Source organism: Macaca mulatta, chromosome 14 (assembly GCF_049350105.2).
Source record: "Macaca mulatta isolate MMU2019108-1 chromosome 14, T2T-MMU8v2.0, whole genome shotgun sequence".
Lineage (NCBI taxonomy): Eukaryota > Metazoa > Chordata > Mammalia > Primates > Cercopithecidae > Macaca > Macaca mulatta.
In genome coordinates this window covers 22495253-22567341 of record NC_133419.1, presented here as the reverse complement: position 1 = coordinate 22567341, position 72089 = coordinate 22495253, and positions in this window count along the sequence as shown.

Sequence of the window (72089 nt, the reverse complement as noted above, 5' to 3'; positions counted from 1 at the left end):
AAAATATTTTTCTTCAAAATCATACCCAATTCAACACTTTTTTCTAGAAAGATTTTCTCCCCTGGGAATTTACACAATCCTTTGTGGGTTTTTTTTTTTTTTTTTTTTTGCAAGTCATACTTTACTCACTCTCTGGGAGGTCTGGAGGGTTCCTGGGCAGCAGGCCTGGGTCCTGGGAAGGAGGCATGATGGGGAGGGCACTAGTTGGAGAAGTGGAAGGTGCCAACATTGGTACCACTGCATATCACGGATGTAGCACACGGACTGTACCTGGGGGTGACATGCCCCGAAGTCGCTGCTGTCCTTGTAGTCTCCCTTCTCCAGCAGGTATTGCAGCCTGCAGTAGCCGGGGTACTGGTAGCCAACTCACGTGCCACTCTGCACCCGCATAGATGACACCTTTTCCTGGTAGCCGTGGGCGTGGAAGCTGGATACGTCGTCATCTATGATTTCCATCTTCTTCCCGGTGAAGTTGGGGTTTTCATAGAGAACGATCTTGTGCTCTTGGCTGTCAATTCCTGATATCAAATAGCACTGCAAAGCTGTAGGTAGCCAATATTCCAATATACATGGTCCTGTGATGTGCCATGGTGCTCCAGCTTGGGTGAGAGTGACCGTGTAGAAAACAATGCCCCGAGAAGCTGAGCTGCACGCAGCTCCCACCTAAGCAGTCAGGGCCACAGACAGGAGCTGTTTTCTCCCTAGGACGGGGCTCCAAGTCGTCCCAAACCGCCGCGGTACACCCTGAAACACGTCCTGAAGGAACCGGAGCCGCTTTCCTACTCATTCCGGACGCCACTCCATGCAGTGTCTGCGGTGAGAACCGGAATTTACACAATCTTGTTTGTGATCTGAGTGCTTTACTGGGCTGTGCGAATGCTGAGCACATTATTTCACCTTTCTAACCTTGGGTTTCCTTATCTATAATTCAGCAACACCTACCACCTATTTGTCCCCACTGATGCTGGACACCATAGTAATAAAAATAACTTCACACTGTTTAGGGTCTCCTCCCATTCTGTGAACAAGTGTGCCTCAAGAATTAAGGTAAGGAAACTGAGGTACAGAGAGTTTGAGTCATTTGCTCAAAATCACACAGCTAACAAGAAAGGAAGTCAGGATTTACACCCAACTATTCTGATTTAAGAACCTTCTTCTTAACCACTTCCTGGTGTTTCACTGCCTTCAGTGCATTTTAAGAAGGACTAAGTCTAGTCAGCAGGTTCAAAGAGGAAAGGGAAGAATACTACTTCCTAACTTCTATGCTAGGTTATTATGCCAGGGGCAGGAGGACTTCAGAGTCCAAGCATTTAACCCCAAGAAGGCGCTGAGTAAATAAACCTTGTTCACTTTCATAGATATGTTCAAAGAACTTTAAAATCTATAGAGTATCTTACAGTCAGCAGCTATTAATACACATGCACCCAGCAAAGAATTTGTAACACAGGTAAGTAGGACATAAGGCCTCTTGAAAGGGAGGCGGGAAATGTGAGAAAGAATTTGTTTGACATTGACAAAGGTAGTGTTTGATTAGTTTCTTGTAGCTGCTATAACAAATGACCACAAACTGGATGGCTTAAAACAACATATACATGTTGTCTCAGGAGCCCCAAATCAAGGCATCTGCAGGGCCATTTTCCCTCTAGGAATTCCAGGGGAGAATGTGTTCTTTCCCTCCTCCTGCAACTGGTACTTATCAGTATTCCTCAACTTGAGGCTATATCACTTCAGTCTCTCCCTTGGTGGTCACACTGCTTCATCCTCTTCTGTCTCTTCACTTCTCCCTTATAAGAATCCTTGTGATGGCATTTAGGAATCCAGGATGATCTCATGCCCCAAAATTCCTTTTTTCAAACAAAATAACAAATAACATTCACAGGTTCCCGGTATTTGACACGCACATCTTTGGCAGGGAGCATTTTGTGGTCTACCATAGGCAGTAATGACTCCCTGTTGCAGGCGTCCCCTGCTTTATAAAGCCCCAAATTTCAAACATATACACAAAGATGTTTGCCAGATGAAAGCAGTCAGTGCCAGGATCCCATAAAAGAAAAAATTAAAATCCCTTTGCTGCCACTGGGATGGTTCAACTTTCCAAATCTCATATTTCACACTTTTTCAGAAATTGGTCAAATCTATGAAAAAGGTGCCCTGTTACATGGCTTGCACACTCACCATGAATAGTTCACTCCTCTGCTGGGCTAAACCTAGGCTATGAACTTCAGGCAGACCATCCTTCCAAAAGGCTAAGACTTGGAGGCACGAGCTGTCCCTGTGTAAGCAGACTTCCAAGAATGCTTACGGGAACTAAGCATGATACCAATTTGCAGCCTCTCAAATGTGCTGCTGATCTCTGGTTGCCTTTGATCAGGAGAAATGGCAGCATTTTTTCAGTGTTCAAAAGCCAGTCTACCCTGACCTTTTTCTATAATCAAGTCTGCTGTGGACATCATAAAAAGAATATGTGCAAGGTCAGGCTCTGACAACATGCAGAAAGCAAATCCCAAGGCTAGTGGCAGCCAGTCTGAGCAGATATCAGAAGCAATACACCAGCCCAAAGGCACCTACCAGACAGCAGTTAAGCCCTTTGACAAGCCCAATTCCAAATAGAAATTGGAAGAGGGAGGTGGGAACAGCATCTTCTCTTGAGGGGAAAAGGAACTAAGTACAGTAGCAGATGGAACATGGCCTTACACTAATCCAGGCTCCATAATTAAATTCCGGAACCACACCAGCAAAGGAAGACAGTATTCAAAAATAGCACGTGCCTCCTGGAGATTTTTTGCCAGAGAGGCTTTGTAAGGCATCAGGCTTATAGCCTAAGGTATGAAATCATTGGTGACGCTCAGTATCCAGCTAGATCTACAAGGAAGACCAGACTGAGCTGGTGCTGCTTTTATATCCCTTGGAGAAATACTGGCTCCTAAGTAGATTTGCCTCTGGGGTCCTTCAGCTGTGCATAGACTTTGTTGATGAATAGGTAGTCACAGACACAGAGCAGTCCTGGCAGCAAAAACTGTCTGCCCAACTGCCTGCATCAATGCATATCATGGCCATTGTGCATCTCAAAGTTGAACCAGAGAGATGATTTCAAAGACAATGCTCATTAATGTAGCCTAGCCAGTCCTTCAGCATTGTATAGAGCGACTAATTTTAGAGCTGGACTCTGGAGTCTAATGGATCTACATGGCCATCCAGTTCTACAACTTACTAGTATGTGATCTTAGGCAAGCTCCTAAGCCTGTCTATACTATGGGACTTTTTCATCTGTAAATAGAGAATATATTTCCTAAATCAAAGCAGTATTGTGAAGAAAAAATGACACTGTAACAAGGCAATCAGTTCATAGCATGGCACATGTTAAAAGTCCTCAATAAAAATTAAATAAATAATAAGATAATGATGATCACATGGATGGAATAATGGAAGTGGCTGTCAGGAGCAAACACCAAAGGCCATCATGCATAGAAATTCCCAAAAAGGGAAGGAGGGCCAGTAGCATTCAGTTATCTGTTTTATTGCTTTTATTTTGTTCCCCCAAGTCTGAAGGATGCTTTTCCCTTTCATCTGGTCTTGGCAAGCAAGGAGAATGAACAAAGACCACATAACTCTCCCACAGTGCAAGCTGAAACTCTCAGGAAGAACAGTCAGCAGCAGGATGCTGTGCCTGGTCCCATCCTCTCAGCAGCCCACAGATGTGCTAGGATCAGGCACAGCTGGACACATCATCAGCTCTGCTCCAGGAAGACCCCCCATTCCCTGCTGCTTTACCTTTTTGTAGGGTTTTCATGTAGGCAGCCTTCTAAGTCTAGAAAAACGGTAAGAGCTTAGGCACTGACTGCTCAGGGGAGTTGCACAACCGTGAGTGTTAGAAACATCAGCTGATAGCACCTGGACAGCTTGTGTGAAATCGAGCAACAGCCCCTCCCGCTGAGGGAAGGGGACCACCCTTCCCAGCTGCCTTATTTCCAGGCTTGTGAGAGCCATCTGGTTCATCTAGTGAGCAGTTCTGCCTATATTCCCAAAGTCCTTCTTCGAGCTAATGAAACACTGTCTTATCAAGCACTTAGTCTGGTCTGTGTAGAGATGAAGCTTTTCATAAAGGTTAGAAGTGTGCTGAGCTTTGGAATCCAGTAGTCATAGGCCCAAACCATAGCATCACCATTCATTAGCTCTGTGACTGGGCAAGTCAGAAAGCTTCTCTGTGTCTCAGTTTCCGCATCTCTAAAAGGGAAATAAAAATTATACCTATAATTATAGAATTATTTTGAGGATTCAGTGAGATAAGATACAAGAAAGACAACACAAGTCTGGCACATGGTAGCACAAATACACAGTAGCTAAACTGAGTTGGGCTCTATGCCGAATTTTAAAAGTTCTAGGCCAGATCTCCTCAACTCAAGTTTATGCCTAGAATTTTACGACATATCTAGGTGGCAAAAAAAAAAAAAAAAAAACTCTCCATATCACTTCCTTCCAAACCACAAAATATTTACAGTTGAAATTGAAGACAAAAGGCCCACCTCAACTTTTCCCCTCTACTTAAAAAGCTTAGTCAGAGTTGATAACATCTTATTATGGAGATTGCCTGTTATTGTAACTGCTGTAGTTTCTCTGGTTCCCATTCTATATTCCATCCTTTGGAATTCCATCCTGTATTTCCTTAATTTTGTTCTGGTCTTCCTATTTTCCCAGTACTTCTCACCTAAACCATTTCTGGAAGTACCTTTTATTCAGTCATTTATGCTTTTAACAAAGCTTTACTCATCCAACCCCAACATGACTGCACCAATCTAAGCCTGGAGATGAGCAAGATATCTGGGGATCCTGCACTGTGTCAAGGTAGGTAGACATTTAAATAAGCAAATCAGTTCATGGGTAAGGGTAATAATAGTAGCTCAAAGCAGGTGCAAATAACCTGGTCTTGAGTGAATGGATGAGGCTAACTGAGGAAATCTTCTAAGAGAAAGTGACATTTAAGCCAAACCAAAAGAATGACCAGGAAATACTCAGGGGAAGAAAAAAGGAAAAAGTGTTTCCATCAAAGACAATTCAACCATCGTTCTTGACCTACGCTTCTGGCACAGCTAGGGTGACTACAGCTCAGCAAGAACTATTCATCACTGCCATTGGTCCTCCCTACCACTAGAAAACTCTGAAATTTTAGAGCCCACATCTTGTTAAAATCTCTTCCCCTCTCAAGAACTAAAGCCTCTCCAGCACAACCTCAATTCACTCCAAGAAAGTGAGAAGAAGAAAAATAGGTTGCATTCAGAAAAACGCAAAAGCTCTCCATCTGTGAACCATAAAGGACACTTGTTGATCAGATTGCCAGAGAAAGCCGAAGGAAAGGCAGAGCCACCTTCCTTCCTCCCTTTCAAGAGTGGAGCTCAAAACTGCCTTCACGGCTAAACACAGATGACCTGGTTGAGGAGGTCATGCCATTTCTTTACCTGTCAAATAAATGGACTTTCTCAGTTTCCACTGTGGATGAAAATATAATATTTCTGTTTGCAATTTCAATTTCACAGATGACTGGCATCTGCAGGGACAGAGAATTCTAATAAAATTGCAGAAGCATTTAATACAATGACTGGCAGATGGGAAAAGGGTTTGTGGCAACTCCATTTTTCTGATTATGTTAACAAAACATGGCATGTGCTTTTCTAATGCACTGACAGTGTTTCATTTACAGTTTAAATCTGATGACTACGAACAGTGATTAGAACTTTTGGGGGGCAATGCCATTTACCACTTGAATGGTTTAATAATATGTAGGTCCTTTTATTTTTTTCCAATCAGACAATTAGCATTCCAGCTTCTGCTCTTAATAAATTTACACGGCACAATTTCAAAAAATGATGAGTGCAAAAATAAGAAAAAATATCTGAGTGCACCATTGAGTCAATAAATTATGCACACTGGATTTGGAAATTAAGCAAAAGTAAAGTACTTTTTTAACCATAATAGAAGCCCTTTAAATAAAAAGTAGGCCCAACAGGGCACTATACAACTTAAAGCCATTGTTGATGAAACAGGATGAGGCAATTGCAGGGAAAGTTGCTACTCAACAACTTAAAGAAAAAACATGTTTAAAGCACAGTCCATCTATCAACACTCCTTAAATGGTCCCTTCAAAGAGAAGGCTTAAGGTAATCATGAAGCCAGATGTGTATGCAAGTTGCTTGCAGCCTTGCCCTGTGATGCTGACCAAGTTTCTTGGGCTTAAGTTTCAACAGTGATCAATTTAAAAGTGTTGAACTAGTTCCCAAGTGCTGGTGCTTGGACTAGAGGCTGGATGGCTGCATAAGTATCATGTACAGAGTTTTTGTTGTTGATGATGTTGTGTTGTTCCTGTGATTCCTGTGCTCTAACCACCAAAGAGTAGGGTTTGGTGGGGCTGGAGTAAGGCCAGAGGACTAGGTTTGGGAGCCATGGGCCTAACTTACTTCCAACTCTAAAGTGTAATCATACAAATGTACAATGAGAAACCCAAGGCACGAACTTGCATTTGACTAAAAATGGCAAATACCTAAGATGGAGAGAGAGAGAGAGTACATGTGGAGAAACAGAGAGATGGGGTCTTGCTCTGTTGCCTCAGCTGGAGTGCAATGGTATCATCTTAGCTCTCTGCAGCCTCAAACTCATGGGCTCATGGGATCCTCCCATCTCAGTCTCCTGAGTAGCTCAGACTACAGGTGTATGCCACTACACCCAGCTAGATTTTTTTCTATGTTTTGTAGAGATGGGCTCTGGCTATGTTGACCAGGCTGGTCTCAAACTTTTGCCCTCAAGTGATCCTCCTGCCTCAGTCTTCTAAAATGTTGAGATTACAGGCATGAGCCACTGCACCCAGCCATCAAGTATATTTTTAACTAACTGACTCTGTAGCTATATGTAGATGTTGTGGGACAAGACATAGTTTGAGGTACTCAAGAAATTGTTTGAGACTGCTTTATTTAAGATGAGTTTGGTAATCCCTTATGTCTTCAGACCCAATTGTGCAGCTACAGGGAGCCTGGGTGAGCCACTGGCAGGCTAAGCTGAGCAGAGAGGAAAAACCAAATTAAAACTCAAGAACTACTGGAGCAAGAGAGCAAGGACAGAGAGCAGCTCATGTGGAGCAAAGTCTGCTTTTCTCAGAGCCAAGACAATAACTGGAAACTACAGCAGGCTCTGCAGATAAATAAAATGTACTTTGAGGAAAACAGTGCTTTCTCCTGCCCCAAAAACACAGACTTTTCCTATGGATATTGAGGAAACTTGCACCAGAGGGTCCTCAAACCCTGCTCTTCCAGATACAAATTTTCCAGTCTATAAAATATCCTTAACATGCAAATACTCTCAAGAGTAAGAAATAGCATCTTAAGCTACATAATTTATCATCTAAACTCTTCATCTTGAGAACTAGGTAAGAGAAGAACCCCGAAGGAAAGAGCTTCAGACAGACAAAGAGAGAAACCTCATGAGAGGTAACCAGGAGAAGATAACCATAGAGGGCTGAACAGCAAGAGAGGCACCAAGTTCCACTCCACGATATTTCCTGGAAACAACCTTGCCAATCCATGAAATTAAAAAAATGTCATTCTGTGCCTTCCCACTTCTCAGAATGCTTGCAAGGTTACAGTTGATGTTGGCATAATGTATCCCAGTAGTATGAAGAAATTAGCTGCATAGATCCACTATGATCACCTCTCACCTGGGGCACTTCGGATGCCACGTTTAGCTGATGATTGTCAGGAGAGCACTTAAAGAATGTCATTTCCGTCATTTTATTATCTGACCCGCTGCCAGTTGAGTCTTACCAGCCTGTTTGCAGTCTCATTAGTTGCCATGGATGCATCTCCTTATCTAAATGACATTTCAGTCAACATCTGCCCTACCACCACCCCTAGAGAGGAGTGTGAGCTCCCCAAGGAGAATTCTGGAAACATCCCAGCCTGTTTCATTATTATTACTATTAGTAGTATAATTACTTCATTATGTAGTTTTTAGCTCATACGACATCAACCTCTCCTGTTATTCATATAATAAGTTCAATGAATAATTAAATTAGATCTCAGAAAAATCTACAGCTTGATACCACCAAATCATGCACATAAATACAGAGCACAAGCACGTGGCTAACTTTTCAAATCTATACCCTGTGTGTCACATTACTTCAGCAGAACAAACATGAGCCAAGCACCTGCTCATATAAGGCACTGTGCTAGACCCCTTCTGTGGCCACATTTAATCTTCACGCCATATGGCAGACTGGATTATCCCTGTTACACGGGTAAGAAAATGGAGTCTCAGAGTGGTCAAGTATAATGGAAACAACCACCTACATAAGCCCTTCTTATGGGCCAGGCCTGTTGTAAGAGTTGTACCTGCATCAACTCATTTAATCCTCACAATAACCTATGAAGTAGGTTTAATTATTCTCATGTTACATATGAGCAGATTGAGGCACAGAGATTATATATACAACTCTTCAGTTTCAAACAGCTAGCACCAACACCAAGAATCACAGCCAGGCAATTTGGCCTCTGTGTACTTGACCCTACCCTGTTTCATTCTCAAATGGTATTAGGTTATTAAGATAGCAGTTAATAGAGATGAACTCTAACTCAGCCACACTCCAGGTAGGGTACTGAATCTGTATATGTTCTCACATATTTCACCTAAAGGCACTTGCTTTCAGTACAGATCAGAATCTAAATTCTCCCACGCACACACTTGGACCCAAGGAATTCTTTAAACTAAGTACTTAAAGCACAGATGCTTATTAACCAACTGACAACCGATTTAAGCCTTCGTATTACAATCCTTTCTAAGCTGTAAATTTAAAAAGATAAGTAAATTATAAAACCTCATTCCCACTCACCTGGGGGTTTCCAGGCACCAGTCCTTAGGACATAAATGTTGGACCAGAGTTAGCTAGCAGGAGACTACCATGGGGTACGGGAACGGAAGAGAAGGAAAGAGAAAGAACAGGGAGGAAATAGCTAAAGAGAAGAAAAGGAAAGACATTTATTGAGTGCCCACCATGTTCTAGGAATTCCACTAGACTATCTACATATGTTATTGCACTTTACCCCCATAATAACCTATGAGGGGTGTAGTAATACCCTGAAGATTATCTTCTTCATGTGCAAAATAAATCAAAATTAAACTAGTCTCTACCCAACATCAAAGCCTAATCTCTTTCCATTATTCTCATGCTATCTCCCTAAGGTCAGCTCTTCAATGTCAATTCCGTTGGCCAAAAAAGATTTGATCCATCTCTCTTATCTCCATGTTCACATCAATAAAATAGAGATAATAACAGTTTTTCTTCAGAGTTATTCTGAAGATTAAATGAGGTAGCCCTTGTAAAGCAATTAGAAGTGTGCATGGCACAGAGTAACCACTCAATTGTCAGTGCTCTTAATGGATGATGTAGCAATGATCAAGAGAAGAAAGACATGCCAGGTTCTGTGCTAGGTGCAAGTGTTAAGAAATTATACCACTCTGGCAAAACATACCTTAGGCCAGTTCAGCTTACAGCCCTCCCTGAGCATCTCAAACACCAGCAGGAGACATTCTAGAGCAGTGCTTTTCAAGCTGCAATGTGCACACAAATCACCAGGGCATCTTCAAAAATGCAGATTCTCACTCAGTGGTTCTAGGCAGGGACCTGAAATTCTCCATTTCTAACAAACTCCTAGGCGATGCTCTGGCCCAGTACACCTCACTTTAAATGACTAGGGCCTAAGGAACTGCTTTCCTCCTATTTCCCAGCCTCTAAATTCTCCCCCTCTAAAGTGCCTGAGATAATGAAAACAGTCCAGGGAAAATAAATCATCTTCAACAACCAAATGTCAAATAAATCAAATCCTCAAGCACTGAGAGCATAAAAGCTATTGAAGGCTGCTTTCTGGGGCTCCTGGGACTGGGAACCCTTTCTGCACACTCTCCTGGCAGCCAGCTAATCAACAGGAGGAGGGAATGCCTTCATTTTCCTCTCCCTACCCTTGAATCAAAAGAAGTAAAATGAATCTGATAAAGTCTGTGTGGCCCCAGGTCCAATTTGAAGGCTTAGTCCTTTTGTAATCTATTTAAACTCCCAAATGAATATAAAGAAGAGGGAGGGCTAGCTTACTCATGTGTGTTAGAATACCTTTGGAATCTTTGTCCTCTCACTGTGTTCCTTCTCATTGTCCTCCCTCTAGCTGTATTTCCCTCACCAGCAACATTCCAATTTAAGCCACAGGACTATAAAGACAAATGCCACAAAGTTCATCTGTTATTGGGTGACCACAGGAAGTGCCAGAGATTCTGAGAAGCAATTGAAATTGAACCATGTAACAGCCAACCTGACCCTCTTCACTCATGCCCCTCAGGATCCTGGGTGTAACATCAATTAAGACAAATTAACATAAAGAAAGTTGGACTGGAAGAAACACGATTTGTTTCAAGAAATACCACCGGCACCATGTTGTGATTCAGGCCATTGAGAAATGTTTCAAGTCTGACTCTGAGGAAAGAGAAAATATATTTACAAATACTTTATGAGCTTCAAAATTATAAGAAGTCACCAAGCCCCTTCTTTCCACTGCTACCATTTTCCAAGCACAACATCACAAGGTGAGTGGAGCGAACAGAGCAAGTGCAAGGAGCTTGCTTTGTTCACTCGCTGGCCTAGGCAGTCAGGAATCCCATCTTGTCTTGGTCCTGTAAGGGCTTTATAATCCTTGTCCATCCAGGTATAATGAAGAGGCCGGGCTACACTAGAAACTAAACATGGGATTTTGCCCACTTTTCACGCATCAAGCCTCTTTTGAAGGTTGTGCTCTAAACGATCTCATTCAAAGCATAAGGAGAACATGCATTGGTGAAGAACATGGGCTCTGCAATCAGACTTCTTGGGCTCTGGCACGTACTATCAGTGACATGGTGGATAAATCTTAGTTTCTCTTAGCTTTGCTTTACTTACTCATAAATTGATGTGAATAAAAGCACCAACTTATAAGGTTACTGTGACAACAAAATAACACACAAAGCACAATGCCTAGCATATGTAAAAACTATTATCCTGCCTGGCAGCACTTACAAGGTATGAATGAAAAAGAAAGCAAAATTTGCAAGTTTCTGCCCCCTGTAACTATATTGCCAGCTCATATTAGAACACTGAATGCTTCATAATATAATTCAACACCAGAGATAAATGTTTCTTTACTCTCTGGACCTCAGCATCCCTATCTGTAAAATGAGGTGGTTGTATTAAATCGCTTACCTCTCAATTCCAACAGGAGCTGCGTAGAAATTGTTGAGCAATTCCCCAGGGATGCAAGCAAATCCCCAAAGACCCCCTCCTTGAGGCTGAGATGGGGGCTAAGATTAAATTACAGCTGCACAAACAGCAACTTCATCACATGACGTTTACCTAGCACTGTCTGTGTGTCTTTCATTCCTTCACCTTTGTGTTAGGTGTACCTATGTGCCAGACCCTAATGGAGGCACTGAGATGGCCAGGATGCTGAGGTAAGTGAGATGTGGCCCCTAGAACCAAGAAACTCATAGACCAGTAACAGAATAAAGTCAGCGTAAAGACTAAAGGTGTAGGGCAGTGGGAATATTCGTTTTACTACTAGTGACAGAAAGACTCTCTGTGGTAACCTTCAGGGTATCTCTCATGGACTCCAAGACTTAAGTAAAGAATAGCAACCACTGTAACTCCTATCACTAGAGCTGTCCCTGCTATTATAAGTGCTTAAATGTCTACTCTATGCCAAGTCCATATCAACTACATTGAATCCTCTACATTAGTCCCCTGAATTAGGTATCATTATCTTCAGTGGGCCACGAAGATCAGCCATCTTTCTGCTATGGCTTCTGTTAACAGCAAACAGACCACTCACAGATGTTTTTTTAGCCTAAGAGCCTACACTTACCCCATATGAACCCTTCCTGACTGCAGCTGTTTAGAATACAAACAAGAACTTGATCTTGGGCAGTCACTTTATGGACTGGTTAAGAAAAAGGGTCAACTGGACCAATTAAATTCTCTAGGCTTTCTCTCCCAGGCTACAGATTAGAATCAACTTTTTAAATATATAGTTATCAGGCTCCACCTCAGGCCAGTTAAATCAAACTGAGGGGAGGTGAGCTGGAATACATATTTGGTAAAGCTCTCTTGTTGGCTCTAATATGAAGCCAAGGTTGAACATCACAGCTTTAGAGCAGTGGTTCTCCCCAGGTGGGGTCGCCAAAGTAGCAGTATCAGCATCTCTTGGGAACTTGTTGGAAATACAGATTCTTGGTCTCCACTCCAGACCTACCAGATCAGAAATGCTTGTGGTTGTACTTAGCAATCGGCATTTGAACAAACCCTCCAGATGATGCTGACAGACACTGAGGTTTGAGCACCATGGCTTTAGAGCCTCACTACTCGAAATGTTGTTCATCAACCAGCAGTATTGGAATCAACTGCAAACTTGCTAGAAGCACAGAATATTCTGTCCCAACCTAGAGTTAGCAAATGAGTATCAGCATTTTCACAAGATCTCCAGATGACTGGTGAAAATTAAAAATCCTACACCCACCAACTGACTGAATGAACCCCTTTCTTGGCCAAGGGAATCCCAGAGAAACTGTAAACCCTGAGTTCCCTGCCACGAAAGGATGGGAAATCAGACACACCTCATTATACTCCCACCCTTTAGTTGTTTAGACACAACTGACAAGCATTAATGTTATACTAGAGATTATAAGACTGACAGAACAGACTGTTTGTGGCAATAAGATACCAAATTATAAACAGCACCTAGGGCCATGCCAGGCAATGGTTAAGTCACACACCCCTACACTTAAAGAGTAAGCTATGTTCTAACTGTCACAGGGTTTTCATTTTCCTCCAGCAGTTAAACCAGCATTGGCCTTGAGACAAACAATATTGAGACAATTGCAGCTGACCCACCATCAGACCTTGACTAACTGTCACCCTTCCCTGTTCCACAAGCCATAACTACAGCTTTTTTGGACAAGAGATTGATTTCAGTAACTTTCTCCTGATACGAGACCATCAACCACAGTCTTGTTCTGGCTGGTTTACAGAGAATGCTTACTGGATGCCTTCATGTCCTTGCTTCACCTTTTGATGTATAGGGCCTTATTGTAATGCATTTAAATGTTAAGTCTCCACCCCAAAGTGAACATGGGTCATATGTAACATTCAGATTTATTCAGTAGGCATGCTTCAGGACCCCCCTTCATGAATATTCACAGCTCCTCCCATAACCTGCTGAATATGTATACTTGGTCAACTAATTTAGCATAGATCCCTGTTTCACCCTCCCATCCCTTGAAAGCTCTGCCAGAAGCTACATTTCCCAGCCTGTCAGGATGGCCACCCTGTAAGCTATAACTTTGTATAAGAAATAACATCTTCCTTCCAAAGTTATAGATCTCACGATTCTTCAGTTGACACTGGTGTGTGCATTAAAGTTTGAGATACAAGGGAAAAAAATTAAATGAGTTTCAATGGAAGAAGATAAAAATAGTCAAAATAAGAAGCAATGACTCTCAACTAAGCAGTTGTACTCTACATGAAGAAAATTTATCAGAACAACCTCAGGGGTTCTCTCAACCTATTTGTACAGACATGCAGAGATTTCAGTAGGGAAGAATCGCTGCCACTGATGAGAATATGTTATGTTCCTCAGTGTGGTAGATGAAAATTAGGTTTATAAAACAGAGATTGAAAGAGGCTGGGAGGAAAAGCATGATGGGCATGGCAATGTGAAGATACAGAACAGCAGAGGAAGATGGGTTTAAAAAGAAACTACATAGACAAGCAGAAAGAGGCTAACCCCATGAGGGAGAGAGAGCAAAGAAGAAGTAAATGATCACTAGAATTGTGTCTCCCACCTTGCCAGTTTGGGTTCCAGTTCAGCAGTACCCTCACAATAAATAGCTTTTCTTGAGATGATTTGAAAGGGTCTTGATATGGTGTGGCTGTGTCCCCACCCAAATCTCATCTTGAACTGTAGCTTCCATAATTCCCACATGTCATGGGAGGGACCTAGTGGGAGGCAATTGAATCATGGGGGTGGGTCTTTCCTGTGCTGTTCTCATGTTGGTGAATAAGTCTCACCAGATCTGATGGTTTTATACATGGTAGTTCCCTGCACAGTCTCTCTTTCCTGTCACCATGTAAGATGTGACTGCTCCTCTTTTGCCTTCCACCATGATGGTGAGGCCTCCCCAGCCATGTGGAACTGTGAGTCAATTAAATCTTTCCTTTATAAATTACCCAGTCTTGGGTATGTCTTTATTAGTAGCATGAGAATAGACTAACATCGGTCTCTATCTCTGTAACTACAAGCATTCATTTTGTGCAGTGGCCACCCAAGAGTGTTCACTATGGGAGGGATAACAAAGACAAACAAAAAAACAAAAAGGAGGAAGCAGGCTTCACCAGGCAGCCACAGTCCCACTCAGACTCCCAGGTGCTAAGGAAGATTTTGCTCAGAGCCAGTTTGCCTCCTGAGATTGACTTCATGCCTCAAAACCAAATAAATGCCTGGGAGAGAAGAAGATCAACAGCAAGCGCTGGCTGGATAGTGGGAAATGTACACGTTTCTCCCACACAGAAATTTGAGGCTTCAGCAGGTAGGCTTTCAGGTGCCCACATACCTCACCTCACCCTGGCAACACGTCTACTCTAATTGCACCTCATGTTTTGCCAAGGTGAGATGAGGAGGGTTTGAGGCACGAGGGGAAAGAATACAAAAAGAAAAGAAAGCCATTGAAATAAAATAAAGCCCCCGAGACCATCTTCTCAATATCCAAGGAAGCGGATGTGCCAAAATTATGGGGAAAATATATACACATACACAAACACATACACACACACACACACACACACACACACACACACACACACATTTGATTAAAAAAAGCAGCCCTCCCCCACCTTTACTGAAAATAAAGATCCCTATAAATACATGATTCATACTGTCTAGTGGAGAATATTCCTCAGCAAAAATGTAAGCTACAAAATATTAATAAAAGAGATACATTTATGAGCAGTATAGCTACATGTTGCAATGCCATGGGCACTGGACTAGTATAATTGTTGTACTCAAACCATGAAATAAAAAATTATCAAATGAAGACGGGCTACCTGTATTCATTTACACTTCAACAAAGAACTTACCAGGCCAATTGAAAATCACTGTGCTCCCAAGAATGAACAGTTGTCAACCTGTCTTCCACCTCAATCTACTTAACAGGTGGTACACACCTGTGAGACATGTCCTTGCACAGTTCTCCAGAGACAAGAGGAAATTGTTTCCATTTCTCTCTCATTCGAAGAAATCACAATGAAACATAAGTGAGGACGAAGAATATTATAATATGAATAACCTTGAGTATGTTGTGAATTATTTTTAAGTAAACAATTTACAACTTTGAAACTTTAATAACAATAACAATATGCTTTTCATGTAGTTGTTCAACAAATATTTATGGAGCACCCACAATGCACCAGACACCATGCTAAGTAAGAGCTAAAGTGGAAGCATGAACAGGTTCTCTATTTCCTATGTTTGGGAGACAGACAGACAGCATGCAAGCAACTAGGAAAAAAAGGGACAAATTACAAAATAATACATACAATGTGATCTCATTTAAGTAAAAATACACAAGCCAAAACATTACCATATATGCATATATAAACTACACACAAAAAAGTTTTGGTAATATATTCACTAAATCAGTGGTAAGCCCACCTTGTCCTGCAAAGGGCTAGATAGTAAATATTTTCAGCTTTGTGGGCCATACACTTGCTATCACAACTACTTGATTCTGTGGTTATAGTATGAAAGCAACCATAGAGTTCATATGTAAACAAAAGGGTATAACTGTGTTCCAATAAGACTTTATTTACAAAAATGGATTTGGTCCTCGGGTTGTAGTTTGCCAACCCCTGCTCTAAATTACTAAAAGTAAGTTATTTTAAAGGAGTACAACTTGAGGGAGAGATGAATTTAAAAGAGAGCTCTCATTTTTACCCTCACAATCTCTTATTTCGTTTGAATAAATATCCACCTCTTAATCCTCAGTCCTGAGCGCAGTGCCTGGCACATGGCAATCACTAATAAAGATTTGTTTAATAAAATATATATCTGGATGAGTTCAATTACTCATCATACTTAAAAATCAGTGTGATTTAGCAAAAAAAAAAAAAAAAACCCTCATTATTCCAGTCCCTGTGCCTGACTTGATTTAAATATTAGAAGGACACATTTGTGCACTCAAGGATTCCAAATCCTTGGTGGAGGCTGACTCATAAAGATATCCCATTGGAACCAGTGTATCAAATACAACTTACCACCCACAAGGTGAACAGGCAACCTACAGAATGGGAGAACATTTTTGTAATCTACCCATCTGACAAAGGTCTAATATCCAGAATCTACAAGGAACTTAAATAAATTTACAAGAAAAAAACAAACAACCCCATCAAAAAGTGGGCAAAGGATATGAATAGACACTTCTCAAAGGAAGACATATATGTGGCCAACAAACAGGAAAAAAGCTCATCATCACTGGTCGTTAGAGAAATGCAAAGCAAAACTACAATGAGATACCATCTCACACCAGTTAGAATGGTGATTATTAAAAAGTCAGGAAACAACGATGTCCTTTGCAGGGACATGGATGAAGCTGGAAGCCATCATTCTCAGCCAACTAACACAGGAACAGAAAACCAAACACTGCATGTTCTCACTCGTAAGTGAGTGTTGAACGACAAGAACACATGGACACAGGGAGGGGAACATCACACACCAGAGCCTGTTGAGGGGTAGGGAGCAACAGGAGGGAGAGTATTCAGACAAATATTTAATGCATGTGAGGCTTAAAACCTAGATGATGGATTGATAGGTGCAGCAAACCACCATGGTACATGTATACCTATGTAACAAATCTACATGTTCTGCACATGTATCCCAGAACTTAAAGTAAACACACACACACACAACAAATAAAATTTCAGTAAACTACAAACAACAACAACAACAACAACAACAACAAACAGGGTGATTTCAACATAAAAAACCAGGCACAAAGTGGAATAAATATAGTGCTAGGGGAAGTATGGGACACTCTGGGAATACCTAAAAGGGGCACCAACCCCAAACTGAAAGAATCAAGGGTAGGTTCCAAAGAAAGTGGAATCCAAGCTAACAAAAACCTGCCATTGTGTATAGAGGTATCAAAATGGAGAACAATTATGCCTTGCAAGTGCACAAGCAGGACAAAAATAACCAGTCCACCTACCCAGCATTTAAGCACTCAGTCAGCTCAAGAGGAAGGCTCAGAAGTGTCTGGGTTCAAGCTGTGTCCCAGCAAGGCAGCTCCTGAGCTCTGTAAACCATCCTCCCTGACGTCAAACTAGGCCACACCAGGACAAATGGCAGAGGAAGAATCTGACTTCCCAATGAGTGCAATCCCATCCAAATTCAGTCATGGGATGGGCAAAATGGAGAGACCCTCATCCTTCCTGCTGAAATGGAGTTTTGACAAACTGAAAAATTACAGGTTTGAGCACTGCCCTAGAAACTATGTCTATGGACAACTACTCCTCCTAGGCAAACAAAGTGTTAGCCACTTCTCTTGAGAGAGCAGCCTGTGAACAAAGAGAAGACAAATGTGCTACTCTTTCCTGGAAGCCCACACCACACCCTACTCCTAAACTGCTGTCACTCAGACAATTCCCTAAAGGGAGAGATTAAATTCTACTTCTATAATTTTCAATTGCCTTCCAAAGAAATTACAAATGAAACCTAGCTTTGTCATTGATGTTTATTTTTAAAAGACCAAAATAGGTGGGTTAATTTATTAAGTAAAAATAGACCACAATGTTTCAAGTAGAGCATCCTCTTTGTATTTAATAGATACACTTAACCAAAACCTTCATTTTCACACGCAAAAATCTTTCACCTTTTGTTAGTTCTTATTGTCTATCCTAGCTCAGGAAGAAAAAAAAACATGTCATTTTCCTTCGAGGGTTTGTGTGTGGATCTTTGGCTCCACTAGCTGGTAGTTATTTAAACATAAACGAAAGCAAAGTGGTGCTGGGGAGAAACTCGGCTGGGGATGGAGAGGTATCCAGAAGCATGCTGCTGTGTGACAAGATCCCTGTTTCAAAAGATTGAGTGCGTGTGCTTAAGAAAAACTACATGTTGGGTTACTGTTTAGGGACTTTACAACTGGTGCTCTGATTGGCTTAAGCCCCCATCTGGAGTTTATATGTCTCTTGTCCTAATCCCTAGTGAGTTCCATGAAGAGTACAACACTCTCCAATATTGGGGAGAAGAGTCATTTCCCATCAACAGAATGACCCCACGGGTCATTCTCCACAACCCTCACTTCTCCTAATGCCCTTTCCTAGGTGATCCCTGTGGCATCTCAGGACCATTCATGTCTTCAGACAGCCTCTACATCCTTTTGCTGTCTAATAACAATAGCTTATCTGTCTCTTGCCATCATATCTAGAGGGTAGCTCCTGGCAGTCAAGGTTCATTCTGAGCCCTCTAGTGACAGCTAAAGTGATCCAAAGCCCTCTTAAGGATTTTGGGGGAGCCTTTAGAGCTGTTTCTGGGAAGTAAGACTGTTGAACTTTTTTTTTTAACTCTGAGATGTCTTCCTTGATCTTGAGACATGCCAAGGATGAGAGGAGCAGCAGGTGCAGGGACAGAAACAAGGAGGAGATGAGGATGCACACAGCCCTAATCTCCTGAGAGTACCACTCCCTGGAAAGCATAGAACCACCATTCCCTCAGCTCAAAATGTGTCTTGTTCTAGGTCTTAAATTTTTTCTCAAGAATTGCCTCCACGGGCATCAGATAATTAATACAAATTGAGTACTAAAATGGTTTTATTTATTCATGCTCCCAGTGATTTTTCTGCATATCCAGGGATATTGCCATAGCGGTTTGAGGGTGCCACAGATTCACAATAGTGAATTTTCTCCTTGGAATTTGCAAAGGTTTAACATATATGCTTGCCTTGAGGACAAAAACAATGACTTTGATTTCACTTGCTCCCAACTGATACCACAGAATCCAGAATAGTGAAGGCACTCTTTTAAAACTTGATGAATACATAAATGAATGAGGGTGTGAATGATAACTGCAGTAATTCAGAGTTAGTCTACCCTGTGTCTTTATAAAGAGAGGACATTTGAAGAGACATAGACAAAGTGAATGTCATGTGAATGTGAAGGTGGTCATCTACAAGTCAAGGAGGAAGGCCCTCACAGCCCTCAGAACAAACCAACCCTGCCAACATCTTGATCTTAGACATCCAGGCTCCAGAACTGAGAGACAAATTTCTGTTGTTTAAGCCATGCAGTCTGTGGGACTTTATTATGGCAGCCCTAGAAAACAAACAGATGTCCCCAACTTTTCCTCTTCAGGCTGTATCTACAGAGTTCATTGACACACTGAAATTCTTAACCAAGAAGTAATGTAGTGACTGAGGACAGGGCCAAGAGTCTCTCCACCTAGGCTCCAAACTTGCTTTCACCACTTGCTAGGTGTGTGACTTGGGTCGAGTTACTCACCCTCTCTGTGCCTCAGTTTTTGCATCCCTAAATGGAGACTCTAACAGAATAATATCTCAAAGTCTAGTTGTGGGGATTAAGTGAGATAATTCAGCACAACATCTGGCACACAGTAAGAGCTTAATCAATATTAGTCGTTGCTTGTGGTGGTAATGGCGGTTAATGGTGGTAGTAATTGCTATGCTGGCATTGCGAAATGCAGTCTATTAAAAGGAGAACAGAGTTTCAATACAAACAGACCTGGGTTCAAACTCCAGTTCCATTTCTTACTAGCTTTGTGACTTTCAATAATTCACTTTACCTCTCTAACCCTCAGTAAATTGGAGATCATCTGTAAACAGAAGTAATCTGTCATAGAGTTATAATATAAATTAAGAGGGAAAATGAATTTAAAGCATTTAGCACTGTTCCTGGCTTAGAGTGACGCCTCAATAAATGTCCATTTTTAAAAGCAGATGATCTGATTCCCCATCTCACTCCCACTTGGTTCAACCAGTCTTTCTCCAAGCCTCAAAAGGAAACATCATTTTGGAGGAAAAAAGATTGAAATCATGTCCTTTGAAGCAATGTAGATGGAGCTGGAGGTCATAATCCTAAACAAATGAACACAGGAACAGAAAATCAATTACTGCATTTCTCACTTGTAAGTGAGAGCTAAACATGGAGCACACTTTGACATCAATACGGGACAACAGATGCTGTGGACTACTGGAGGGTGGAGGGAGTGAGGAGTGGGTTAAAAACTACATATTGACCCGGGCACAGTGGCTCACACCTGTAATCCCAGCACTTTGGGAGGCTGAGGCGGGTGGATCACTTGAGGTCAGGAGTTCGAGACCAGCCTAGCCAACATGGTGAAACCTCATCTCTACTAAAAATATAAAAATTAGCTAGGTGTGGTGGTTCACACCTGCAATCCCAGCTACTCAGGAGGCTGAGGCAGGAGAATTTCTTGAACCCAGGAGGTGGAGGTTGCAGTGAGCTGAGATCGCACCACTGCATTCCAGCCTGTGCAACAAAGCAAGACTCTGTCAAAATAAAAAGAAAAGAAAAGAAAAAAAAACTACGTATTGAGTACTGTGCTTGCTACCTGGGTGACAAGATCTGTACTCCAAACCTCAGCATCACTCATTATCCTCATGTAACAAACCTGCACATGTACCCCTGTATCTAAAATAAAGTTGAAATTTTTTTAAAAGACTGAAAAGCAGCTTAGCAATAGCTGTTCTTTTTTATCAGCTAACCCTAGTGTGGGCAATACTATTAAAATACATTAGTGTCTCCCTACTAGAAAGCAGGCTCAACCCAAGAGTGCAGTTCATTTCCAAGCACACATGTTCTCCAGCCAAAATGAGCCATGCATCCCTCATAGGCTCTTTGAATGGTATTTCAAGGTCACTTCTCAGGATAGGAAATTGTCCCTCTGCAGTCACAGAGCTGACATTTTCTTTCTTTTACCTGCAAGGCCCCTTAAGTCTTCTGAGCAAAAACTTTTTGCCTTCAAAGATTGTGCTGCAGATAGGAGCTACTGACTGCTGCACGCCTGGGGCTCAGGAAAGCATTCTCTCTATTCCAAATGATTCATAAAACACCCCTGTTTTTTAAACATATGAATAAAGAAGCTAAAGAGGTTTCACAAAAAAAATAAAAATACATTTTCCATCTTTCAAACCATTCAAAAAACTTGAAATCTTCTCAAGTATTTTATCGATGATTTTCAACACTTGTCATTACTCTCCACATAAATGCAAATAGAAGCATTCAAACACATCTGAGGAAAATGTACAAGGAAGTACACTTAACAGTTCTTTCCATAGTACTCGCCATCCTTATATCCTGAAATCATTTTTCAAACAGTAACTAAGCATTCCTAAACATTATCCTTTGAGACTATCATTATAAATGCTCTCTCCAAAATTTAGGAAAGGCGCTTCTCTCTTTCCCTGATGGAAGAGGAAGCCGAAGTGTAATGTTTACTTTATAGTTTCCTTGACGCTCTATAAGCAGTGTCCTCACTGCCATTCAGTTCCTCTCCCCACCAAGTTCCTAAGCACTTGACTGTCACCCATGAGACTTTCCTTAATTTTTATGCATTCAGCTAGCAGAAGTACTTGGAGAGAGACACCCCAGCAACAAAATATCTCCCTCGGGAACTTACACCTGAAGAGAGAATATGGAAACAAAAAGTTATTTATTAATGTCAAGATGATGGCCCCTAGGCATGAGGCTATGGAACAAGTTATAGCAGGAAATAGGCCATGTAAACACAAATACCACCCAGAGCAAGCCAACGAGCTCCATGGGGCTCTGCAAGGTTGCATCCCAGGTGCCTGGCACAAGGTGGGCCCACAGATCTATAAATATTTTGTAAATACCTGATACATAGTGAATATCTTCGGTGTAAGGTATAGTATTTTAATCTGTTTTGTATCTCACACATACTCACCATGATATCGTATATACAATTGTTCACACGCTGGTCAACAGTACTATTAAGTACTCATATTCAGTGCTCTAAGTCAGACACTAAAATATGCGTGATCTCATTTAATAATCACAACAAAGTTATTGGGCAAAGTATTATACCCAATTTTCAAAAAGAAAGAGGAACTTGGGGAGATTAAATCAGTTCTCCTGAGTCACACAGAAGTGAACAGCAAAAAGTAAATTCATACTCAGGTGTGTCTCAGTCCAATCTCCATAATATTTTCTCTACCATGCAATTTTCTCATGGGTGTTAGTAACGTGTGCATGCACACACACACAGCTGCACAGTCAAATTAGCAGGATTTTTCTTTTACTGTAGGTCTTCCCAGAGTCTTTGCTATGCTATTGTAAATTGTAAATCTCCAAGAAGACATGGAGAGTAAGTGGCAGTCTGCAAACTAATTTTAGAGAATCCTTTGTTCATGGAGCATCTCATGGAACTGTTGTCTCATAGAACAGATTTTAATAAATAGTTTGCTAATAAATATCCGATGAATCAGAAATGTGTCGTCTTAGGTCTCAGAGAAGTGGAGCAGTTATCTGGAAGAGGGCATACAATGTGGGACATCTTCTTCTCTACCATGTTAATAAGCCCCCAAATCCCTTAACCCTTCATAGAAATTGAATAGCAGGAATTTCATTCTGTGAAAATTACCTAGTGAAATTCAAAAGTTATCATAAAATAAATGAAGTGCCAGCTTCCCTGGGCCATTAATATGCTCAATGACAGCTAAATCTTAAAACTTCAGGAATCCACTGGAGTGTAGAGATAGTAGAGAATACTATGTCACCCAGTGGAATATTTTCTAATTATTCTCCCTTCTCCTATTTCAAATATATCCCTTTTGAGATAGCTTGAGGTTCCATATTCTTTCTTTCTCTCTTGGTTAAGAATTTTATATTTAATCAGATCTCCAAGATGGCAAAATAGGAGGATGGCCTTCATATTTAATAAAAGTTAGAGACTGGAGTTAGGCTAAGCACAGAGACTTCTAAAATCAACACTCCAGATTTCTAATCCTAGAAGTTACCTTGATTACTTTCTCTCTTTGTCAACTCATCTCATAGCCCTTTCAGTCTTATTTTTGCTTCTGTCCTTTTTGCTTTCTTTTTTTTTTTTGAGATGGAGTCTCACTCTGTCACACAGGCTGGAGTGCAGTGGCGCGATCTTGGCTCACTGCAACCTCTGCTTCCTGGACTCAAGCAATTCTCCTGCTCAGCCTCCTGAGTAGCTGGGATTACAGGTGTGTGCCACCACATCTGGATAATTTTTGTATTTTTAGTAGAGACAGGGTTTCACTATGTTGCCCAGGCTGGTCTCGAACTCCCAACGTCAGGTGATCTGCCTGCCTAGGCCTCCCAAAGTGCTGGGATTACAGGCGTGAGCCACCACGCCTGTAATTTCATTTATTTTCATTCTTTTTTTTTTTTTTTTTTTTTTTTGAAACAGAGTCTTACTTTGTCACGCAGGCTGGAGTGCAGTGGTGTCATCTCGGCTCACTGCAAATCTACTCCCAGGTTCACGCCATTTTCCTGCCTCAACCTCCCAAGTAGCTGGGACTACAGGCGCCCGCCACCACAACCAGCCTTTTTTGCATTTTTAGTAGAGACAGGGTTTGACCATGTTAGCCAGGATGGTCTCTATCTCCTGACCTCATGATCCGCCCACCTCAGCCTCCCAAAGTGCTGGGATTACAGGTGTGAGCCACCACACCAGACCCATTTATTTTCTTAAATGTGACCCAAGACAGGCCTCAAACAAAATGTTTATGTCATGATGGATGCCCCTCCCCCTTTCCCTCCTTGCCCAACAAGACCAGATTTTCTACTGCAGAGGCTATGCCCAAGGATTTATCATGTCTGCCGCACATATTCATTCATTCTTCATTCACTCAGTAAATAGTGTCTGGCACATAGAAGAGCACTGAGGTTGCAAATGAAAGAGACATTTTGCCTATGTTGAAGATGTTTACAACTTAGCTGCATACTACATTCAAAGAGAGAGACTACTCTGGAAGTAAAACAGAAAGATACTTATATCAGCCCAAGGGGACACAGAAGTCTTCCTGGAATAAAGATATAAGGATATGGAGTTCTTGGGGTATAGTCGTTCATTCATTCTACAATACTATTGAGTGCTGGAGACTATTCTAAACATTACAGCAGACTGTGTCTCTCTTTTCTCATGAGGTTCACATTCCAGCAGAAGAACAGAGATTTTTTTAAAAGGATATTTAACAAAGAAAATGTCAAGTAATAATAAATGCTTTGTTGAAAAGAAAGAGAGTAATACGACAGAAAGTAGTTGGTGATGTATTTTAGGTTGGATGATAGAGAAAATCCTCTCTGAGGGGGTGACATCCAGCTGTGACTTGAAAGACCAGGAAGAGGCAAGCCAGCCAAGATCCAGGACAGTGGTTTCCAAGCAGAGGGAACAGCTAGCACAATTCCCCAAGGAGGGAAGATGGTTGGGCTGTTCTTGAACCAGAAAGAAGGTCCATGAAACAGACACTTAAGGAACAAAAAGGGGCAGGAGGTGGGGTGGAAACACATCACACAAAGCCTTTCAGGGATGCCAAGGGAAGGGGGATTCAATTTTGTTTTAGATGTCACGCAGGCTTCTCAGATGGTTACTGGTAGCAACAATATTTGCTATTCAGGGAATAGATTGCAGGAAGGTAGGAGCTCACCCTTCCTTCCATTGGCTTACATTGGTATTTCAGATTTTTTAGTTCTCAGCCCCATGCCACACTTCTGATGGCAGAGGAAGGCCTTTCGCTCTGATTCCTTATGTTCCCTTTCCATCTAACCCAACCTTGAGTTGGTGACTTCCTTGAATTCTAAGAGATACTTTTTTCTCACACATGGCCCATGGCAAATAGTTTTTTAAAGTTTCCTTTACGGTCCCTTGAACAATTTTTCTGAAAATCTTCATTTTGCCGTTTCTCTAGATCCCTCCCTTCCCTCTTGCACACCTAGAGTCGCTAGCCCTCCCAGAAAGCACCAAACTCACAATTGCATTTTCAACTCTGTATTCTCAGCATAAATCCCAAAGCATCTGAAACACAACTACATTTAGTGATCCTCAGCTAGACTGGGGATTATTTCTCTTCCCATGTGATCTGGAAGGGAAAGAGTCACATTACTGATCTTGCCTCTTGCTTTCCTCCTCCACCACCCAAAATTAAGAATTACACTTACTGCCCCAATTTTTGCCCTTTCATTGATATCCCTTCAGTGATTAAATTCAGCCTCAGTGATATTAAAATGAGGTTATTCAAAGTTTCTTATTCATTCATTCAAAGGAAAAAAGGAAATTATCAAAAAGCCATTGACCCTCAGGTAGTAAAGAAAGACATAGACTCTGCCCTCAGGAGCTATGAAGGATAGTGAAGACCACAAAGACAGCATGATGGCACACAGACAGCAAAAGGGCCCGTGGGAAAGGTGTTCCCAATAAAAGAAATATTCTTCACTCAAAAGAATTTTGAAAATGCGCCTCGTAAGTCTTGGTGACACACAGATACGCTTTCAAAACAAGACCTGTATATTTATCTATAAGTACCTTTTTTCTTTATAACAATTTTTTCTTATTAAAAAGACTATACATGTTATTTATAAAAGAATTAGAAAATACTGCTGATCAGTAAGAAGGAAATAAAAATACCCCAGTTTCTAATACCCCCAAATAACCCCCAGCAACAGCTTACATTATAACTTGATAGATCATTGATAGATAGAAAATGTATAGATGATAGATAGATGATTGATTGATAAGCAGATGATAAACACACCTATGTGAGGTTAATTTGTCAATGAAAATGGGGTCATGATCCACATGTTATCTTGTTACCTAAATTTTTCACTTTATATATAGCAGACATCTTTTCATGTCAATAAATGTTTACCCACAAAATATTTTAATATTTTATTTGCTATTGCCAGAATTTTTTTCAGAACCTTCCTTCTTTGTGCACCACATCTGCTGCTCTGTGCTTATTCTCTCCACTTTGCCCCTAACTCTGAAACATTAAATGAACACTTTGCATAAGAGACATTCCTCCGGTATGTTCTGAACTACCCGGGTACAATGAAGAGTCCCAGAAACACTTGGCTCCTCCTTCAGCTTCACCTCTAGCTAATGGTGCATCATTGGGCAAGTTTCATTCTTTCTCCGGGTCTTAGGTTCCATCATAAAGCTAAATATAAATGGTGTTCAGATTATTTACACCGCTATTCCTTCCTAATACTGTAGATAAACTACAATATGACTGTATCATTCAATGATGAAGGACACAGTTTTTCTGTTCCATCTGGCCCAGTGAGCATGAGTACTTACTAATTAACAGACATAAATTGCTAGAAAATCCCAGACTAAAACAGTAAAAGTTGAATTGTTCCCCAAATGATTCCATCTTCAGATGCAGAGGCAGAAGGTAAAGAAGGGAAACAGGAAAAAAGATCCAGAGCCCGTACTATTACTGCTTATGATCAATAGCCAGCCCTACCTTATAATTGAAGGACTGTGTACAATATGGAGATGTATGGCCACAAGACTAAACAAAATAGCAAAACCATCACTGGAACCCCTGAAGACTCATGGGTTTCACATCTGGACAAATGACCACATTAAGATTTTATCCAAAGCAGAACAGAAGACGATGTCTGATTGCTAAAGCGAAACATTTTTAAATTGGCCTTGACCAGCTGCTTGATATTATCATCTGAAACAAGAAGTGTTTAGGGAAGGAATGGGATAGAACTTCCTCACAACAAAGAGATTATTTCAGGATTGTTGTGTAATAGCAAAACGGGGAAGAAGGGAGGAAACGCAAAACAAAAGAATATAAGAGACCAGATAAATAAACTGTTACCTTCATACAATGGGCTACTAAAAAACTTCAAAATAATGATTTTGCTGGGTATTTACAAATCTTATGCATTTTTTAGAATCTATGGTTGAGGTGGATATGACAGACAATAAATCAGTATGTGTAGTGTGATTGAATGTTTTAAAAAGAAAAAGTATATATTTACATCTATGTCACAAGATTAATATCCAGATTGTGTGATATGAAGCACTTTTTATTATATATATTTCAAATTTTTATTTATGTGTCAAATAAATCATGGAAATTTTTAATTTTTAAAGTGCAGCTATATCCTGTCGCATCATCTTCTTCTAGCAGTGTTTTCCCAGGGACAAGACTTTTTTTCTTTTCTGTTCACCTGAGGCAGGTATAAATTGTTTGACTTCTAGCGCTAGCTCTTCTATGAGTACCTTCTACCATTTCCACTCTTAACTTGCTTTTCTCTTTTCTGGTCATGTCTTTTTATTTTTTTGAGACAGAGTCTGCTCCTGTCACCCAGGCTGGAGTGCAGTGGTACAATCACAACTGACTGCAGCCTCTACCTACTGAGCTCAATCGATCCTCCCACCTCAGCCTCCCAAGTATCTGGGACTGTAGGCACATGCCACCATGCCCAGCTAATTTTTCTTTGTATTCTTTGTAGAGATGGGTTTTCACTATGTTGCACAGGCTGGTCTTGTACTCCCACGCTCAAGCAATCAGCCCACCTCAGCCTCCCAAAGTGCTGCGATTACAGGCGTGAACCACCAAGTCTGGCCTCTGGTCTTTTCTTATGTCTTTCTCCAAGTCTCTGAGTTTGAAGAAGCCTTGGATTTTATGTATTCCAACCTCTAACTCTGTATCAGTTAAGATGTACATCAGTTAAGAAGCAAAAAAATCTCAAGTCAACTGTCTAGAGCAGGAGTCAGCAAACTACCACCCAAGAACCAAATACTGCCCACTGCCTATTTTTCTAAATAAAGTTTTATTGAAACACAACCATTCTCATTTGTCTATGTATTTTCTTTAGCTGCTTTCACACTACAATGACAGAGCTGGCTTACATATCCTAAAGTATTTACTATACAGCCCTTTACAGAAAAAGTTTGCCAACCTCTAATCTAAACCAAAAATAAAGCAAAATCAGTTCTCAAAGTCAGAAGCCCAAAGATGGGCAACCTCCAGAACTGTTTGATGTAGCAGATCAATAATGTCATCAAGAACTGGTTCTTTCTAAATACCCACTATGCCGTCAGTTTCATTCCCAAGCTAATGGCCCTCATAGTGGCAAAATAGCTACCGTGGTTCCTAATACCATACTCTGTCCTATACAATGTTCAACAGAAGATACCATTCCTTCTCTTCTGCATTTTCTTCCCTCTGAGGAAAAAGCATCTTTCACTCACACTTCACTGGTCACAACTTTATCAGCTGCCAACACATGCTCATCCCTACCCCAATATTTCCCAACAGAATGAGATTTCTTATTACTTAAACTAATCTAGTTTACAAATAAGCTAGAGCTACAGACATGTGCTCTGATAGATAGTGTATCTAAGAGACTGGAACTGGGTTTAGTTTAGTAACATAGTACCCAAATAATAGTGACCTACACAGAAAGTGAGGCCCATCAGAAGTCCAGAAGAAATTCAGGACTAGTGCCTAAGCTTAAATATACAATGGCCAAGAGCTATGTCTGCAATTCTCTTGGCCTTTCCCTGATCATCTATTACAAGATACCTGGGGCAGCTCTAGCCATCATGTCCACAATTGATGTAAGAAGGAAACGGGAGGAAAAAAATGAGCAAGTTAAATGACCCTACTCCTGTTTTAAGAGGTTTTCTAGAGTCCCACATTGTAATTTACTCTTTTATCTCATTTGCTAGCATTATGTCATGTGATCACTCCTATCTACAAGAGAAGCTGAGAAGTACAGCTGGGCACTTTTACTTCCCACAATCAAATTATACTTGCGTGAGTAAATAAAAATTAATAATTGTGTAGGAGGAGTTGCAAAGAAGTTTCTCCCAGAGGTAGTCCTTGAACAAAATAGGGGTTTTGGGCAAAAAGAAAGGGATAATGAGGATTAGGTAAATAATTCACAATATTTACTACATATCTAGTGAGGAAAGACCTCTACAGTATCTCTGATAAATAATATTATTCTACCATCTGTCCATCTCACATTGTCCAATCTAGACAAGGAAAGAAACTGTAAACACAGCTCTTGCTTCCATTTATTTGAATAGAGAATATCCCAACTGTACTGGGGATTAATGTCCCCTTGTATTCTGCACCCCTTTGCTTAATAATACTGCAAAGTAATGAGAAAGAAAGAAAAAAAAAACCCTGACCGTGTCCTTTTCCTTTGCATTCCTCATTTGATCCACCTCCTGAGCATACTATTCATTAATTAACATTTGGGATGAAAGGTGATACAGAAACACCAGGGTCACAAACACAAACTGAAAATATTTTCTTTATAGCACACAGCCAATTTTATCCCTGAATTTCTATCCATGTCATTGGAAATAATGTCTAAAAATCATTTCAATTTCATTCATTTCTTCCGAAAAGTTAGTGTTGAGATGGCTTTTTAAATATTTAATAATTGCTTGAGACATTTCCCTTTATTATAATTCTATGGTCAGAATCCCCTGGCTCTTTCATCAATCCCAGGGTCTGGAACAAACAGAGGCAGTTAATTTCCAGGCAAATGTTAAATCATGTGATTTCTATTCCAATTTCCTGAAGGTCAAATGAAGCACTCAATTCAAAGGGGTGTGCTCATTCCTCCCTTCCCCTTCACCAGCCATTCTTCTTTCACTGCCCATCTGCCCCCCTCCTCCACACACACACACCCTCCCAATCAAATCAAGCCAGGTTTCTCTTAATCATCATCAGGGAGACAAAAAGGTATAGCTTTGGAGCATCAAGCCACAATTTCACACCCCATTTGCACAAGAACTCATAAAGCCACTAATGTGCTGTTTGCTTTTTAGCAAGCATCTCTGCAGTCATCACTGAAATGCATTTTGGTGTGCCTTCCAGGGTATGGGAGCTATTTATGAGAGCTTGTCTTGAAGTGCCTACATGCAACATCAGGATGTTCGCTGCTATCTGCAAACTGGACCTGGCCCGGAGACATCTGGGATTGGACCAAGAGAACTTTGATATGTGAGAAAGGTGAAAGTAGATGTCACTTTTCATTTATTTCAACCCTTTCTGCCCCTCCACCAATTCAGTCCTATTTGCCAGGCACTTGTAGGACTCACCTTTCACCAACCCTCTTCTACACCACTTGACAGTATAAAATAGCCTGCTTTAACCCATGGCAATGACCCAAGTCACATCCAGCTTTTCCTTGCATGCTCGAGGCATTAGCTGAGGATAAAAATTGTCCCTGGCTTTCTCCCTTTCCTGCCATACAACACCCCTAGATCAGGAAGCATTCTTCCCAAACACACGTCATGTGAAACATGCAAAGCATCAAGAGAAACTGAGGCAAAATGATGACTTTTGTCTCAAAATCTGCTCCCATCATCACTATAATGCCAGCACTTTCTGCTAGGTTTTAAGCTCTTGCTGTTTTCCAAACCACCAAGAAGTAATTTATAAGCAGGTTTGCTTTCATTCAATCCTCTAATTACTGAATCCCAGCTATACTACAGGCACCAAGAATAAGGGAGAATTCCTTCTCTGGGGGAAGCTTACAATCTACCAAGGTCACTACACACACACACACACCCATATATCACTAAGCAAATACACACACACATATGTATGTCACTGTATTAATCAAGGTTCTCCAGAGGAACAAAGCTAATGGAAAAAAAAAATATATATATATATATATATATATGTAAAGGAGAGTTTAGTAAGTATTAACTCACATGATCACAAGGTCCCACAATAGGCTGTCTGCAGACTGAGGAGCAAGAAAAGTCAGTCTGAGTTCCAAAACTGAAGAACTTGGAATCCTATGTTCGAGGGCAGGAAGCATCCAGCACAAGAGAAAGATGTAGGCCAGGAGGCTAGGCCCATCTCTCTTTTCACATTTTTCTGTCTGCTTATATTCTAGCCTTGCTGACAGGTGATTAGATTGTGCCCACCCAGATTAAGGATGGGTCTGCCTTTCCCAGTCCACTGACTCAAATGTGAATCTCCTTTGGCAACACCCTCACAGACACACCCAGGAACAATACTTTGCATCCTTCAATCCAATCAAGTTGATACCCAGTATTAACCATTACAGTCACTAACACACACACACACACACACACACACGTGTTTGCTTAGGGACATAGATATATACACTGTGCTGGAATGGTGGCGTGCACACATGCATATACAGGAGCACAGAGAAGGGACATTTCACAGAAGTAGAGAAATTAGAGCTGATTTCTGCGGTAGAAGATACATTATTAGCTGAATCTTCAAAGATACGAAAGAATTCGTCAGGTAAAAAAGAAGAAAGAAGGCAGAGGAAATCGTAGGAGCAAAGGCACAGAAGCAAGACATCTAAGGGGAGATGGGAACAGGCAGTTTTGTACTACAAGAGTGAACATATGAGGCTAGGAATGAAATGAGATGAAGCAAGACATACAAACCAGGACAAGGTCATGGGAGGCCTTGTATGCCATGCCAAGCAACATAGATTTTATTCCATGCAGGGGAGCAGTTGAAGTGGTTTCAGCAGGGGAGCTATAGGATGAGATTTATGCTATGTGCAGGTCACTATGGTTCCTGAGCAGAGGATGAATTTAAGAGGGAAAAGGCAGAAGCAGGTGGCGGTTAGGAAGCTGTGGCAGCAAAGCAGAAAGGCAGTTATGAGGGAGATCATCATGGAGACAAAGGAAGGGGATGGATTCAAGAAAATATGTGGGAGGGAAAAACTGGCAGTATTTGGTGACTACCCAGATCTATGAAGTAAAAAAGAGGTAGAAGATTAAGATGACTCCCAGGTTTGTGACTTCAGTGACTATGGATATAAATATAGAAGAAAAAGTTGGCATAAGGAGGTAAATGGATACTGTGCTCTGTCTTACACACATTGCATCTGTGACGATGTCTATGGGAAGATGCTCAGTGGATATGTCCAGAACTGGTATCTGGAATCTATAACTGAGGGATGAGGTCAGGTCAGGAGACAGAGATGTGTGCATTATTAGCCTATAGGAGTTATTAAAACCACAGGGTAATATGGGAGTCACTTTACCAAAATGTGTTTCACAAGAGTAGCAGTAGAACCTCTGAGGGAGGGATGAGAACTACCATTGTTGAAAGGGAAAGCACTATAAGAGCAGCCCATGAAGAACAGAGCAGAGAAACAGAGCAAAGGAAGAGAATCAGGTGAGAACTGTAGAAGCCAGGGAGGCTGAGAGTTTCAGGAAGAATGGATTTGTGGAAAAACAAAGCAAACTGAATATATGTATTTACCTCTTTCTTCTCAAGAACAAAACGAAGCATCATAAAAATAGTTTAAGTTATAAATGCTTAGAGAGAATAGAATAGGAGATACCCACAGATTAGATATGTCAACAAAGTTTTGGAAATTGTTAAGGAGATGGGCAAGTGTCGCTAACTTAGCAAATTGGAGGAAATTAAAACATGTGTTTACAAAAAGTTCAGGGTGAGGGTGGAAGAATACAGAAAACATTCTACTTATATAGCATGCTTAGGAACTGGAGAGCAAGTACCTTCAAAGCTCCAAGTATGATTGGGCTGAAAATGGAAAGATAGTTAAAGTTTTTATAAAGAAGAGTAAAAATAGCCAGCCACAGTGGCTTATGCCTATAATCCCAGCACTTGGATAGGCTGAAGCAGGAAGAACGCTTGAGGCCAGGAGTTTGAGATCAGCCTGGAGAATATAATGAGAATCCCATGTCTACAAAAATATGTATATATATTTATTTAAAAATTAGCTGGGTGTGGTGGCATGCATGTGTAGTCCTACCTATTTGGGAGACTAGCAGGAGGATCATATGAGCCCAGGAGTTTGAGGTTACAGTGAGCTATGATCATACCACTGCACTGTAGCCTAAGTGACAAAGTGAAACCCTGTTTCTAAAACAGAAGGAAGAAAGAAGGAGGAAGAAGAGGAAGAAGGAAGAAGAGGAAGAAGGAGAAGGAGGAGGAGGAGACTGATTCCCCCTGCCCCCAGCTGGCAACTTTCCTGCCCCATTCCAGCTGAAGATTGAACTTTTAACCTCTGGAGAAGTTGAACCAGAGAGATTTTTGTCTGAGGGTCACCACGTCCAAATAACAGTAGGAGCAAGAAATCTCAGTGAAAAGAGAATGGGTCAGTAGAACTTGTATTGAGTAGTGGGATTCACATCTTTCTCTCCTCCCTGGCTCCCCAAATGCTGGTAGCTCTCCTTACCTCCACTCTCAAAAACGCATTTCCCATATCTCAAGCAGGAGGTGAAAGATGCTTCCTGTCTGGGAAAACTGACCTGCATAAGAGAAAATAATTATACATACTGACGATTGGAGATGCACCAATAAAATGCCAAGTCGTAAACTTATTATTAGCCTTCACTGAAATTCTGCCAAACACGAGAACTCCCAATCACTTCCACTTTCCATAATTGGAATGTTCCACTAATGGATATCACGCATTCAAGGAAAGCACCTAATATGAAAACAAAAGTACAAACAAACAATTTTTTAAAAAAGAGATCTTGGAGGAAACAGGGGCAATGCAAAAAAGCTTCTAAAAGATATAATTAATATCTTCAAAAGACAAAAGAAGATACTGTACCCATGATGTACAAATAATATTTCAAAAGAGAAAAATAATAAAACAGAAATGTTGATTGAAAACAGTATGCATGATCTCAAAAATTTTTTAATGTATTTAATAGATAAGATTAGAAGATGAAATAAAAAGTTTCTCAGAGAGTAGAAAAACAAACAAAAATGTAAAACATTCCAGACATAGAGAATTAAGGAAACACAAGAGAGATTACATCAAGGAAATAATGCAAGAAAACTTTCAGTGTTGAAAGACATGTGTTTCCAAATAAGACGGTCCAACAAGTGCCAGCACAGAGGATAAAGAACAATTAAAGTACATCATTGTGAAATTTCATTATAACAAGAGATCCTAAAAATTTCCATAAAGACAAAATGCATCACTCATTTATTCGTTTATTCCACAAATATTTATTGAAGTCCTACTATGAACAGAACTTATTCATAAGGTGGCTTAAGATTGCAGATCTGAAGGAAATTTGACAACGAGCTTTATGGGTATAAAGAGACATTAGGCAACAAGACAGCAAGTGCAAAGTCCCTGAGGTGCAAGTGTTCTTGGCATGTCTGATGTGCAGCACCATAGCCAATATAGTCAGAATAGGATGAGCGAGAAGAGTGAGAAGGGGTAAGTTCAGATAACTAAGAGAGACCAAATCCAGCAGCACCTTAGCACTTTGAATTTTACTCTAAGTGGGTCAGGTAGTTTGGAACATTTTTGAGCAAAGAACTTGTATAATTTGACACATTTTTTAAAATCTACTCTTTCTGCAGTATTGAGAATAGGCTAGGGTAGCAAGAGTCAAAGCAGAGACCTATTAGGAGGCCACTGGGATAATCCACATGAAAAAGCACAGTACCATGCAGCCAATAGAGACAGTAAATATAGTGAGAAGTTAACTGGATTCTAGAAAGTAAACCTGAAGAAAGTAAACCTGAAGTAAACCTAGAAAGTAAACCTGAAAGTAAACCTAGAAAAGTAAACCTAGAAAATAAATCTGAAATTAAACTGACAAAGTAAAACTGAAGAAAATACTTAGAAAGTACCTAGAAAATAAAGAACCTAGAAAGTAAAGAAAGTAAAAGAAGACAGTGAAGGAAGGAAGGAAAGGAAAGTAGGAAGGAAGGAAGGAAGGAAGGAAGGAAGGAAGGAAGGAAGGAAGGAAGGAAGGAAGGAAGGAAGGAAGGAAGGAAGGAAGGAAAAGAAAGAGAGAGAGAGAAAGAAAGAGAGAAAGAAAGAAAAAGAAAGAAAGAAAGAAAAAGAAAAGAAGGTAAAGAGAAAGAAAAGGTCAAGAGAAAGGAAGGAAGGAAGAAAGGAAGGAAGGAGAGAGAGAAAGAAAAAGAAAGAAAGAGAGAGACAGAAAGAGAAGAAAAGAAGGTAAAGGAAGAAAGTAAAGAAAGTACCCAGAAAGTAAAGAACCTAGAAAGTAAAGTACCTAGAAAGTAAACCTAGAAAATAAACCTGAAAGTAAACCCAGAAAAGTAAACCTAAAAGTAAACCTAGAAAGTAAACCTGAAGAAAGCACTTAGAAAGTACCTAGAAAGTAAAGAAAGTACCTAGAAAGCAAAAAACCTAGAAAGTAAATAAAGTAAAGGAAGAAAGTAAAGAAAGGAAGGGAAGGGAAGGGAAGGAAGAGAGAGAGAGAGAGAAGGAAGGAAGGAAGGAAGGAAGGAAGGAAGGAAGGAAGGAAGGAAGGAAGGAAGGAAGGAAAAAGAGAGAGAGAGAGGACGGAAGGAAGGAGAGAGAGAGAGAGAGAGAAAGAAAGAAAGAAAGAAAGAAAGAAAGAAAGAAAGAAAGAAAGAAAGAAAGAAAGAAAAGAAAAGAAAAGAAAAGAAAAGAAAAGAAAAGAAAAGAAAAGAAAAGAAAAGAAAAGAAAAGAAAAGAAAAGAAACTAGAAAGTAAAGAACCTAGAAGGTAAAGTACGTAGAAAGTAAAGTACCTAAAAACTAAAGAAAGTACCTAGAAAGCAAACCTGAAAGTAAACCTAGAAAATAAACCTGAAAGTAAACCCAGAAAAGTAAAGAAAATAAACCTGAAAGTAAACCCAGAAAAGTAAACCTGAAAAAGTAAACCTAGAAAGTAAACCTGAAGAAAGCACTTAGAAAGTACCTAGAAAGTAAAGAAAGTACCTAGAAAGCAAAGAACCTAGAAAGTAAATAAAGTAAAGGAAGAAAGTAAAGAAAGGAAGGGAAGGAAGAGAGAGAGAGATGGAAGGAAGGAAGGAAGGAAGGAAGGAAGGAAGGAAGGAAGGAAGGAAGGAAAAGAAAGAGAGAGAGAAAGGAAGGAAGGAAGGAAGGAAGGAGAGAGAGAAAGAAAAAGAAAGAAAGAGAAAGGAAGGAGAGAGAGAAAGAAGAAAGAAAGAAAGAAAGAAAGAAAGAAAGAAAGAAAGAAAGAAAGAAAGAAAGAAAGAAAAGTATCTAGAAAGTAAAGAACCTAGAAAGTAAAGTACCTAGAAAGTAAAGTATCTAGAAAGTAAAGAAAGTACCTAGAAAGTAAACCTGAAAGTAAACCTAGAAAGTAAACCTGAAAGTAAACCCAGAAAAGTAAACCTGAAAGTAAACCTAGAAAGTAAACCTGAAGAAACTACTTAGAAAGCACCTAGAAAGCAAAGAAAGTAACTAGAAAGCAAAGAACCTAGAAAGTAAAGAAAGTAAAGAAGGGAAGGGAAGGGAAGGGAAGGGAAGGGAAGGGAAGGGAAGGGAAGGGAAGGGAAGGGAAGGGAGGGAGGAAGGAAGGAAGGAGAGAAAGAAAAGAAAAGAAAAGAGAAAAGAAAAGAAAATAGAAAAGAAAAGAAAAGGAAGGAAGGAAGGAAGGAGAAGGGAAGGAAAGGAAGAACATAAAGAAAGAAGGTAAAGGAAGAAGGTAAAGAAAGTACCTAGAAAGTAAACCTCAAAGTAAACCTAGAAAGTAAACCTGAAGAAAGTAAACCTGAAGTAAACCTAGAAAAGTAAACCTAGAAAAGTAAATCTGAAAGTAAACCTAGAAAGTAAACCTGAAAGTAAAGCTAGAAAGTAAACCTGAAGAAAGTACTCTAGAAAGTAAACCAGCTACTTCTTTGAAGTAGCTGGATTCTAGAAAGTAAATCCTGAAGTAGCTGGATTCTTAAAAGTAAACCTGATAATATTTGTGTATGGTTCAGATATGGATTATGAGAGAAAAAGAATAATCAAGAATGACTCTAAGCTTTTTGGCCTGAACAACTAATAGAACTATCACTTACAATGTAGAAAACTGTGGGTAGAGAAGATCTTGAATAACATTTTTAAAGTGTTAATTTAGAGATATCTCTATTTGACATCCTTCGGAGATGTCCAAAAGGGATTGGATAATACAATGCTACATTGCGGGGAAAGGACTGGGCTGTATATATCACTTGGAGAGTGGTATCAGTTAAGAGTAATGATGGCTGCTGTAAGAGATAAATCCCAAACTCTCAGTGGCTTCACAAAATAGAACATTATTTCTCACTCATGAAAATCAAAACAAATGTATATTCCTAGTTGGTGGGTGGCCTTCCTTATGGTTATCCAATGGCCCAGGCTTCTTCCATATGTGGCTCTGCTCTCTGTCTCAGAGTCCTCTGCATTCGGTCATAAGGTAGGGGAAAGAGATGGATAATCATATGAGAGAAGTTTTTTACGGGCCAGATCAAGAAAAGATGCAAGCCACTTCCGTTTGAATAGCCACATCTCATTGCAAGAAAGACTGAGGTAGGTGGTCTAGCCATGTGCTTAGGAAGAAGAGGACACGGGTTTAGTGAACAACTTTCTGGTCTCTGCTACAGACAACCCTCCTGGATAGGCAAACACCTATTTCACTTCCTTCTGTATATAAAACACACAGACACACTTTGTCCCAGAGAGATGCAACCTCAAGTCCTATCCAGCAGTTTCAAGTTGGATTCCCTGGATCCAGCTCCAATCCAGATACTTTCAGTGTGTGTTGCCCTCACCCTTGGATCTGGATGTGGCTCCTTAAAATTTATCCATCTATAAACCAAAAAAAAAAAAAGTTAACAGGCCTTCCCCTCACCCACAGTCAATATTTACTAGATGAATAGGGAACAAGAAAACCCCAATTACACCTCTCAGTCAGAAGGGGGAAAAATAGAAGCAATGTTGCATTCACTGAGATCCTGCTGGCTGAGAACAATGAACACCCCTTCCCTGGAGGCGAGCAAATTCCTTCATCACGCTCTGATTATGCCCTCTGGGAAGAACTCTCTTGTCCATTATTCTCGGTAGGAACACCCAGTGTGGCTGCTGTGGAGTAAACTCTTCTTTGTAGCTACTCAGGTTTCTCAGCACACTTCCTGCTGATGCAATTTTGAGATCCCAAGGGTTAAGGCTTGAATAATCACAGGCTTTTAAGTCTAGGCTTACAGTTCCTTGACAGTACAACTTCCTCATGTCTTACTAGACTGCAAGTCTATATACACCCTGTCAGTGCCCTTGTCAGTTACTAACAACAAGTTCTTTCCTGAATATAATTCTCAAGCTGATGCTAACCTATAACTTGGCTTCCTTGCCCTGTGCTTCTCGCTTTTAAGCAAACAAAAAACAACTTGAAACTGCTACCGGCAGCAAATCCATATGAGTCTGCAGCAACTCCATTTTTGCCTCCTCAGTGGAAAGAATTCAGCTAAGGGGCATAAGGCAGAGTGAGAGACCGAGGCAAGTTGTAGAACAGGAACAAAAGGAGTAAAGTACACTTGGAACAGGAGCAAGTAGGCAACTTGAGAGATACAAGTGCACTGTTTGACCCTTGATTTAGGGTTTTATACATTGGCATGGTTCTGAGGCTTCTGTTTCTCCTCCCTTGATTTTTCCCTTGGGGTAGCTTGTCCACATGCTCAGTGGCCTGCCAGTACTTGGGAGGGGCCACATGCACAGTGTGTTTACTGAAGTTGTTTACATGCTCATTTGAAGCATTTTTCCCTTACAAGCGTTCCTGGAGGAAGGCTATATGCCAGTTAAACTCTGCCATCTTCCCTCCGAGTGCATATGCTTGAGCCCACTTGCCCAACTCCAGAGATCTTATTCAGAAGCTGCTGATCACCAGCATCAGGTGTTTTCTATCTATTAAGAGCCTGCCCTTCCCTGGCACCAGGTATGGCCAATTAGAGACAGTTTAACAACTCGACTCTCACTTGATGGTTGCCTGACATTCCTGGGGTATAGCGGGGCTTCTCCTATCCTGTTCATGTCTCCCTAGCTGCCCACTCTAACAAAACCAGCTGGGATAATAGGCCTGGGGAGGAAAGTTGTATTCTTAATCTAATCTTTGCATCGGGGCTCAATCATAATGGGTCTGTGCTCCTCAAAGCCTTGTTTAGTCTTATCTCTTACCTTTCGGGATTCAGAAACAGTTGGTTCTTCTAGTTGAATTTCTGTATTCTTTCTATGCCTTTCATTCTGCTTATATACCACCTGATTCTTCTGATTCTTTCTGAAGCTCATCTTTTTCCTTTAGTACCTTGCCAAACACAGCCAAGCAACCAACATACACTACTATACTTCTACTTTCTAACTCCTTCCCTGGAGGTACAAGCTTACCAGCAACAAGTTTGTCTCCCAAGTTATCACAGAAAATGTTTTAACCCCCCATACCTCTCTGCCTTTTCATCCTACTGTTCTCACTACCTACTCCCTTCCAGAAACACTGATCTCTGGTGTTCCTTAAATAAACATGGATTGCTCCAAAAAAAAAAAAAAAAGGAATAAAAGAAAATGTTTTAACCAGATATTTTCAACTTCATTACACAGAAACCATCATTTCTGCCTCTGACATTAGCTTCCTTGCTTCCTGACACCCAACCAATAAGGAGTGTCACGTATTTTAGATTTCTGTTACAACAATAACCACTGCATTTACAAATTTCTGTCTTAGTTAATGCCATATTCCCACATCACAGTGACTCATCACAAAGTCCAAACTAATATTCCTGATGAGTGGGTAATCTTTCACCTGATTATTCAGGGATCCATGCTTCTCCCATTTGTGACTCCATCCTTGGAGTCCTCTGCATCCATCCAGCAGATGGGAGAAAAGGATTGAAGAGTAGGGTTAGGAGATATTTATGGCTAGGCCTGGAATGGTAGATGTCACTTCTCACATTTCTTTGCCTAGAATTCAGTCAAATGGCTAAATGCAGTGAAGGCTAGGAAGTGCAGTCTGGTTGTGATTCCCGGACAAAGAGAAACTGGTTCACTGAGCAACTATCTAATCTCTGACATAGGAATGACAGCATAAAAAATGGATATTTGAAACCAGAAGACCTGATAAGGTCATGAAAGAATGAGTATAGATAAAGAAGGCATCTGAGGACTAAGCCGTGGGCCACTCCAAAATTTAAAGGTCAGGAATGTAAGGAGAAAAGTTCAAATCAGAAAAAAGAGACAAAGATGAATTAGGAGGAAAATGAAACACATATGGACTCTCAGAAGCAAAATGAGGACAGTGTTTCAAGGGAAATACAGATCAACATTAGCCAAACGCTGTTGATAGGTCAGATAAGATGAAGAATGAGAATGGAGCATTGAATTTGACAGCACAGAAGTCACCACTGCTCTTGACAAAAGCAGTTTCCCGAGTGTGAGGGAGATAAAAGCCTGGATGAGCAGAGACTGGAGACAGTGAGCATAGCTAATTCTTTCAGAGAATTTTGTGGTAAAGGAGAAGACATTAAAGGGGTGGTACCTGGATTAGGATATGTGGTCAAGTGAGGGTATGTTTTTATTGTTGCTTATTAGTTTTGTTTGTTGTTTTATTAAGATGGAAACGATTACAGTATTTTTAAATGTTGATGGGAATGACTGATGAGAAAGAGGAAACATTATGGTGTGGAAAAGAGAAGGGACAGTTGCTTGCATGACATTCTGGGGAAGTTAAGGTCATGAGACCTAGTGTGTAAGAGAAGGAGCTGTTCTTACACAGGAACAGAGACCATTTGCAGAAGCAGAAGGGAAGGTAGAGTATGTGATACAGGGACTTCTAGTGTCTGATCCAGCATATAAGGAGCTTGGAAGTCATCACGCCTATTATCACAACAAGATAAAAACTGAATAAACTGGAAATTAACAATTCTTTTTAGATCTTTCAGAGAACTAAGGTCACAGGGCAAACTGCTAGCCCCAAAATTAAAGAGACAGACAGGCAGATACAGAGAATCACAGCAGCCGGTAGCAGAAACCATCACTGGAGCCAGTAAAATGTTAGGAAAACTTAAACAATAATTGATGAAATGTGGAAACTTAAGCATGAACAAGCTTGAAAGTTAACTGTAAAGGGGTCTCTTCTTAAGGGGCCCCCACCCATTCATGTGGTTTACCTCCAGGATCCCTATCAGGTTCTCATAGTGAAGATCAAAGAAAAATCCCTTTGTACTTCTGGCAATGAAAGGGAAGAAGTAATTATTTTGAAATAGACTAAGAACACTCTGTTCTCCTTAATAATAATTTCTCTCAAGGAAAACTATTTTAGCAGAGCCAAAATGACCTGAGAGAATGGAAATACCCAACACCCACCCCACTCCCGCAATCTTTCCTGTATCTCTTAAGCGGGAGAAGAGACTGAAAAGCACTTGTGAAGGTCACAGCCTATGGGCACAGGCTCACTGAAGGACTGAGACCTATTCATAGTACTATAGAACAATTCTCCCCCCACCCCTGCACAACTTATCACATCAATAAGGCGCCTGGATAATAACAGGGAAATACAACAGAAAGAAATGCACGTCTCAGACCTTATTTAAGAGTAACTTTCTATGGAAACCCAAAGACACGAGAAAGAATAAAACAATGACACTAGAAGGCATTTTGCCTACAACTCCTATAGCTATAGCCCACAGTAAATTTTATATCCACAGTAACTTCTATCCAGATAAACAAAATTTCACACTAAATTCTGATTTACCTCAGTTTATTTTACTCAGTATTATCATGTCCATATTTCAACCAAAAATTACAAGGCATACTAAAAGACAAAAACACAGTCTGAAGAGACAGAAGCAAACTCAGATATTGCAGAGATTTTGGAATTATCAGATTGGGAATTTAAAACAACTGTGATTAATATGCTAATGGCTATAATGAAAAAAGTGGACAATGTGCAAGAACAGAGAAGTAATTTAAACAGAGATAAAAACTCTAAGAAAGAATCAAAAGAAAATGCTAGAAATTAAAACCACTGTCACAGAAATGAAGAGTGCCTTGGATAGGCCCATTAATGGACTAAACAGAATCAGTGAGCTTGAAAATGTCAATAGAAACTTTCAAAACTGAAAAGCAAGAGAAAAAAGGAATGAAAAAGATGGAATGGAATGCCAAGAACTGTGAGACAATTACAAAAATAATAACACATGCATAGTGTGAATATCATAAAAGAAAGGAACAGATGCAGAGTTTAGTCAGTGATAGAGTGATGAAGTAAAGCCACTTTTAAATTTTTCTTCCATTTTTTTATCAGGGACATAGGAAGCAAGGTCATCAGCTGAGAATAAGGACAGAAGAGGAGGTTTAGATATCTGAGGAGAGAATAGGGGAAATAGCGAGGGAGGGAGATGGGGAGAGAGAGAGAGAAAGAGAGATGGAGGGAGTGGGGGTATGTGGGGTTGTTCAGAGCTGTCTTAGAGAATATATGTCACACCAAAATAATCCAAGATCAGAATGGCATTAGCGTTCACAAAATAAACACTGTAATGCTTTAGAATTATTTGAAGAAGTTATTTACAGCACAGATTTTTATATCCAGCCAAATTATGAATCCATCACAAATAAGTAAAATATCTCTGATGCACTCCTTTTCAGAAACTTTCTGGAAAACGTGCTCCAACAAAATGAAGAAGTAATACAAGAAAGAGAAAAATACAAGATCCAGGGACAGGGGGCTTGAACAAGGCCCTGATGGGAAAGAAAACACATGGTCATTCTGGGGACCTGTACAGAGTTGCACAGCTTTAAGGAGAGTTGGGAGAATGGCAAGAGATGAGGCTGGAGACCAGGGCAGGTACCAAATTTTGAAGGATTTCCTATGTCAAGCAAAAGAAATCAGATTTTTCCCTGAGACCAACAGGGCGCCACTGAAGGGTTTCAGCCACAGGAAGCTCCTGATTAGATCTGTGTTTCAGAGCACTCATTCTGGCTACAGTGTGAAGAGTGAATCAGAGGCATAAAATTGTGCAGATAGGAGTAGTTTTGAGGCTGTTATGTGGACATGGCATCTGAACTAAGAATGTCCATAAGGAAGGAAAGCAAGAAATTGGTTTGAGTGGTGTTAAGAAACAATAATCAACTTTAAATCTCTATCTAAATAAAAAAACAATAGCTGACATTGTTTTCTGAGTGGTTGCCATGTGCTGGGCCCAGTTTCAAGTGCCTTCTGGATATTAATGTGGTTTTCATTCACAGCAACTATCTGAGAGCAGATGAGGACACTGAAGTGCATGGTAAAAGGAAAAGCTTCTGAATCAGTCTGAAGCATTTGATCCAGAGTGCATGTGCATGACCACTTCCCATATGACCATGGTTTCAATAAAAATGTGTCCAGAAATGCAGAGGGCCAGGCCAGAATCCCAGTGTGGCCACTGAGACCCTGTGCCCGACGAAGCCCTGATCAATCAGTAATCCCAGCCCGCTTTCTCTTGCGTCAAATTAACTGCAGCACACAGCGGTTAGATGATGAGACAAAGGAAAAACAGGAGGTTGCAAAGAGGAGAAAGAAGACTAACCATGATGAGATGTGGAGAAGGCCAAAGGTTTGGTCTAACAGGTGGAGAGGTCCCACTGGAATTAAATCCTGCTCCAAACCTGATATAGGAGAAAAGTTAGCCACATGGGAAGATGGTCTCAATGTGTTGGCAAGTAAAAATGTATAGTTTACAAGGGAAGAGGTGAGTGTGATCTCATTTTTATGAGAGAGAAAAAGGTGGGGAGTACTAATAGTGATTATCTCTGCACCAGGAATACATTTTTTTTTTTTTTTTTTTTTTTTTGAGAGGGAGTCTCGCACTGTCACCTGGGCTGGAGTGCAATGGCGCAATCTTAGCTCACTGCAACCTCTGCCTCCCAGGTTCACATGATTCTCCTGCCTCAGCCTCCCAAGTAACTGGAATTACAGGCACATACCACCACACACAGCTAATTTTTTGTATTTTTAGTAGAGACAGGGTTTCACTGTGTTAGCCAGACTGGTCTTGAACTCCTGACCTCATGATCCACCGGTCTCAGCCCCCCAAAGTGCTGGGATTACAGGCATGAGCCACCGTGCCCAGCTTGGGAGTATATTTTTAATGTGTCTTCCTTTTGTTTATTCTTTTTATAAAAGAATGTGACATTTTGATGAATATGTTATTTTTAAAAAGGGAAGATAATCTAAAGACTGGCTGAAGGTCTAGGAAAGGAAAACTGAGGCAGCCACTGCAGTCCTAGGGATAAGCAGAAGAATGCCCTGGGGGTGAACAGCTGACATCAGCGAGGATGAAAGTAGGGTGTTGCAATTAAATCACAGGAGAATCAAGAGAGAGAAAAGTGTGAAGACTCAGGAACATATTATCAATAAAGACTGTACCAACTCAGCCACATGCAACAGGGGGATCAAAGGGAGGAATTTCCGCCTAAGAATTTATCAGGGGAGAAACTGGTTTGCTGATAATACAAAATTGGGGAGAAAAATTCAAGGACAAAGTCTGAGATGTAAAGAAACTAGTTCTTAAGGGAATGGTGGTTTCAGAAGACACACTGGAAAAGATAAGACATGCCAAAACAGGTGTGAAGACCTGTGTGTTAGTCCATTCTCACACTGCTATAAAGAACTCCCTGAGACTGGATAATTTATAAAGAAAAGAGGTTTAGTTGACTCAGTTCTGCATAGTGTACAGGAGGCATGGCTGGGGAGGCTTCAAGAAACTTACAATCATGGTAGAAGGCAAATGGGAAGCTAGCCCAATTTTTATATGGTGGCAGGAGAAAGAGGATGAAGCGGGAAGTGCTGCACACTTTCAAACAACATATCTTGTGAGAACTCTATCAAGAGAACGGCAAGGGGGAAGTCCACCCCCATCATTCAGTCACCTCCCACCAGGCCCCTCCTTCAACATGTGGGGATTACAATTCAACATGCAGCTTGGGAGGGAACACAGAATGAACCCATAACAACCTGGATTCAGATAAAAGCAAAACAAAACACCAAATTGACATCTCTACTTGGAAAAATAAAATTTACACTGGTGACTGACATGGCAAATTTCCAAAACTCTCTTCACTAAAAACTATGCATTCTTTATCTCCTTCTGAAGGTCATGTTTCTCCCAAGTACCAATTAGTTTATTAACAAATATGCTCAACATGGGTGTCCTCTTGTCCCCTCTCAAATGTAAATTTCAGCAACCCAATCTCTGAATAGTTTCTGCAGTGATGCTTTGAGACAACTTACGGAGCTAGCATTGAGGGGTTATGTCTGTCTTAGAAACTGCCTTGAAAGAAAGGAGGAGATGGAAAGAAGACAGGTACAAATTAAGGGGCAACACCACAACTTAAAATATATTGAAGTATAATATTTATTCTATTTTTTTTTTTTTTTTTTTTGAGATGGAGTCTCGCTCTGTCACCCAGGCTGGAGTGCTGTGGCCGGATCTCAGCTCACTGCAAGCTCCTTAGGTTTATGCCCAAGAATGGCCTCCTGGGTTTATGCCATTCTCCTGCCTCAGCCTCCCGAATAGCTGGGACTACAGGCGCCCGCCACCTCGCCCGGCTAGTTTTTTATATTTTTTAGTAGAGACGGGGTTTCACCGGGTTAGCCAGGATGGTCTCTATCTCCTGACCTCGTGATCCGCCCGTCTTGGCCTCCCAAAGTGCTGGGATTACAGGCTTGAGCCACCGCGCCTGGCCATTTTATTCTAATTTTTAAAATAATACTAAAAATCAACATTTGACTCAGAATTTTGCTCCTACTAATAAGTCCAAAAGCCCATGAGTGCACATTTAGTGTACTTCTCTGCCTTCAAGAATAACTGCAACTGTTCAACATCAGAGCAAAAAGAACTTGATATACAGCAGGTAACCGACTGCTCTGCTCTGGAGGTAAGAAGTTCATGGTCATATTCTCTCTTCTGTCATTAAGCATACACATCGGGCACATTATCATCAAATTGTACCGATCTTTTTCTTTTTCTTCTTCTTCTTCTTCTTCTTTTCTTCTTCTTCTTTTCTTCTTCTTCTTCTTTTCTTCTTCTTCTTCTTCTTTTCTTCTTCTTCTTCTTCTTCTTCTTTTCTTCTTCTTCTTCTTCTTCTTCTTCTTCTTCTTCTTCTTCTTCTTCTTCTTCTTCTTCTTCCTCTTCCTCTTCCTCTTCCTCCTCCTCTCCTCTCCTGTCCTTTCTTCCTATTCCTCTTCTTCTTCTTCTTCTTTAACATTGTCATCATAATCATCATTGCTAACACCTAGCATGTACCATGTATCAGGGACTTTGTTGACATTAATTCATTTAATCTTCAAAAGAGTCCTATGTGATTCGTACTATTATTTCCTTATTACAGATACAACAATTAATGCACAGAAATTAATCAACTTATCTAAAAACATGTTGCTGATAAGTGTCAGAGCCAGTATTCAGACTCAGGAAGTCTGGTTCAGAGTCCAGGCTCTTAGCCATCACACTGTAAGAACAGGTATAATAAACATCTACCCACCTATAGGATATAAATTCCATCTTGTATGCAAAGAGTTTTTCATCAAAATGATAATTCAAACTCAAGGATAGCATTAAACCTCACTACTACCATTTAGGCTCAAAAGGCAAGAGTGTATCTCCTATTCTAACTAGTCAGAAGTGATTCCAAATTTATGAAACTTGGAGGTGGAGGCAATGCAAGGGAAATTACATTTAGCAACAGAATAGTTATTTGTATAAGCAGGCTTCAAAGTATTTTGGACAAACCATAACTTTTGCTGAAATTGACAATAAAATAATTTTGAAAAGAATGTATGGTCCTCATGCACTAATAACAATTGCATAGGTGCTATTTTCAATTTATTTCTCCAGCTGCCTTATTGTAAAAGATCCTGAGCCAGTGAAAAAGCTGTTTACTGCCTTTTGTTTTTCTTTCTGCATGTGATAAGAGAATAGTATCTAGCTGCCAACAGTGCCCAAAAGGAAGAAGAAAGCAAGGAATTTCTGTAATGAAGTGTAAGAAGCTAACTCCTTCTTCCACCAACCTGTGTTTCTTTAGGTTATTTCCCTGGCTGGTAGTTTCCCAAAGATGGAGAGTCAACTTCTGTCTGGGCCTCAGTAATTTGGTATTTGAACATGTTTGTTGTATGATGCCTTATTGGAGCCATCTTACTACAATCTATTCCATACACCAGGTCTATCCTGAGGGACAGTAACCCAGGAAAACAGAGTTTCTATTAGAAATACATTACAAAATCCAGTTGTGCTGTCACATATTATCTTCTCTGCATTACAACCAATGCTTAGATAATTACTAAGTTATATGTGAATTCAGCTCCGTCCAACACTTGAGTGAATGATGTATAAATTCTAAAGCTATTAAGGAGAGCAAATGTAAAGCTTCTGTGAAGATTATGCTTGAGGGAGCATATTTATCAACGCTTAAACGGAAGAAATTTAATTTTACTACTAGCATCACCTTTCGCAGACCTCAACAGTTTTCTTGAAATCTCTAATGGCATTTCCAGGGACCAAAGAGCTGTTCAGTGTCACTGGGGAGATGTGCAAGGTGGACAGAAGAGAGGGCGCCACCAGAGCAACTGCTATGAAAGACACACCACAGTAGTACCAATGACATATTTTTGTGTCCTAAATTAACAGCAAACTAACTCTAGAAGAGATGCAGTAGCCTCGCATTGAGACTAGGAAATGAACAGGTCAAATGTTACACTAGTACAATCCCCAAATGTCATAATATCCCAACAAGAAAAGGACAGAAAAAAACAAATTTACACCTCCAAGCATGTAATTTTCTCTGCTCAAAATACAAACATGACCTTATTAATCCAAATCAAACCAACAACTTGTGACATTTTTCTCATTTGAAAGATTAATATTCAAGCAAGCAACTTAGTTTCTAACCCCGAGTTCAAAAATTTATGAATTCACCCTTGCAGGGTTCAAGAACCCTGGGTCCTCTGAGGCAGGAAACATAATGCAGGATAGTTTTGGATTCATGAGTCACCTTACCACATTATAAACTCTCCAAGAATGGTTGGTCAAACCTAACTTCTGTCAGATTCACACCCAGATACAAAGGTGCATAAACTTGGGAGCTATCCAACATGCAAGTACTGATTCAGTTCTCCATCTTTTATTTGTCTTATTCTACATAATATGAATAGCTCGTTTGTATAAACACTTGGTTCCTACTATGTGTTGAATGCTACATGATCTCTGGAAATACCCAGAAAAATGTTGTCTTTATTCAGTCACATATTCTCATTAGGTCTTCCTGGAATGCATTTGAGATTATAAAGACAAAGTTCATAAACCCAGCTAAATCTCAATTCTATAATGCTGAACTCATTAATTGAGTGCCCTAGCTCAGGAAAATAACTGGTCATAGACCATCCTAATTACACCATCATTGGTACAGCAATCTTCATAAATATCAAGAAAATGATACACAGTTAACTTTTAATTATCCACACTAATGAAGGGGAACAGTGGCATGGTTAATCCAAAATAGTTTACAAACCAATAATAATTTCTATTAGGATTTGGAATTCATTATGTGACTTTCTTCCCAGAAGATTTACCTTCTGATTATATTTTTCATGATGAATATTCAAGCAAGAAACTTAATTTCTATCTTAGAATTTTAAAATTTGTAAACTTCTGCCTCCATCCCAGGCTTGAAGAACTGAAATGTAATGTCTTTTACTAAAGTTGATGACACTACCATAACTTTGTATAATCCCATCCTGAACTTTCCATGGATGATGAGTTATAATTAAGTCCTAATGCCAAGCTTTCCCAGGAAAGAAAGGCATAAGGATTCAGCTCACAATTTCTAAGCTCTTCCTCTCTCATCCTTTTAACTCATCCTATTTAACTCGGCATTACTCATCCATGAGTATCTGTATTACTTAGCTGTTCCTGTAATAACACTGAGTAACAAACTACCTTGAAACCCAATGACTTTAAAAAACAAGCATTCATTTCTTCCTCACAGATCTTCAAATTGGCTGAACTCAGATCAAACCCATGATTTGGCTCAAGCCTCCTCCAGGTGCATCCCTATTTGCCTTAGACTAGTGGCCCCAGTGAAACACAGGAGCATAAGAAGACAGAATGACATGTAAAGCAATTTTTGCACATTTAAGGCCTCTGCTTACATCATGTCTGCTCACATTCCAGTGGCTAGGGAAGTCACATTGCCAAGCTCAAAGTCAAGAGGGCACAAGAAGTATACTCCATATCAAGGAGAAAAAAATGAAGATAAATTTTTACTGAAAACAATCTAATCTATCATTTAATATTCATTAGGCTCTCTGGTAGATTTCGGAAATACTAGAATTAATAAGTCACAATTTCTGACCTCAAGGAACTCATATTTGGGGTGGGCGGATGGTACTAAAAAGATAATGCTAAAAATCACTAAATAAGGAGACACCCAGGATATTATGTGAGTAGGAAGTGGCAAATCAGAGAATCTAATATAATACTTCTTGAGCTTAGGGAATCATGAAAGGCTTTACATTTGAGTGTCTGAGGTGGGTCTTGAAGACGAATATGAGTTTCCAGGGAAAAATATAAGCAAAGATGCAGAAGTATGGGAGTAAATGGTCTCTTCAATAAACGACAGGGCATACAGTGTGACTAAAGCCTAGTATATGTGACAGTGGCTGAGGACACATTTTATTTGACAGTTCTTTGAGTAAGTCAGCCCTGGTTTAGAAAAGTAATATTTGAATTATGGAGAAAATATTCTAATATTATTGAGTGCACCTAAGGGTTACAGACCTTTGGGTTTATTTATCCCAGAACCATTATAAGCAAGGAAGTAGCTATTAATTTTCATTTGCAGAGATGCAGAAATATGGACTCACCAAGGAGAAGTGACTTGTCCAAGGTCGCATGACTAGTAAATGAGGCTTGAAATACATTTCCAGCTCTGGTCTTCTCCACTAGGCTCTATTGGAAGTATCCTGGGAGTTCTAGCTACTTTATTAGTTCTGTGAGCTAAGTTTAGGCTATACTAACAAGTTCAGAATTTATGAATGGCATTGAGGTAGGTTTCAAATAGGGGAAAAAGAGACATCACCGGAACTTGACTTTGAAAAGACATCCAGTGGCAGAGTAGAGAGGAGATTGGAGAGATGGAGAAGTACTAGAGGCAGGTAAGGGGATATGGCAATAGTTCAGGTATACAATCAGGCCTTGAACCACAACAGCACCAGAAGCAAGGAAGGAAAGAAAGTTGACTTGCAAAACATTTTGGATGTGCAATCAGAAAAAAATTTGATTAAAAAAAAATAGATGAGAAGAAGAAGGAGTCTTGAATTCCTCTGTTTTCCAAGCTTATGCAACTACTTAAAAGGTTAAGCAGTTTCCTCTTTTTGCTTTCCAGACCACTCTACACTACGGTTTCTCCTTTCCATATCTCCCCCAGAAACAATGAGTTCTGCCTCCTAGCCTAATTGAAAGCCAGAGGGCAGCAGAACAGAAGAGTGGTTGAGGCAAAGGAAGAGTCATTTGATGAGAAAAGATTGATATATTCCTTTCCATAATCAGTGGAACACAGGTGAATAGATTTAACAGGTTCTTTATCGAGTGCCTTTAATCACCTAACTCAAATCAATACTCCTTTAGGGGAACATAAATTAATTCTCCAAACAAACAGATAATGCCTAAGGAGAGATGCCTGTAGTGTTTACACACTCCAGCTCCACTGTCACAGGGGTTGGAGATGAAAGAAAGGCAAGTATGAACCCAGAGGCAGAATCTTCACTTGGAAATGCACAGGGTCAGGAGCAAAGGCTCCTAAGTATACTGACACTTCGTGTATTTTTTCAACATCATTTGAATTGACTCTAGTGGACAGTTACCTACAGATGATACAGCCCCCTACTGGTCACAAGCACTAGGGGCTAGGGAGGATGACTCTGCATTTGTTCTATTCTGAGCCCTTCTCATCTTTCCATATACACCATTAGAAGTATTGAGAGAGGTTCCCAGGATGGCAGACTAGCTCCCAGAAATCCCAGGCTACTTTTAATAGAGCCTAGTGAAAAAGGCCAGTGCCAGAACTGTATTTTAAGCCTCATTTACTAGTCTTGTGACTTTGGGCATGTCACTTCCCCTTGGTGTGTCCCCATTTCTACATCTGTACAAATGAAAATTAATAGCTACTTCCCTGCTTATAATGGTTCTGGCATAGATAAACTCAAAGGTCTGCAACCTAAGGTGCACTCAGTAATATTAGAATATTTTCTCCCTTTATCCCTGCTAAGCCAGGGCTGATTTACTCAAAGAACTGTCAAATAAAATTGCTCACGACACTTTCCCAAGTGGAAAATCTGCAGAAACAATATGTGGCTTGCGCAGTAAGAACTAGCATAATACCTACTTCCTGTCTTCAATCTTCCTCCTGCTATTTTCTCTCACTGGAAGAGCCAGACCAAAATTCCGAACATTAACCATCCATGCTGAGAGCAAGGCCAAGGGTTAACACAGCCCTTTTTTAATGCTCCCAGTTGTTGTTCTAAATAATGGTAGCTATTGTCAGTATTAATGATAAATACTATTCAACCAAACTGGTATGTACGTGTCTTGCTTAAACGTGAGGTGAAGAGGTCAAAGCATGAAGGATGCGACTATGTTTCTTTCTTCAGAATGACCTCAGGGTAATTTCTAAGAGATTCAACCAACAGGGAAACAGACATACAGCTTCTTCTTGCTTCTGGCCCCTTTCTCCAGATTGGACATCATTTCTGCAGCCTGTAATCATCCCCCACGTGGAGAATTAATATGCAAATTTCCTAATTATATGGCCAAGAATTTTGCAGGTCTTGCCTGGAGTGATAAATTATTTCCCAGGTCTCTGCCTTCCTCAGTAGGGGGTCTGGTAACCTCAACTTCAGGATAGTCATAGAAACCATTAGTGTCACTAAATTAACCAGCCCTCGGAATTAGCCAAGAGAAAGTGTATATTGATCTGACTTAGCGATGTGAGAAGAGAAGCGCCTTTCTTTTATGATTAACCTTTCAAAGTCCTCTTAAGCTACCCATACTCTCAGCTGATGGAAAGATTACTGAAAAATAATTAAAATGTCCCCAGAACCACAGAGTCTTTGTGCCATTATTTCCCTTAAAATAATAAAATTACTTATTCATTCAACTGTAAGCGTCCTTTAGAGTTACTCGTAGCAAAGATACCTATATGAATATAGAAATGTAAAATAATGGCTTCTATGTCTTAGGAAATTCATTTAATAGACAAAAATTATGATTATTGTCTTTTTTACATCGTGCTAAGGTTAATAAAATGCTTTTTATATACGGTATTTTATTAAAATGTTCACCACTATGAGAGATGGGTAGTACTTTTATACCCAATTTACAGGTATGTATACTAAGACAAAGAGAATGAGGCAGGGCATGTTGGCTCCTGCCTGTAATCCCAGCACTTTGGGAGGCTGACGCGGGCAGATTGCTTGTGCCCGGGAGTTCCAGACCAGCCTGGGTAACATGGCAAAACCCAGTCTCCACCAAAACTACAAAAAAGTAGCAGGCGTGGTGGTGCATGCCTGTAATCCCAGCTACTCAGGAGGATAACCTGAGCCTGGGAAGTGGAGGTCGCAGTGAGCCGAGATGGTACCACTGCACTCCAGCCTGGATGACAGACTGATATTGCTCTCTCAAAAACAAAAGAAAAGATAACTAAAACAATTTACTCATCTTATACCTTAGAGACACCTTATACACACACGCACATACACACACACGGAACCAGTGTATAGTGTCTTTAATATCTGATAAATTCACAGAGCCTCAGTATCCTCATCCAAAAATGGGAGCATTAAAACCCGTCTCAAATGAAACAAGCTCCTCCCTATCAGCACTTGCCAGGGCCTGTCATAAGGATGCATTCTTTAAGTGACAGCTGAACACTCGAGCAGCATTACTCACCTGGAAAGCAGCCTCATAGAAACAATGCAATTTTTCTTTCCAGTGAAGTTATTGATTCCCTTTAAGGAGACTCTCAGCAGGATAAATGACCCTTCATTATTTCCCTGGCATACTCGTGGCACTTCGGGGGTTTCAAACAAATTTGACTTACCACATCTGTGAGACCCAAAGGTCCAGAGACATTGCTTCATAATGGCAGAAAATTATCACATCGATAAAAATTGACCATTGTTCACATACTGAATTCCTTCAAAGAAGAGCATTCTGAAGCATTCTTGAATAGAGAAGGCAGGGCTGATTAGGATCAACCATCTTTAGGCAGAAGGGCCTTGAGTGCATACCAAGCCATCTGCAGCCAGAGAATAAACCACGGTGGAAAGAAGCAACTTATTTTCTGTCTCTAGTCATCAATTCCTGACATCGGTTCTGAAAGCTGGCCTTAAAATCCATACTTAGTTATTTTGCTTTTCTCTTAAGATACTTTAGTAGCTCCCCAATTTCCATAACCTAAAATCTGCCCTTACCTACCTGCCTGCAACCTCATATCTTGCCAATCTCCCCCTGCATCCCCACCTATACTCCTGTCCCACCAAATCTCACTGTCAACTCATCACATCCCTCTTGGACTCAAGATATTTTATACATCACCTTTTTGAAACAACTATTTTACTGTCAGCCATCTTGACTACATCTCAACAAACTTTGATATCCCATTTCCATCCCCACTTTACTTTCCACAAGATGATTCTAGTTTTTCCTCATCTTCTAACTGTGTCAAATCAACAACCAAACCAGAAAAAGATATTTTAGTGATCAATTTTTCCATGCCCTGGTTTAGATCACAACCAATTTCCCACCAATTCTGACATCAATGGGGCTTGCTATTCCACTTTACAAGGATAGCAAGTTCTGCATTTGAGAATGCCTGCAGTGTTTGAGATCCCTCATTCAAACCATCCTTCTACTTCACTTCACTTTGAAAACAGTGTAAGTATGAAGAGAAGCTAAGCATGAACTGAGAATCCTGATCAAGATGAAAAGAACGATCCAACTGGTTGGTTTCACCATCATAAGGAGGGATTCCTCTGGTTATGTGTTGCATTCATTTCTTGGCACATCGAGAGGCAACCTAAGACAGTGTTAATAACACGAGCTCAGGGGACAAACTGCCTGGGTGTGAGTTGTGGCTCTGCCACCTATTAAATGTGTGACCTGGGGCACATTATTTCACTTCTTTGTGTCTGTTTTCTCCTTCATAAAGTGAAGGTGAGAATAATACCTAACTCATAAAGCTGTTGAGAGGATTGAGCCAATACTTATGAATGCACACACATACACAGAAAAGGACCTGGCACATATAAACACTAAATAAATGTTTGTTAAATAAAATAAATACAATATTGTATGGTTATATCGCTTGTAGCAGAAAATGTCCCACAACAGCTCTCAAAATCTGAAACTTTGGAGGTTACTTTGTTAGGGTAACAAAGTAGGTATCATCCACTATTGCCAAAAAGCATTCCAATTTCTTCTTTGTACCAGAAATGGAAAGAAGTACCACTAACCTTTGCCAAATATTACTGACAAAGGTCAGAAATATTTTTCTCAGGGAGAAAAGGCTGACAATTCTGAAGTGTCAAAACACTGGCACCAAAATATCCTGCCTTATCCAGTTACACTCCATTTCCCAGAGAGCAAGTTTGAACCAGGAAACATTGGCATCACCATGGACCATCCTTTGATAACTGGGGCTTAAATGCCTCTTTCATCATAAATGATCTCTTATTTATGAGGGAATTACTAACCACTATCCACAGTGAAAAACCACACAGAAAAACCACAAGGCTGTATCATAGAGAATTTTAAAATAGTTACCTATGAGAATAAAAGAAAGGAGGCTAACAAAGTCTGCTACTTCATAAACTTACACTGAGATATGCAAGGGGCAAAGGGCTTCTAGTTCTGGCCAAGACTTGCTGGACATAGGAGGGAGGATAAACTGACCACTTGCCTGGAATGATACAGGGGAAGAGAATGCACAGGCTTCCTTATTTGAAACCCAATGATCTAATACCTATTGTCTATGAGAAGTCGGATAATATATTTGCTTTATCTGAGCCTCAGTTTTATCAACAGTAAAATGGAGATAAGGCCTTACTGAGCTGGATTGTTGGCATATGACTGCAGGGCCTTTACATGATGCCTGGAACACAGAAGACACCCAATTCTCTACTCCGCCTTCCTATACAACATAAGTAAGAAATCATTTCCCAAATCTGTGGAGGGAAATTACATCAGTTATGTGGTGGTTATCCTCAAATAGAAATTACATATATTCAATGTCTTTACTATGCTGCATGTGTCCTCAAGTTTTTCCCAACACGTATGAGTAAAGGTTCTTATTGCAAACAGCAGAAACTGATTTTTAAGCACTTGGGAATTTACTGGAAGAGTTTCAGGAATTCAGAAAATGAATCTATGGAAGGCTTTAAGATCAAGGCCTAAAAACCAGGCAGGATCTAGGAATGCTGCAGAGCTTCAGAGCACGATTGCCCAGCAAGAGTTACACAACAGATACAAGCTGGTACACTGGACAGATCTGCCACCAAGCTGAATCTGAACTCCAAATCTCCCTTCTCTGTAGGCCCCTGATTCAGGACTTCATGTACAGGATTTAACAGTGTTGCAGAACTTTCTCTTTAGTCCAGCTAAAACTGGATTCTTGTCACATGACCAGGAAAGATTAGGCTCGCGGACACATAGAAAGGTGAGGAGCAGAACTGGGCAAAAAGGAAAAAGGAAAAATCTCAGAAAAGTGAGATGGAGTCCTGCTTACAGGCCTTCCACTCACAGATTGAATCCCAGGTCGCCACACAGAACTAAAGAAGCCAAACTCTTCCCCTGTGCAAACATCATGAACTTCTCGAGGCTCCACCCAGTTCTCCCAGTGTGCAGATGGGCACTATTCAGAGAGAATCAGCTGGGAAAGGGCAGGCTTCATCTGGGACCAACAGTCTGGTTCTTCAGCCTTCAGGCTGTTTTAGGCCAAGGTGGGGTTTGCCAGGGACCCTTGGCTGTCTCCTGTCTCTATCAATAGCACTTGGAGCACATGCCTACATATGACTGTCCCAGGGCACGCTTTGAAGAAGGATGTGGTCTCCTTTGCTTTCAAAGAGAGAGAGAGGACAGTAAGAAGCAATCTCAGCAATAACCCTCCTATCAATACAATGGACAATTTCCTAGAGGAATAGGGAAGTACTAATAGGCAGGTATGTCTAGATGATAATAGATAATCAAAAGGTGACAAAACATATAAAACATAATGAGAAGAAAAGAAGATGAATGGCCTGCATAGTTCTCCCCCATTTTGAAACAGGCTCCAGTGTACCTCCAATGTAATTCATTCAACAAGTACTTATTGGAATTACAATGTACCTCCAATGTAATTCATTCAACAAGTACTTATAGGCCATAATTTTCATTCACTGAGATACAATGGTCAAAGGTTGATGGATTCTTTCTGCCCTCAAAGAGATAAATAAAAATAGGTAATTTTCATAGGTATTAAATGCAAGTAAGCACATGTCGGGGCACCTAATCCAGTCTTGGAAGAGAGAGAGATGGGCAAGATGAGCTTGAAGTTGAAACACAAAGTAAAAAATAATAATAATAAATCTATCCCTCTGCTTAACATAAATACTTCTGTGTGCTACTCTTACTTCCTATACACAGATAGAATGAGGTCTATCCTTTGATCCTGGTCTAATTTAACCCCAGACAGATACCCACCCCAACTCCAGGTCAACAAGAGTTAAACTAGCTGGCTTCATCTCTATTTTAAGGGGAGGAACTAGGTCCAGCCCTAAGATAAATTCTGAATAAAGTTATCTATTACTCTTTTTTCATTTCTTTTTCTTCGTTGCATCCTCTCATACTCCAACTATTCTGCTAGATACTTTAAAATCCCAAACTTTCACTGAACTTGCAACCACAAGATGCTCCAAATGTCCATCATTGGTATTTTAAAGTAAGAAAACAAAATTGGCCTCTGAAATTTATATTATAAAATCAAGCCTTCATGGAAGTAGTTCTAAACCTGTATTAGTCCATTTGCACATTGTTATAAAGATACTACCTGAGACCGGGTAATTTATAAACAAAAGACGTTTAATTAAATCACAGTTTCATAGGGTTGGAGAAGCCTTAGGAAACTTACAACCATGGTGGAAGGTGAAGGGGAAGCAAAGCATTTCCCTCCAAGGCAGCAGAAGAGAGAGAGAACACAGGGGAAACTCCCTCATTATCAGAAGAACAGCATGGGGGAACTGCCACCATGATCCAATCACCTCTCACCAGGTCCCTCCCTCAACATGTGGGGATTACTGTTTGAGGTGAGATTTGGGTAAGGACACACAGCCAAACCATATCAGAACCTAAAAGCATCCTCCTAAACAGAAATGTGTAAATAAGTAGCTGAATCATTTTCTAAATTCAGGCACACAAATGGAGCTCTCTGCAAGATTTCTTCCCATTCACTCCTCTGAACCTATTCTCTACCTTTCTCTACTCTACCCTATACCATGAAAGGTCAATCTGAATGAACTGTAGGTAACAACAAGCTCCCTTGTCTTTTGGTGAATCAACTGACAGGAGATCAGAGGCCAGCAGGAGATTGTGGTTATGATATTTATTACCCTGGCTTTTCTATCTGCCACACTTAACTGTCTTTTTACTGAAGGTCACAGGTCTTGCTCACCAGTCCTCTTCAGGTTCTGATAACCCCTCCCTCCACTTGCTTCTTCAGTTTTAAGAGTAGTTACAGACCCTCAGCTGCTAGCCTTCACTGAACTGCAATATCATTTGTCAATTTCTCTAAAACAAGGTTAGTCAACTTCATTGCTATTGACATTTTGGGATAATTGTTGTGGAAGGCTGTCCTGTGCATTATAGAATGTTTAGCAGCATCATTGGCATCTACTCACTAGATGCCAGTAGTACCCCACACCATAGTTGTGGCAACCAAAAATGTCTCCAGACATTTCCAAATGTTTCCTGGAGGACAAAATCACTCCCACTTAAGAACTACTAATCTAAACCTTTCTATGCTTCTATAAATAGTCCCTTCCCTAAAATTTTCTTAAATAATATAAGTATACTATTTCTTTCCTACCTAGACCCATGACTGACACAAGGAGTCTGTTGGAAAAATTGGGCAAAATTACAACATCAAAGCTTACTTGATCCACTGTAATGTAAATTCCATAAGAAAAGGACATTGTGTGTCTTACCACTAAATCCCCTCTACCAAGAAGTGTTGGACACAAGTAAATGCTCAATGAATATTTCTTAAGTAAATGAATTTAAACTATATTATCAAAAATAATTTTATTTGTAAAGAGATAGAAAACTTTCCACAGAAAATAGGAAGGCACATACAAAAAGGTTAAACAATATAGACATTCTGTAAGTACAATGCAGAGTTGAAGCCTTGGCCAATGGCTTAAAGTACTCTGAACTCCCTGTTAAGGCGCCTCCCATTGCAAGACAGTCCCTCAACATAGGTTACCTGTGGGACTATTAGTAAAATCATGCCAATTTCTTGTACTTGGATTTCAAACTCATCTAAAAAACCTAAAATATAAACTCCATGAGAGCTGAGCTACAACCTGTTCAGTATACCATTGTATACCCACTGCCTTACTCAGTATCTAATGAATATTTGTCAAGTGAGTGAATCGATGAATGAGCCATCTCATTATGATATGGCTTTCAAGGGCCTTGGCTACAAGGGGAAAGAAAGATGTAGTCTCATGACCATCAAAGCCTTCAAAAATATTACTTTTTCATGTGTATTGGCAAATTGAAATTCTAGGACTTAATTGACTTGTATGCCTTAGAGTTACATTAACCATCCCCAAAAAGGCTGGCCACTCCTGACTCAAAGAATAGTCAGTAGACCAGAAAAGGTCCCAATTCCAATTTTAGAATATAGAAACTTAATTGAGGTTCTGAGTGAATGGGTTCTTTGAAAGCATACACTAGAAAAAAAATTAGAAATTGATTCCATTAACACATGATTGTAAAAGTGCATGTATTAGTTATCTATTGTTACATGACAAATTACCCCCCAAACTCAGTGGCTAAGACAACACACATTTATTATTTCACAGTTTACATGGATCAAGAACCTGGACATAGCATAGCGGATCCTCCACTTCAGGATCTCTCATAGGCGGCAGTCAAGGTGCCAGCTAAATTGTGGTAATCTCAAGGTTCAACTGGGGAAAGATCAGCTTCCAAAATTATTCACATGGCAGCTAGCAGAGTTCAATAACTCAAGAGCTGTTAGCCAAAAGCCACTCCTCAGTTCCTTGCCATGCAGGTTTCTCCAACATGGCGACTAGCTTCATTAAAGCATGCAAGATGAGAAGGCAACAGAGAGTGTATGCTGGTAGGCTGGGCACGGTGGCTCACGCCTCTAATCCCAGCGCTTTGGGAGGCCGAGGAGGGCGGATCACGAGATCAGGAGATAGAGACCATCCTGGCTAACATGGTGAAACCCCGTTTCTACTAAAAACACAAAAAATTAGCCAGGCGTGGTGGCGAGCGCCTGTAGTCCCAGGTACTCGGGAGGCTGAGGTAGGAGAATGGGGTGAACCCAGGAGGCGGAGCTTGCGGTGAGCCGAGATTGTGCCACTGAACTCCAGCCTGGGCGCCAGAACGAGACAAAGAGAGTGTATGCTGGTAAAATGAAATCTTTTATAACCTAATCACGTAAATGATATCACATCACCTTTGCCATAGTCTGTACTTAAAACAAGTCACTATATGCAGACCACACTCAAAAGGAGGAAATGATACAAAGGAATGAGTACCAGAAGTCTACCTACCAGAACACAAATTACCAAAAGAGAAAAGACTCCTTGCAGAGATCCAAGAAAGTGGAGTTTAAGGACATGGGCTGTCTTACTTGGAAAATCAGAATAAAGAAGAACCTCATAAAAGTGCTAGGGGTGTGGAAATCCAATGGCATCTAGAATATTGGAGCAAAGGCATTCAGAACCTCAAAGCATCAGAGAAGAAAGGGAGCCAGAACTCCTTCGAACCAGAACTCCTTCAATACCTGCTAGTTGGCCCATATTTTAACTCATTTCACCCTCACTTCACTATTATAAGATGGATGTTTTTAAACAGATAAGGAAATTGAAGACCAATAAAGTTAAGTTTCTGTTCTGAAATTACAGGGCTAGTAAATAGTAGTTTTGATTAACAATATAGACATTAGACAGAAATGAACTAGAGTCTAGACCCCACCACTTATTTGCCATGTGATATTTTGTAAGTTACTTGTTTGTATTGTCCACTGCTGAATCCCAAGTGTCTAGCAGGTGCTTCAGTAAATGTTTCTGTGAATTAATTAATCTGGCTTATTTATATATATAATGGTACCTTCTTCAAGAGTTATTGCAAGAATTACATTAGATTATCTAAACACTTCAGCACAATGCCTAGCTCTTGATAGGAGGTCAAAAAATGATAATTAGTATTATTATACTGCTCATCCTGATTCCAATCTTAAAACCTCAAACACTGCATCTAGTCTAACTACAATGTTGCCTATATGGTACCATAAACCTCCAGCTTCCTAGTGCTCACATCATCTAGTCTCTGCTGGTAAAATCCTTAGGCCAACTCTTTTCTTTTAATTAGTAGACTTTATTCCTTAGAGTTGTTTAGGCTTACAGAAAAAATGAATAGAAAGTACAGAATGATTTCATATACTCCTCACACCCGCAGACTAACAGTTTCCCCTATTATTGACATCTTGCATTGGTTTAGTATACTTGTTGTCATTGATGAACGGAGCTTAATTGATACATTATTATTAACTAATGTCGTTAGCTTACATCAGGGTTTATTCTTTGTGTTGTATAATACTGTGAGTTTTGCCTAATGCATAATGCCATGCATCCACCATTAGAGTATCATACAGAATAGTTTCGCTGCCTTAAAAATCTGTGCTCCATCTATGCATCCCTCCCCACTTCCCCTGAAGATAGAAGCTATGGGGATAGTAAAAATGATCAGCAGTTTCCCCAGATTTAGGCCAAGTCTTAATTGCTAGATTATTAAAACAGACATTGTCTGCTCTAGGAAAACTAGTCCCCACCCTTCCTGCATAGACACCACATGAGCTGCATATCCTTTCCAGGAAAACTATCCCCACCCCTTCCTATATACACACGTTATGGCTCCATATCTCCTGCACAACAAAAACTGGGCTCTAGCTCTGCCTACATAGACAACACATTGTTCCCACATCCTCTAAACCAGGAAAACTGGTCTTTCTTCCTTCCTACAGGGAAGGCACATCATTTGGTACCCACATCCTCTGCTCTAGGACAACTGCGCACTATGTTTTCCTAAATAAATACCATATGATTTCCATGTTTGCATCATTGCTGACCTGAGTTCCTGATTTGGTTAAATAGATTAAAAAAAAAAATCTGAATTCAAGTCCTAGGAAATCCCTTACCCTCTCTGAGATTTGGATGCAACAGCCATGCAGTGTAAGTCTTAGCAAAATGACCCAGTGAAACATAGTGAACAATTAGAGTGTCCTTGTAGGAAGCCAGCCTCTGCCTCACTAGTGTTTTGCCCTGGGCTGTACAAGAGCTTAACCTCCAGAATAACACTGCCATCTTTTTGCTTTATTTGGCCTTATTGTTTCTCCATTTGGGAGCCAAATTATAGCCTCATAAAATAGCAGGAGTGCTAGGGAAATTGCTTAAATACAGTAACTATTAAAACCTCAAACTGCTGTGCTAATTAAATTGCCTTATTGCTACAAATTTTGTAATACGAGGCAAGTAAAAGTGCCAGTCTCCCTCCTTGGCAAAAGGAAACAACCCCTTCTAGAAATTATCATATTTGATTCCAAGGCAGACCTCGGCCCAGGGGAAGAGTGGATGCTCAGATCAGTTGGCTGGATTTCCCTCTTCTCCAGAAAGGTTTCTTCCACTCAGTTAGCTAAAGTTACGTGGTGCTGCTGGATAACAATAGAAAAGCAAATAAGAGCCACCCAATTAGGGTTGACTGCAAACTGGATCCACGAGCCCATCTGAGAAGCTCAAAAGACTCTGTGCAAGCAACTGGTTAGTAATCACTGAGCACCTGGTGTCTACCATGTACAATGTTAAGTCCCCTGTTCATGGAGAAAGGACACTGGTGTCCAGCCCTTGCATATAGCACCTTGAGAAAGAAAGAACAAATGAAAGAGATAATTAATGTAAATTTATATATCCATTAGATCAATAGCACAGGCTCCGGGGCCAGATTGCCCAATTGAAACCCTGATCTACCACTTCCTAGCTATATGACGTTCAGCAAGTTCCTTAACCTCTCTGCCTTGGGGGTCCTCATCTATAAGGCAAAGCTAACACTAGTAGGTATTTAAGAAAGTTGGGTGAAGATTAAATGAGCTGATATGTAAGAATTGCTTAGCACAGGGCCTAGCATAATCTATCTGTGCTAAATTTGGGGAGTATCATTACAATTATTGTTACTATCACTGAACAGTGTAAAAAATTCTAAACAAGAGATTGGAGTTTTAGTCTTGGCTCTACCTCTAATCTGAGGCCATTTTCCTTCTGTATCTTTCAACTTATTTATTTGTAAACTACAAGAGTTGAATTATCTCTAAAATTCCTTCAAGCACTAAAATATTATAAACCATCAGCATTGTACTTGGTATGTGTGGTATATTCAAGTGCCATGTGGCATAGATAGCATAGAGCAGATCAAGGGAGGGGACACTGATACTGATCCAAGTATTTACAGAGCACCTAATAGGTAACAGGCATGCTCTAGGCACCAAGTAACAGCAGGAACAGCAAAAGAAGGACAGCAAATTGAGTCCAAGTACATTAAAACATAGCCCCCAGCTGTGCAGACCGGGCACAGGCCTTCCATTCACCTTTCACTGATTCTCAGAGTTCAGAACACATGCAAAGTACATCAGTCAAGGTCACTACAGGAAAACAACAGCGCATCAAATGAAGATAATTAAAGGTGGATTAGCTAAATGAACTTTTTTACAAAGGAGAGGGGAGTGTGTAAGAAAATTTTAAAGGCCCCCCCCGTTTTAAAATGTACCTGGGATTCTGTTTTTATTAAGGTATGTTGAGGCCAACAGAAAAAGAGGCATTTGCCATTGAAAAGATGGTTTATTATTCACAGTCCCCAAGAGTAGCAGGCATACCACACCACAGGGCAGGGGGCCACATGAGGAAGCACTAGGGTCAATCAGGAGGCACAGAGAGTTGGAAGAAAACATGGACAAGAGCCTTTATTGTGATTTCCTCAGAAAAAAAAATGGGCAGGGCAGAGTAAGCAGGCTAAGCAGGTTTAGGGTTAGCTGGTTTGAATAACTTCAGTGGGCTCTAAGCTACAGGAGTTGTCCCTAATTGTCTGGTCCCTTGTCCTGAGATCACTTATGGTGGGGGATTGTGACTCTGACTCCAAGACCCCAATAAAAACAGGTTGGTGGGGGTACAGACTCTGTACTGGTTTCTTTACATACTAACACATGCATCTAGGTAAGTTCCTTACTATCTCAAAGAATTAGCTAACTCTGGGAGGGCAGTTCCTTCCCCTCCCTGGGTCCACAAGGCTCCAAGATGTCAAAGCATCATAAAGCCAAGTAAGTAAAAAATACTATTAATACATGCCCAGAGGTCTTAAGAGACAAGAAGAAAGTAGTTACCATAACTCCAAAACACAGAAGCACATGGAAAGGGCCACCAAAACAGAGAAGCACACGGAGAGTTGTGACCCAGTCAAAAAATGTGGTCAGCCCATGGTGACCTGACACAAAGGGAGCGAGCAAGGGAAATAAATGCCCAGCTTGTCTCCCCAATACCCTCCAGTATATTTCTAGGGCTCCTCATTGGCAGAACCCAACTAGAAGTCAGAGGGCAAGGGAGACTATTGATGTGGTCCCTGCAGGTTCACCTGCCCAGGCAGAGAGCAAAATATGGAAGAGTGGGAAGTGGAACAGAAGCAGCAAACACAAGACATCAGAACACACAGGAAGAACTGACATCCATGTCAGTGCTGGAACAACACCAGAAGCTGGAGCTGCTTCTGTTTCAGGGAGAATCTGCAAATAGCCTACAAAAAAAACACATATTGGGTTCAGTGTTGCCTAGAGGTGGAGCAGGCAAAGATGAAAGGAGAAATTTATTTCCTCATTCCAACTCTTAGCCTTTTCCTTCATCTTAGCACAAATGTTGGACACCACGGGGAGAGGCAGGTATGATTTTATCCATTTCCTCATGACAGGAACCTTCTGTGAATGCATCTTTCAGGTGCTCCGGAATATGTAAAGGCCTACTGTGTTCCAAGAACTGCTGACCTCACCTCTGTTGCCAGGAAACCTGCTGCAAACTCTAGAATCTGAGCACTGACATCACTGCTGTCCCAAGATGATCCAGGAGGAAACAAGGGTCTGATGCTGATGCCCATGGTCAGAATAGAGTGAGCAGCACTGATGTGAGCCATGAGAGGCCAGCTCTGCTCCTGCAGCTTACACAAATGCCTGCTGGACACACCCATAGCATGTTGCTAAGGCACAGTGAATGGTACAATTCAATAATCATTAACAGAGCCTACTTTGTGCTCAGCTCTGTGAATGTAAGCCTGAACCACACGTGGCTCCTGCCTGTCAAGGAATTCATAATATATTAAGAGGAAACACAAATGCACCAATAACCATGTGATACATAAAATTAATCACAGAGTTCCATGCCTAGGCCTCTGCTGGGGGCAGGAGGAAAGGCAGGAAGGAGCTAATCGGTCTATGCCATGAGGTACAATTTTTCTTGAGGGAAGGCAAAAGAATCTTACTCTTTGTATATATAAAGCACAGGTAGACACAAGGTACATAAACAGATATGGTATATAATATATCTGTGGCATTAAAATTTCCTGGGGAGAGAGACAATTAAGAAAGAAAATATCTTTAAAGCTCCTTAAGAGTGTAATAATAACAGAAAAGTTAAGGAACACTGAACTTAGTGTGTAGGAGCATGGAGCCTCAAGTCAGACTGAATTCTAGCCCCATCCCTTATAAATTTGTGACTTGAGACTTTCTTAGCTTATGCAGCCTCTCTGTACCTGTTTCATCATCTGCAAATTGGAGATAACAATAGTACCATCTTCTAATTAATTAAATGAGACAATGCATATTAAGTTCCTAGATTATCTGACACATTATAAGTGTTCAATAAATGTATGTCATTGTTATCAACACATTCAACAAATAATCTGCACCTACCAATATAAGAAGATATAAAACCCAGCCCTGGCCCTTAAGAAGCATTATAAGAAGTGATCAAGCACAGAGAATAAGAGTTTCAACTTTGCAGCCTACTGGAGTTTGAACTCAGGATTTATTGCATGGCAACAAATTAATTAACTTCAGTTAAATAATTTTAAAGGAGTCTCAGGTGCAGTGGGCAGTGGGCAGGAATAATACCTAGAGTATTTATTGAATGCCTACTATGGGCCAGGTAGGAGGTGCTAGGAATAGAGCACTGAAAAAAAAAAAAAAGAAGTCTCATTCCTATAGGAGCTTACATTCTAATAGAGATGGACAATAAATACACAAACTAATGAATATGTCATAGAATGTTAGAGAGTGATTGATGTCAATACATAAGATAAAATAGAGTTGGTTTTAGAATAGCTGACAGGGAGTGCTATTAGGCAGAGTTGCCAGAAAGCATTCTTTAAGAAGGTGACATTTAAGCACAGACATGAATGAAGTGAAGAAATAACCCTTTCAAAGATCTGGGGAAATACTGCTTCAGGAAAAAAAAAAACAAAACAAAACAAAAACATTAAATGCAAACACCCCAAGACAGGAACATACCCAGCCTGTGTGAGGCTGACGTTGCTGGAGTACCATAAACAAGGGGAATGTGGTGGGAGATGGAGCCAGAAACTGGGCCAAGGGACTGGATTTTCATCTTAAGTATGACAAGGGTTGGGAAGAGGGGAAGAATGAGATCTGATTAATGTTTTAGGAGGATTTTTCTGGCTGCTGTGTGAAGAATGGATGTAAGGGCAAGAAAGAAGGCAATGAACATGGTTAGGAGGCTACTGATATAGGTAAAGCACTTAGTACCATGCTCGAAACAACAAATACTTTCAATAAATAAGACCTTTAAAAATCTGCTTGAAGGCAAAAGGCAATAAGAAATTCCCCTGTGACTCTAATTCCTTGATGCTCATATCAAGGCTAAATCCAGGGCCAAATAAATTCGGTGAGACACTGGTCTTAACGAATGCAGTGTCTCATAAGCAGCATCTTATCCAATGCAGAAAGGTTCTAAAATCTAACCACTACCAGCTTCCCAAAATCCCTTTTTCAGGCAAGACTTTTCTAAACCTGTGGCAAAGATGCTTATGCCCGAGTAGTCTATGCCAATTTTTAAAAAACAATCATCTGTATCAAAATGGTATCAACTTACAATGACTTTACTAGATCAAGAAAATATTTGGGTGTTCAAAGAGTTGTGCTTCTCACTAAATTTTAAGCATAAATCAATTTCATAGCTCAATTCCTGGAATACATGGCAGGTAATCACATACCTGCAGAAAAATAAATGAATGAATATATAAATAATCCCAAAACAAACTGTACAGTGGAGACAGGAAGCCTAAAGCAAAGCTATTAATGTTTATCTTATAATTAGTAAAAATACAAAGTCTATTCTTTTTTCCTGGAATACAGTTCAAAGTGATATCAGTAGGTATAAAACCAACATCTAGTTATATATCTTTAAAATGAATTTTGACCAATTACAGCTTCTTGAGTGGGGAGAATTATCCAGAACCAAAGATCAATGTCTAGGTTACAGTAGATGGCCAATAAATATTTGCCAATTTAGTTGAAAAACATATGAATGAAACTGTTTTAAAAGATGCTTGTGTAATCTTCCTCAAGTTCCAGTAAATTAAACTCCATTCTATTCCTTACATATAGAAAAGTCAGTGACTTCTGCTTACCTTAAAACCATTTTAGGAATGTGATGGACAAATTTAAAAAGAGGTTCCTTTTTCACCCTAGCTACACCTTGTTCATCAGGAGTAAATTCCAAAAAGTTAATCTTGACTATATCAGCAAGTTAAGAGATGCAACAATGCTCAGTAGAAAAACCTCCTGGAGTCATGCCTATTACTCTTAATAATTCAGTCAATTTCAGCCATCTATTCTCATCACAGAGGAAGGAACAAGGATTGATGAGAAAGCACATCTTATCCATAAAGCAACAGACTGGAATGGAAAGGTCTTTTCAGATACATCCGTCTGTGAGAGACATACCCTTTCCCACTTCCTCATCTGAAACTGGATTAATCACCCAGGATTAGGTAAATGAAGAGTTCCAGAACATCAAGGTATTTCCAATCGACATACCCTACTTCATCCCCCTCGCTCTGCCCTTCACTATCACTCGTCTGAAGGCAAGAACAGAATGCCTTCCCCCAGTCTCCATCCGGTGGAAAATGAAAAAAAATCTGACTTTCACCCCATATCATTTTCATCTTTCATCTTAATTATCACTACCAAAACTACAGAAATCATTATCTTTACGATGATGAACGTCCAATTAGCATTTCCCATATAAATTTCATACTATAAAGGAGGTTGTAATGGATAATGCAAAGTGCTAATAGCCTTTTTTTCCTGAGCTGAAAAATCGAGGTGCTTAACAAAATGAAATTAAATCTGAGCCATTTTCAAACAAGTCAAGAACTTTAATTACTTGATAGGAAAAGAGAAGGAGAGACAAGCTAAAATTTTTAAATGGCCATATTTTTAAGTAGTTTCCCTTTCCACCACGCTGCTCAAGTTATCCCCCTAGATAGCTAAATGCTTGTCTTGTTGTGCTCAATGGGTTTTAAACTATTGTGAAAATTGTTCAATGTAATTTTTTTTCATTAGTAGGGCTATTTAGTAAGTTGGAAACTTACTCCAAATAAACATTCTATTTGCTCTATAGCATTTTAATTGGTTCCCATCCAACATGCTTCCACACAAAAACAGATCTTGTAGTGATACTGTCTCCTTTCTAATTAAAGCATGTTGCTTTGAGCAATAATATAAGATACTATGATTTACTGAAATAGAATCCTAGAATTGTCCAGTCAGAGTAAGCTGGATTAAGTGTTAGCCAACATGACCATGGTTGAACATTCATGTTCTGAAGCCATACAGACAAGTTCAAAGCCTGATTCACTGCTCACTACCTCTGTCAGTTGGTCTCCAAGAAGTGAGATGAACCTCTGAGTGCAAGGATTAAATGATATAAAGTATATAAAGCATCTAGAACAATGGTTGGAAAATAAGTGCTCAATTAACAGTAGGGAGAAAGGTAACCTCAATTCTGACTTTACAACTTGTGGGTAAACTATTCGTTCAAAAAATATGCGTTGGGCATACTATATGTAATAGACAATGTTCTAGATACATGAGACATATCAGAAAAGAAAACAGGTCCAAAAAACTGCCTGAGGAGATAAACTATCAATAATAAACAGGTAAACCATGTAGTAATTACCTCAGAAAGGACCAAAAAAAGAGCCAAGTAAGGGAGATTGGGGGTGGGTGGGTGGAGACGGTTTGCTAATTGCAATTTTAAATGAGTGTGTAAACAGGTTAGATTCTAGATTTTGCAGGTAGAACCAAAAAGATTTACTGAAAGACTGGATGAGGAGTGTGAGAGAAAGAGGAGTCAAGATTGACTCCAAAGTTTTGGCCCAATTAACTGCAGGAATACAGTTGACTGACAAAGATAAAGATGACAAAGACTGAAAGTAGTGCCACTTGTATGGTGAGAGAGAGAGAGAGAGAGAGAGAATGTGTGTGTGTGTGTGTGTGTGTGTGTGTGTGTTATGGTGACCAACAGTTTTACACAAGTCTTTCCTGGGTTTATCACTGAAAGTCCCATGGCCTGCAGAACTCCCCAGCCCCAGGCAAACTGGGACAGCTGATCACTCTAGCAAAGAGTGGATCCAATGTTCAATTTGGGACATGCTAGCTTTAAAATGTCTTCTTGGCATCTCAAGCACACATGTCAAGTAAACAGATGAATATATGAATCTGTAGTTTAAGAGTGATGAGAAATAAATTTGAACGTTGCCTATCAAGTAAATAAATTTAAATGGTATTTAAAACTATGAGATTATGTGATATCACAGTAGCATTTTATAGTCAGTAAAAAGTAGTCAGCAATAGAGTCTCATTCATCTCATGCTGAATGCCAAAACCTAAGAATATAGATTATAGCTCAAGCCCTTTAGGCAGCCACAGTATCATGGCAAAGACAGACAGCCAATTAATTACAAAGAGTTTTAAGTGTACAAGTTCAGTGATAACCCCTTCAGGACAAGATGGTATCACAGGTCTCTGGAGGATGAATAGGAGCTTTCCAAGAAGATGAGGCAGTAGAAAGAGTATTCAGAGATGAGATGGTAAGGAGAGAGTATTCAGAGAAGTATAGTATGTATGATAATACAGAAAAGTGAAACAGCATGGCAGGTGTATTAGTCCATATTCACGCTGCTGATAAAGGTATACCTGAGACTGGGAAGAAAAAAGGTTTAATTGGACTTACAGTTCTACATGGCTGGGGAGACCTCAGAATCATGGCAGAAGGCGAAAGGCACTTCTTACTTGGTGGTAGCAAGAGAAAATGAGGTAGAAGAAAAAGCTGAAACCCCTGATAAACCCATCAGATCTCCTGAGACTTATTTACTATCATGAGAATAACACCAAAATCCAGCAAGGCAGTCAAATTTTAAAGCTCCAAAATGATCTCCTTTGACTCCAGGTCTCACACCCAGGTCACAATGATGCAAGAGGTAGGTTCCCATGGTCATGGAAAGCTCTGCCCCTGTGGCTTTGCAGGGTATGGCCTCCCTCCTGGCTGCTTTCATGAGCTAGCGTTGAGTGTCTGTGCTTTTCCAGGCACACAGTGCAAGCTGTTGGTGGATCTACCATTCTGGGGTCTGGAGGATAGTGGCCCTCTTCTCACAACTCCACTAGGCAGTGTCCCAGTAGGGACTCTGTGTGGGGGCTCTGACCCCATATTTCCCTTCTGCACCACCCTAGCAGAGGTTCTCCATGAGGGCCCTGTCCCTGCAGCAAACTTGCCTGGGCATCCAGGCATTTCCATATGTCTTCTGAAATCTAGGTGGAGGTTCCCAAACCTCAATTCTTAACTTCTGTGCTCCCACAGGCTCAACACTGTGTGGAAGCTACCAAGGCTTGGGGATTCCAACCTCTGAACCCACAGCCTGAGCTGTATGTTGGCCCGTTTTAGCCACAGCTGGAATGGCTGGGACACAGGGCACCAAGTCCCTAGGCTACACACAGCATGGGGACCCTGGGTCTGGCCCATGAAACCACTTTTTCCTCCTGAGCCTCCAAGCCTGGGATGGGAGGGGTTGCTGTGAAGGTCTCTGACATGTCCTGGAGACATCTTCCCCATAGTCTTGGGACTTAACATTAGGCTACTTCCTACTTATGTAAATTTCTGCAGCTGGCTTGAATTTCTCCCCAGAAAACGTTTTGTTTTGTTTTGTTTTTCCATTGCATAGCCAGGCTGCAAATTTCCCAAACTTTTATGCTCTGATTCCCTTATTAAACTGAATGCCTTTAGTAGCACCCAAGTCACATCTTGAATGCTTTGCTGCTTAGAAATTTCTTCTGCAAGATACTCTAAACCATCTGTCTCAAGTTCAAAGTTCCACAAATTTCTAGGGCAGGGGCAAAATGCCACCAATCTCTTTGCTAAAACATAACAAGAGTCACTTTTGCTCAGTTCTCAACAAGTTCCTCATCAGCACCTGAGATCACCTTAGCCTGGATTTTATTGTGCTTATAGCTATCAGTATTTTGGGAAAAGCCATTCAACAAGTCTCCAGGAAGTTCCAAACTTTCCCACATTTTCCTGTCTTCTGAACCCTACAAACTGTTCCAACCTCTGCCTCTTACCCAGTTCCAAAGTCACTTCCATATTTTCAGGTATCCTTACAGCAACACCCACTCTACTGGTACCAATTTACTGTATTAGTCCATTTTCCTGCTGCTCATAAAGACATACCTGAGATGGGGAAGAAAAAGAGGTTTAATTGGACTTGCAGTTCCACATGGCTGGGGAGACCTCATAATCATGGCAGAGGCAAAAGGCACGTCTTACATGGTGGCAGCAAGAGAAAATGAGGAAGAAGCAAAAGCAGAAACCCTGTATAAAACCATCAGATCTTGTGAGACTTATTCACTATCACAAGAATAGCACAGGAAAGATTGACCCCCATGATTCGATCACCTCCCCCTGGGTCCCTCCCACAACATGTGGGAATTCTGAGAGACACAATTCAAGTCGAGATTTGTGGGTGGGAACACAGTCAAACCATATCAGCAGGTTTTAGAAAACTCCAAGTAGTGCGATGGTTCAGGAGGATGAAATGAAAGGATGAACATATTAAGAAATGAAGTAAAAATGCCTCATTTATCACTAATGGGCAGGCATTTGAATTTTAGCAAAACCAAAAGTAGTACAGAAGCACAAATTGTGTTGAGCATAAACCATGGCAGTTTCAAAGACTCACTATAAACAAATGCAGCATCCTGGTTTTGTTCATGTTTAAGCTCCACAATTCATTAGAAATATAAATGTGGGAAGTGGTTTTCCCTATTTTTAGTTCCCTCATCCTAAAAGAGAGATGAATAATCATGAAATACCTGGTCAAGTTTTAAATGGTAAATAATCTGACAGATTTACAAGGATAACAATTCTCTTTGTAATTGATGACTTTACTATTTTGAGCAATGGTTAAAATCAACCGTGCCCAACAGACAAAGGAAAATCATACTACAAGTGTATTTGTGGCAGAAAGGGCAACCGGGGGCCCACATGAGTTTTGTCAACCACAGTGTAATTAACATAAATCTATATACCATTTTAAAACTAGAAAAGAATGTATAAATTATGATTTAGTGGTTTTTAAACTTTTGAGCAACAGAACCCTTTTGTCCTGAAGAATTCAGCACATAATCTCAATTTGTAAATTTAATAAAGGTGTAACTGTTCTGAGTAATTCCTGAGTCAGGGGAAGGTAAAATAGTTCTTTGTGTTCAACCTCATGGCCATCCTTTCTGGCCACTAAGAAACATCCTGGAGCCCT